A 72089-nucleotide genomic window follows, 5' to 3' on the forward strand; every position below is an offset into this window, starting at 1 on the left:
TCCTTGTTCCCCCTTTCCCTTCTCTTCCATTCTTTCTTCCCTCCCTCCTATCTTTCTGTCTCCCTTCCTCCCTCCTTCTTTCTTTCTTCTTTTCTCCTCACTGTTTATATTGCAGCTTTGTGGGGACAGACATGCCCTTTAAATCACATCTCTCCTCATGTCTCCGTGGGTTATATATCCAACCTGCTAAGATTCAAGGTGGGTGCAATAAATGGTAAGAGATGGGTCTAGAAGTGGATGGTAGTTATCAGGCAGCTCCCACTGACAGGAGACTATATTTCAGAACTTTCAAGCTTTGTGTCGCATATGTGCATATGACGATGTCTAGATTGATGGGCGTCTGGACACAGTTAAAATACATTGTGTGTAAAATATGAAGTCCTCACTGCTTGACTTACAATAAACCCAAATTTGTGAATTAACAGAACACATATTGCTGGATATTCTTTGAATCCCAAGACTTCTAAACATGAGGGGATAGTCAGCAAGTTGCAAATCTTTAGCAGAAACAGTCATAAACTATGGTGAGATGCAAGCTTGGATTGAAAAGAAAAAGACAACAAAGTGTGTTTTGTGTATTGACATTTTTATTAGCAAAATATAACTAAAGGAACAAAATTGACATGGATAAAATTTTCCAAACAGCAGTGGCACAATTATAATTGAAGATCTTGTCAAACATCAGGAGACCATTAAGAAGCAGTCCTGGTCGTCACACACCAAAGAAAACAAATTCACAAAAAATACCTTGTCTGGGTAAATTCCTTTCTGCTCCAGATACCAAGCATCTAGCAATTTTCTCCCCAGGAGAGGTAATGAAGTGAATGCATTAGAATAACAACAATAATAATTCCTATGGTTGTAAATTATTTCAGTTTTGTCCAAATTTCAAAATGTCCCTGTTAGTCTAGTGGAGCTACAAGAAATCCTAAGAGGATGTGAAAAGATCAGGTCAGGGTCATTGGCGTGTGCTGCCTTTTATGCTTCTCTCCTCCATGGAAATGCTTCTTTGGAGAAGGGAAGTGTAGAAAATTATTTCCTCCATTATGTTTGCTCATGTGCCATTGCCTATCTAAACCCACCCTCTCCCCATCACAGTGTGTATGCGCACATACACACGCACACACACACATGTTGAGGGTGAGAATAGGAAGTATTTTGGTTATGCCCTGACCTTCTTATGGTTCTTTAAGGCCTTAAAGATGGAGAAGATTTATTATTAAGGCAATAGGAGCAATATAAAGAGTTAGAGTGATGTGAGCTAGGCATCATGGAGAGCACCAAGTCAAAGTGATCAAGAGGAAACCCAGATGACTGAAACCCAGTGGGACCAGAGATAGGGGTCAAGTTTGATAGGGAGCAGAACTCCAGTGGCCTTCCATCGCACTTCAAATGAGATCCAATCACCTTGCCTTGGGTTCCCAGCCTCTTCAAGGTCTTGCCCTGCTCACCTCTTCTACCTTGTGTTCTCCTCAAACACCAAGATTCAACCACTCCAGCCTTTTGGTCTGTTTGTCAAACTTGTTCTCACCAAGTGCCTTTCCTCTGGCAGGTTCAACTTTCTTGGACCTAGGATGTTCCTTTTGCCTTTCAGAAGTCAGCTTTCATTTTAGCTTCATACAGCTTTATACTTTCTGTCATTCAGATCTCAGCCTAAATGTTGTCTCCATTATGCAACTTTCATTTCTGGCCAAGATAGAGTTACAGTAACTGGATTTATCTTCCTATCTGAAACAATAAGAAATACATTAAAGGAACATAAATATATTTTTAAAGAAATTTCTAAGAAACTGAACATCAACAACAAAGGATGGAGATTCTTGAGACACAGGATACAATTGAACTGAATTCTCCAACAATCTCAACTTACTGACCAGAGAGTTTCCAGGCCATGGTGCAGAGAGGAGGAAGCCAAGAAGAGCCAGGCAGATACCCTGAGTTGAGGAGACAAGGAGAAATTCAGGGGAGAATAAGGCAGTCAGATTCACAGAACAAAGTTCCAGAAAAGAGAACTGCACAGAGAACCGGAGAGATCTGCAGAGGGTTCCCCTCAAGAATTTATCAAAGTACTGATCAGCACATGCATGTGAACAAACTAACTGAGCCTGAGAGAGGAATCATCCAAGAGTATTAGAGGAGAGGCCAGCCAAGTGGCGTAGTGGTTAAGTTTGCATGCTTTACTTTGGTGGCCTGGGGTTCGTGGGTTCAGATCATATGCATGAACTTACACACTGTTCATCAAGCCATGCTGCGCCAGCATCTCACATACAAAATAAAGGAAAATTGGCAACAGATGTTAGCTCAGGGCCAATCTTCCTCACCAAAAAAAAAAAAAAAAAAAGGACTAGTAGGATAGATAAATTCAATCTCATCAAAAATTCAAAACTTTTGTGCATCAAATGATACCATTACAAAAGTGAAGACAAGGAAAAGACTGGGAGAAAATATTTGCAAAACACATATCTGACAAGACACTTGTATCCAGACTATCCAAAATTCAAAACAAAGCAAAAACAAAAGTATTCCTTGATAATATGAAGACAAACAATCAAGAGTGAGTAAATGAATTCTGCAGACATTTCATCAAAGAAGCTATAGGAATGGCCAGTAAGTACAAGATCGACTTTGCATTAAGGAAATGCAAATTAAAAGTGCAATGCAATACCATTTCTCACTGACTAGAATGGCTATCATAAAAAAGACACACAATAAAAAATATTGGCAAGGATGTGGAGAAACAGGAACCCTCATACATTACTTGTGAGAATTGCAGCCACGTTGGAAAAGCATTTTGCAATTTCTTCAAAAGTGAAATATAAATTTGTACTGTGACTCAGCAGTTCCACTCTTGGGTATCTACTCAGGAGACAAGAAAACGCACGTCTACACAAAGACTTACACGTGAGCGTTCTTAGCAGCTCTCCATGGGAAAATAGGTTAGCAGTTGCCTAGGGCAGGGAAGGAGAATAAACAACAAATGGGCATAAAAAATCTTATTGATATGATGGAAATATTCTAAAACTGATTTATGGTGATGGTTTCATACCTTGGCAAATTTAAAAATCATTGAATTATACACTTGAAATGGCTGAACTATGTGATATGTTAAAAACATATATTAGAGGAAACAGTGCCATTACTCACACAGGGTCAAGTATAGTACCTTTTCCCACCACTAAGCCTGGAATGTCTCATAAGTCATGGGACATTGGATAGATTTCTTAGAATAGTCTTGCCCCAGAAGCTGGGACTAGTTAGCCCTAGGTGAGACACTGTTCTCATACTACCTAACAAATATTAAGAGTGAGAACTGAAAGGAAGAAACTATTTCCATGTAACTTAACTGTACCTCAGAATAAAGATCAAAAATATTTTTAGGAATAGAAAGATATACAACAACAAACAAGGTAATATTCTCAATGTCTGGCTGGCATCCAATCAAAGATGAAGAGAGATACAAAGAAGAAGCAGGGAAATACAAATGATAACAAGAATTTTAAAACATCAATAAGCTGAAATTTATCCAGAACTATTAGACCCAGAAATGTTAGAATTACCAAACAAGGATATTAAACAGTTGTAATAGCTTTATTCTTTATTTTGAAAACATTAGAGACACCAATGATATAAAAATGATCCAAATAGAACTTTGAAAGATGAAAACCACAATGGCAGTGATGAAAATACACTAGAGGAGAATAAAAACTATGTAAATAAAACACATAGGCAAAAAAGAATGTTTTAAAAAATGAAACTGAACTTTGAAATTTGGAACAACTTTAATGGGTGAAAAATTTCCAAATTTGATTTTTATAAACCTATAAATCCACAAATGTAAGAAGCTCAAAGGATCCCAAGCACAAGAAACATGAAGAAAACTACACCATGGTGCATCATAATCAAATTACTCAAAACCAGTTCTAAAGAGAGAATTTTATAAGCCTCTAAAAGGGAAGGAGATGTTGGTTACAGAGGAACAAAATAAAGTGATGGCAGAATTCTTGTCAAGACAGTGGAGTAGCATCCTTAAAGTATTGAAAAAACAATGAAAACTATCAACACCTTAAAATATTGAAAATGGGGATGGCACCATGGTGTAGCAGTTGAGTTCGGCACACTCTGCTTTGGTGGCCTGGGTTTGTGTGTTTGAATCCCAGACGCAGACCTACACCACTCATCAGCCACACTGTGGTGTTACCCACATATAAAACAGAGGAAGATGGTCACAGATGTTTTCTCAGGGCTAATCTTCCTCAGCAAAAAAACAAAACAAAACAAAACAAAAAACACAAGAAAAATCCAAACTATCAACCTGATTTCTATAGCCAGTGAAAGTAACTTTCAAAAAAGTATGACTTTTTCCAAACTTGCAAAATCTGTCTAGATCAGCAGATTGGCAATAAAGAATCCAGAAGTAGATGATCACAAAGAGATCCATGGTACAAGAAATGTGAAAGGAAGAAAAAGATATCAGACAGAAAGAAAATGATGCTAAATAGAAATATAGATCTACACAAAGGAATGAAGAGCGCTGGGAATGGTAATGCAAAGTTCTTTCCTATAAAATACATGAAATGGAATATCTCTTGAGGGCAAATTGTGCTAAATAAAGGACAAGGAAGGAGATAAAGTGGAATCATTAAATACGCTCAATTTAAAAGAAGGCAGAAAAAGAGGGAAGAGGAAACAAAGAACAGATGAAATTGAAGAAAACATTGCAAGACAATAATAATAAATATAGACTTAATAATAAAACTAAATGTAAATGGTGTAAATATTCTATTTAAAAAGCAGAGGTTGTTGGATTCGATAAAAGAATGAGACCCAACTATATGCTGCCTACAGGAAATGTACTTTGGATGTAAAGGCACAAATAGATTAAAAGTAAAAAGATGGAAAAAAGTTATACCATGCTAACAAAAATCAAAAGAAAAATGATGAGGCTTTATTATCAGAAAAGATAGATATCAGAGCAAAGAATATTACCCAGCATAAAGATCATTTTGTAATTATAAAGGACTCGATTTATCCAGAGAGCAACCATACTAAACATTTATGTATCTAATAACAAAATTTCAAAATATATAAAGCAAAAACAGGTAGAAATACAAAGAGAAATATACAATTCACAATTATAATCAGAGATTTCAATCTCTCTCTCTCAATAACTGATAGAACAGGAAGACTGAAAATCAATAAGGATATAAAAGACTTGAACAATACTGTCAATCAATTTGATCAAATTATTATTTATAGAACATCCCACCCAACAACAACAGAACACGTGTTCTTTAAATTTGCACACAGAATATTTACCAAGGTAGACCATATTCTGGTCCTTAAAACCATAATGTAAATCTCCATATCTACAAGAATTCAAATCATACAATGCATCTTTTCTGACCAGAGTTAAATTAGAAATCAGTAATAGAAATAGTTCTAGAAAGTTCTTAAATACCTGAAAAGTGAATAACACATTCCTAAATAACACATGGCTTAAAGAAGAAATAAAAATGGAAACTAGAAAGTAGTTTGAATGAAGTGAAAATGAAAATACAACATAAAAGGAAATGTCACCTACCTAGTCATCCTCTATCACATCAGCTAATTTTAATTCTCTGTATGAAACCTCCTTATATCTGATATTTTGTACTTACTTAATCCCTTTACTTGATCGTTGTATGTCTTTCGCCTTGAGAATTGAGACTCCATGCGAGTAGAACATTTTCTATCTTGTTCATCACTGTATCCTCAGGACAGTATCTGGCACCTATTAGAGTTCCCTAAACATTTACAGAATAAATAAATGATGGATGGATGGATGGACGAATACAAACAAGGCATCAAGAAGGATAAAAATAAGGGCTGGGAGCAGAAGGTAGAAAGAAAGAGGAAAGGACATCTTTGTTACAAACCAAACTGAAGATGGGGTGGGAATTCGTCCAACCAACAGAGAGCTGGATGGAGAGACATCCAGAAATTTTACCTAGCAAACAGGTCTTATGAGCTGTCTGACCATTTTCATACCTGCTTTTATGATACATTTGCAAAGAAAACTTGAGTATTATTTGCCTAAAGAAATACCCACTTTGGCAATGATTGGTATTGAGAACCACAAAGCACAGGTTCTCTGTGGAAGTTCCCCGCCATTGTAAGAAAGTCTCCTTGTGTTTGCTCCTGCATCTGCCATCTACCTGTCCTTTGCTTCTATGGAGCAATGATTTCACTGCACTGTAGCTTCAACAACTAGTATCTTGGAAATTCTTATCTGCATGGCATGAAGGTCACAACATGAGTAAAATTAAAATATCGCAGACTAACTTAAGTAATGAGTAAATCTCTCAAGGGTTTATACAAATCTCATAAACAAGCAGTAGTTGAACAGAGGGCTGGGGTTAATATATTTAAATTAACCTCAAACAAACCGCAATTCAAACTGTGTATAGGTATGATAGTCGGGGAAGACCTACTGTCAGCTCAAAATACCCTTGATAACCTTCTGAAAGAACCACTGACATCCTCTTCTTAAACAAAGCCTATCATATTGATGATAGTGGTTTAAAGGAGAACAGGGGCAAAGACACATATACATACATATACTTATAACTGTACATGTGCATACACACACATACAGTGCATCCTCATTCACAAAAGTTATGTTCTATAAAGTCACTGTGAACACTGAAGTGATGAATACTGAACCCATTGCTACTAGAGGAAATATGGATAGATAGATAGATAGATAGAGTCATATAGAGAGAGAGATATATAGATGTATATATAAAATCTTCATTTCTATGAATTTTTCTAACATTTTTCATTTCTACTAACGTTTAACATCTCTTCCCAGAGCTCTTCCATTTCTTCTTTCTAGTCTTCTGGAGGCAATTACAGTTTTAAGTTTTTAAAAACATTTCAATATATTTTCACACAATTTTCATTTTATGTGAAAGATAATCATTTCCCAGTTAGTGACATTTATTTCTGATTAGTAGCATTTATCTAATGTTAAGCTTTGCTGTCTTTTCCCACAACTTTTTTCTTACAGTGGCTTTTTATCAGTGCTATGGCAGCTCAACCTTTACTACTCATCATGGAAAAACCTGGATGTTCCTTAGGCAGTTATGTGTAGGAGGTGCCCGTGTCTGAGCAGCAGAGGGGGAGAACCAGAATGGCTCCCCACAAGGTACCCATCTTGGATTTATATCCTATCTCACAGCTTCTCTCTGTTTTTGTTGCCCCAGAGCTACACCCCTTCTTACCACCATGGCTCATCTCTGTGATTCCTTGCACAGCCCCACCTTCTCTGCTTCTCTGAGTCCAACAGCCAATCTGCTCTTGGCTCTGCCTCCCTCCAGGTCTGACACCCTTTGTTACAAACATGGCATATGGGATGTTTTTAACTTTGAGGTGAGCTCTTCACCTTCAGGAAATTTTCCTTTGCTGACATTTCCTGAGATCTGCCTCCCCTGGCCTGTGATCTGTCTCCACCCATCTCTTCTCTTCTCTAGCCTCTTCCTCCCAATCTCAGCTGCCTTTGAAAGCCTTTTCACATAAATCAGAAACATTGCATTTGTCCCCTTGTTTCACTGAAAATGGAGTTGGCAAGATTTTTTGTTTCTTTAGTGTGATTTGTAGAGAAATGTAGCCATAATCATACGCTTATTACTTTTAAGAATTATGTTTAAAATTATGTGTCTCCCAAATCTACTCCAGGCCTTCGGCACTCCAGAACTGACGTTTTAGAGGTGATCTTCATTTTTCCTGAAGGACACTGTGGCTAAGTCTGGGAATCCTTCCTCTTACCGTGAATCTATTTGGGGTGGGTCATTTAGAGTTATTTGCAATGAATTCATTAGCCTTGCCAGGAAAGCTGATTCTGCTCTCTGAGGATGCCATTCTCCTTTCTCTTCTCTCCTGCCTTTCTTCTTCTTTAATTCCTTCTGGGTCTGATCTTTTAAATAGCCACTGGACTCCAGTCTTTGTGACATCACCCCAGAAATCTCTCAAAGTCATGTTGGTTCTCTGCTGGGCTGAGGAGAGTCCTCTCTTCCTGTTTATAGCACACCTCTGACTGGATTTCTATTCCAAGATATGGGCCATATAGTAATCAGAATAATGGCCCCCAAGGGTGTCCACATCCTAATCCTTGAAGTCTGTGAATGTTACCTTACATGGCAAAACGACTTTGTATCTGTGGTTAAATTGAGGATCTTGAGATGGAAAGATTATCCCAGATTATCTGGGTGAGTCTAATGTAATCAAAAGGATCTTTATAAGAAAGGAGGCAGGAGGGTCAGAGTGAGACACAGGTAGGGATTTGAAGATGCTGCTCTGCTGGTTTTGAGGATGGAGAAAGGAGTCATAAACCAAGGAATGCAGGAGGCTTCTAGAAGTTGGAAAAGGCAGGAAAACAATTCTTCCCTGCAGCCTCCAAATGAGCAAAGCCCCACTAACACCTTGATTTTGGCCCAGTAAGACTTCTGACCCACAGAACTTTAAGTTAATAAATATGTGTCGTGTAAGCCTGTAAATGTGTGGTCAATTTATTACAGCTACAATTGGAAACTTGGACAGGCCATGTCTTTTCTTTGTGGAATGTAGTGTAGTGATGACCAACAACCTACTTTAGGCTATCAAAACCTCTTTGCTTTTCTAAATTCTTCTCTCCCATTATATTATTTCACACAACCCTTTTCACTTCCACCATGGCTAGGACAGCTGTTTTGATTTTAATAAAACCATCAAAGTTTACAACCAGACAAGAGAAGAGTTACTTGGGGCAAATATATATTTTATTATTCAAAAATTACTATCATGTTGGGCCCGCCCAGCGGCATAATGGTTACATTTGTGCGCTCCACTTCATCAGCCCGGGATATACAGGTCCAGATCCTGGGCATGGACCTAGCACCACTCATCAAGCCATGCTGTGGCAGCATCCCACATAAAATAGAGGAAGATAGGCACAGATGTTAGTTCAGTGACAATCTTCCTCAAGCAAAGAGAGAAAGATTGGCAACAGATTTTAGCTCAGGGCCAATCTTCCTCACACACACACACACACACACACACAAAATTACTATTATGCTTCCTCATCAATCCATTTTCCCTTATTCAGGCTAAACATTCATGGTTCTCTTATCTATTCTTCATATGAGAGTTTCTAGATTTTTGTCATCATTCTCTTGAAATTCTTTGGCTTGGCAATGTCCCACTTAATTAGTTATCACAACTGGACACCAAAATAAGAGCTAATTAGGTAATAATAATAGCTTAGATTTAATGAGTGTTTTCCATGTGTGAGAAATTGTTCTAAGCATTAGACAGATCCATGATTTAAATTTCAAAACAATTTCACAACAAGACCAGGAAACAGAGGCACAGAGAGTTAAGTAATCTGCTGATGGCTGTATGGCTAGTAAGTGGAAGTTGAAACCAGGCAGACCTGCTCTAGGAATTATGTTGTTAACAACCCTACTAGGACTGTGTGCTGCTCTACTTCAGTTCTATTTAAACTAATATTAATGAAATATTTCATTGAGTTAAGGAATGAACTGTACATTTAAAAATCTCTATCCTGCAAAAGACACAACAAAAGAAGTAAAAGGCAAAATGGAACCAAATGGAAATAGAGACAGTCAGTGAGAGAAGAAAATTATAAGGAAAATTTAATGAATGGCCATAGACAAAAGAAGAGATATTGCATCAATGAAAATATAGACAACATGCTCTAAAATTAGAGTAGTGAACATGAGCTCTTATGAATAAAAAATGCGGTAACTCAAATAAAAATTAAGTTGAAAGGTTAGGAAATCAATCAAGGATATTTTCCTAGAAGTCAACACAAGTATGGACAATGTGAGATAAGGAATAATAAGAAAAATAGAGCAGAATTAATCCACAAGGACTAATTTCTCACAAACAGGAACTTTTTAAAAAATTCCAGCATTGAAGAACATGAAAATCCAGAGAAAGGGTTCCATGAATACTAAGAACAATGTTGGAATAAGACTGCAACACCAAAGATAAAGAAATTCCTAAATGCTTTGAGAAAGAGAGACAGACCAGCCTGGTAAAATGATGGCTCGTAAGAATCAAGATGGCATATGAGACTTATCAACTTGGATTTCTATACCCAGTCAAATTACCATCAAATGAAAGAATAAGATAAGACATTTTCAGACATATACACTAATAAAATTTACTTCCTATGTATTCTTTTTCAGGAAGCAATGGAAACAGTGCTCTGCCCAAACAATGGAATAAACCAAGAAAGAGAATAGCATGATAACCAACACAGAAAAGGAATTAATAGGGGCTGGCCCAGTGGCCGAGTGGTTAAGTTCACACGCTCCACTCCAGGTGGCCCAGTGTTTCGTTGGTTCGAATCCTGGGTGCGGACATGGCACTGCTCATCAAACCACACTGAGGCAGTGTCCCACATGCCACAACTAGAAGAACCCACAACTAAAATATACAACTATGTACCAGGGGGCTTTGGGGGAGAAAAAGGAAAAAAAATAAAATCTTTAAAAGAAAAAGGGAATTAATAGAATGACTACAAAGCAAGTCCTAGGATGACAGCTGCACAAGCAAGCCTGGAAAACAAATAGTCAAGCCTGGAGTGGGGGTGGATGGCTCACAGTGGATGTCAAAGGGCAGATCAACGGGGATGTCTTCTGGAAAAAGAACACTGATAGTTGATGAGGAAAATTGTATAGATAATATTGAGCCAGATACTCATGAAAAAACTAAGCAAGTGAGAAAAAGGAGCAATTATTAACTCCAGGGAAAACTAAAACTTGTAGAAGAAAGGAAGTGCAAATGTAGTATCCCACTAGACTCGGTAGTAAACAATATTTTCATAGTCATAATAATGAACGTTCAGACAATGGATTTAACCATAAAATTATGATAGAATTATATTTGGAAGTATGAAGGGAGGAGGAGAAAGTTTTAAAAAGTTAATACCTTCATTTACCATAATAAAAAGCCAAGAAAATTTAAAATTTATGCACCAGATCACAGTGCATCATACTACTTAGGAATATGGAGGTAAATATCAGAATAAACAGCTAAAAGAGTTGAAAGTAGATACCATTGAAAAGTAGAAAGAGACAGAATGGCTGCTACCACTGGGGACAGTTGTTGTTGCAAATCTTAAAGCCTGTCTTTTTGTCTTTTCTTTTTTTTTTTTTGCAAAGATTGGCATCTGAGCTAACAACTGTTGTCAATCTTCTTTTTTTCTCTGCTTTTTCTCCCCCAAATCCCCCCAGTACATAGTTGTATATTTTTAGTTGTAGGTCCTTCTAGGTGTGGCATGTGGGACACTGCCTCACCGTGGCCTGATGAGCGGTGCCATGTCCGCAACCAGGATCCGAACCGGTGAAACCCTGGGCTGCTGAAGCAGAGTGCGTGAACTTAACCACTCGGCCACAGGGCCGGCCATGTCTTTTTTTCTTTAGATTTATTGAGATATAATTGACATACAGCACTGTATAAGTTTAGGGCACACAGTACAATGATTTGACTTACATACACTATGAAAAGATTACCACAATAAGTTTAGTTAACATCTATCATGTCTTGTAGATACAGAAAAGAAAAAGAAAAAAAATGTGTTTTCCTTGTAATGAGAACTCTTGGGATCTACTCTCTTAACAACTTTCACATGTATCATATGTGACTTTAAAAAATTGTTAACTCAAAGATAAGAGACACCATTAGACCAAAAAAATAAAAGAAAATCTCAAGGCATATGAACATTGTAAATTCCTGGTTGCATATTTGACCCAAGTGTTCCAGACTCTGAATCATTTTACATTCCTATGGATTGCTGTCATCACGTTTGACATGTATTGTGAGCATTATCATAGTTTTGGCATTTAACAGAAGAAAAAGAGCAACTTTTAAAAATTCACATTGTTGAGGTGCTAGTAAAGATGAGCGATTTTATATGCTCATTCACCAATTAATGTCTTTTCCTGTGAATTCTCTGTTCCACTCTTTTGCCTATCGGAGTCTTCATGTACTTCTCATTGACCAAAAAGGGTCTTTCACAGAGTAAGATGATTGGCTTGTTGGCCAGTATTTTTATCAGATAATTATTTAGCTTTACATTTTCATACTTTAAAACATTTTTTATGTGGCCAAAACATTTTTTGTAATTCTTTCAACTATGTGGTGAGCTGTATTCAGAGAGTACATAAGCCTGCACTTAAAAATAAAAACCAGCAGTGTTATTCTGCCCTTTCCCTGAAGTTCCTGCCTTCTTTCTGCCCCTTGGCTTCCCATATCTGACTCTGATATTCCACCTCAGCCCCGTTTGTGCAGCTAGGGCCACAAAGCTCTGTTTTTCCTAATCCATCATCCCCTCCACCCCTCTCCCTCCGGTTTCCCTGGGGCCTTGCTTAAGCAAACCAGCTCCTGGGAACTGTTGATGTAAGGTAATGACTCTGTGGGGTATTCTCAGGTCACACACTCACTTTTGAGCATGTGTATTCAAAACTCAACCTTAAGGCCAGCATTTACATGGAAGGGACCAGCACACAGACCTGATTTTCTCAGCCTTCAAAGGAGGTCATACCCTCTCCATGGACATTCCGTCACCAATCGAAGGAGGACATACCCTCTCCATGGACATTCCATGGCCAATCGAAGGAGGTCATACCCTCTCCATGGTCATTCCATGGCCAGTTGAGAGTCGATGGGCAGAGGATATGTTGTCCTGGCATAGCACCATTTTCAGTAGCTTCTGACACTGCTGCTTATGGAGATGTGGCTCTGACTGGTCATGGGCAGCTAGGGCTCACACAGCTCTGTGGGGAGAGGAAATTGTCTGGAAGGGGTGAGATTATGGAGGAAGCTCACTTTTCATCACATAACCCTCCGGAGTCCTGTGGATTCCAGCTCATACCACTTTCTGGATTTCCCTGAATTGGCCTATGGTTTGCATCAGTATCACTCAAGCTTTTAAACAAGAAAGCAATATACAAATATTAATACTTTTAAAAATATTGCTATTACAAACAATGACTTTATTTTAATATATAACCTATAAATTATGTTATATTAATTACATGTAATTAATTAAATTAATATAATTATATAATAAAATATAAAAATTATAAAATATAATTTGCATAATTATATTATTTAATTTTATGTGATTTTATTATTTAATTAATATATGTAGTATATAATTATTACATAATTATTTTAACATAATTAATTATAACTCTTATAGTAAACAAATGGGTGCACTTTATTACAAAAATATCAACTCGTATAAGCACAGACATAGCTAAAGTATTGATAAATTTACCCCAAACGATGCTTAGGTCTTTTAACATTTAAATCAAGCACATGGTATGAATCCCTTTAAAACACGCTTTTGCTGAAGTAATTGGTGCACATACATGATTAGAGTCCTTTCTTTCTGTTGACTGATCACACCAGTGAAATGTGAAATGAGTTGTTTGACTGACTTGACTTTTAAAAATCAAATGGGATAGGCACATTGTTTAGAAAAAAGCCAGGTTTTACATACAGCAGTATTCTAAAGTGCAGAGACGGCCACTTTCAGATGGCTTTGGGTCTGGGCTGCCCGTGGCCTGTGTGTGATGCTGTCGGTGACGGGCCCTGAGATCCCCCACAAGCCCCGTAGTTGGTGGTGCTTCAGTTGACCAGTTGACCCATCTCTACCACAGATACACAGCACAAATCACACTGAGAGGTTGTGAAGCTCAGTTAATATTTAAAACATTTTGATGCTCAGATAAAAGGGGATTCAAGTTGTCACCAATTAGTAGGAAAAGACCAATTATTATACAGACCTATGATCTTTTATAAGTAGAAACATTAAAGGAATCTAAAAGCTGTCACTTTTTATGAAAGAGCAGATGGCCTGAATTAGACCCTAAAATATAATGAGTGTGAGTGTGTCTGTCTAGGTCTAGATGTGAAGGGAGTAGCTAGTCTTCCAAATAAAGCAGGAACAACTGATAATAGCCACAGGACTGTGGCCTGTGGGGAGAGGGACTGGATTAAACTGTCTGCTTTGAAGATAAATTGTTTGACTGAAATAGATAAGGTTTTTTTCCAATTTGGTTTGCAAATATAATGAGAGGAACATTTTTGTTTGAGTTTACTCCACAATCTCAATAGCCATAGATTATCTACAAACAGGTTCAGATACTTAGGAATAAGGATTTTGGGTAATAAAGATTCTTTTCATTGAGTGTGGGGTAGGAACAAGAAGAAGAAGCATGCTAAAGTGGTGGGATGATTCAACATGGTGACAAATAGTGAACCTTCTGTAAACCTGAGGATCTTTTCTTGACTCAGCAGCAAGAACTGGTGTTTTAACACTTTTTTGCTAGAGTTACTAATGACCCATTATAAAAGAACAACTGAGGTTGATTATTTATCATGAAGGGATTTCTGTGTGTAGATAGAGCAGCATTTGCTTGATTGAGCCTCTCTCAGTCCTAATCCAGCAAAAAGGCACTGCTTGGTCTGGAGAGGGGTGTGGCGTGCCCTGAGGAAGCTGGACAGAATCTTCTTCCCTCGAACCACGTGTTCATTCATCTAGTTTCTGCTCTGATCACTCTTCCACTAGTCTGTTTTCTCCACTAATGGCCTGCCCCACCTCTCTCTCTATTCCAACACTTTCTATTCTCCATTCATATGGCAGACAGAAGATGCTGTGCATAATGGAGCCCAGTTCGTGAACACAGGTCTCTCCTGGTCAGAGGGGAACTTCTCCTGTTTTCTTTTATTCTCCTTTTGTCCCTCTTTTCAGAATTTTAGCCAATTACCTCTTTTTGCTCCTCATCTTCTGTGACAAGTCCACTGAGCTTCTTAGTTTTAAGACAATAAGGGGGATTTGTTCCTGTAAACTCTTTGGTTAAAAAAAAAAAATGAAAAGAAAATGGAAAACTGTTCTGTCAGAGATGGAAGTACAAGTAAGATCTGAAGCTCTTCACCGCTGGGCAGTTCCAGTTCATTGGGGGCTCTGTAAGTGACCTGAGAGGAGACATATTTAGCAGTTAAAAGTATTTTTAGGAGATCTTAAAATAGAGTCAAAGAATAAATCTAATAGAAACAAGAAAAGGAGAACTTTGATTCTGGGATACCCTGTGGTTCTTGAAATGTGAATAAAATTACTTCCTGAAAAAGCTCAAAAAAGTTGTTAATCATTCTCTTCTCAGTCACCATGTTTAGCAGGGTCTCAGGTGCCTGTCTAACAAATAGTTCCATGGGTGTGAGTGATCCAAACGAGGCACAAATCTTTACACACTTCCAACGTGTCAAAACATCCCATAAGATTTTAAATAAACATCCTTGCTCGACAGCTCCCCTGTCAGTAGGCCCTGGGACCATGCGGGGACCTGACACGTTAGGTGGACCTGTTCCAGCTACTCCATTCTTTCCTTTTTCATTCCCTTTCTTTTCCTCTCTCTTTTTAATTTGTATTTTATATGTTACCATCTTCATAACTCTAATGTTCTTGGTGGTCAAATGTTACTGAAATCAGGATCCTGAGAGTAGTTCAAAAAATAGTGTAAGTGGGAGTGCAAGAAAGGTTCTTCAAAGGATGTGTTGAGTCCAGCACACGTTTATCTTACCAGTTGGTTTCTTCTTCCTTGAGAGAAGGAGGGGAATAGCTTGAATGAAAAATACATAGACCAACTTGCTATAATGTGTCATCTTAGAAGTTGACTTTCGACAGATAAAGTTGAAGTCGTATGTGAACACATAGTACACCAATTCCTTCCCTAACCCTTCTATTAGTGCTCACTGTGCCCTCACCATGTGATGGTCATTGTGTTTTTGTGCTATGCTCCATGAGAGATATCAGCTGCATGTAACCACCTCCTTTTCAGATATTTAAAATCTACCAGTGGGAACAAGTATGTACACACATAACTTTATTACTAAATAGAAGGTAATGTCCCTGTAAATATATAAATAAAGCTCTTGAGTGTTCTTAGGAGAAAAAGATCACATCTAACTAGAGGAATGTGAGGAATTCATGCAGGAATGGATTTTCCACTCAAAATGATTTCTCAAGAACTGCTAAGCCTCCAGCAGCTAGAGATTCATAAGAGGTCATTCCAAAGCTATGGGAATTGTGCCTGGAAAGCCAATAATGTGGTAAGGTTTAGGTGTATTTGGGAAATGTTCATGTAGGCTCACTGAGATGTTCCAGGAGACATTTATGGATAAAAGACAATGAAGAAGACACAGATTCTGTCTGTGGAGAGCTTCCAGTCTGGTGTGGGACATGATGAATAAAAAACAATGTTTGCTACAGTGTTAGAAGTGCTGTATTAGAGACACATACAAGGGAGGAGGAGGAGGAGTCAGAGAAGGCAGTAAAGACTGGTCCTGAAAGAGACAGACAATTTTATCAACCTGCATGAATTACAGGGAAACCTAGAGTTTATACAGAGATACAGAGATGTGAAATGCACATTCTGTTGAGCAAATTGTAAGATTCAGTGGCTAGAGAGTGTGGGACAGGACGAGCCAGGAAGGGCAAGAAATGAGAAAGTCCAGATAATTAGGTTAGGGAAGGACCTTGAAGGCCAAGGAAAAGAATTTGGATTTATTTGCCAGGCAACAAAAGCTTCTGAGTGAGGAAATAAAATAATCATAAAAAATTATGTAAGTAAATACTTTTTTCTTTAACCAAAATAAAACACAGAATCTCCTCTCCTAAAAACTATGGAATACCAAAGAATAGACAGACATACAAATCCAAATAATCTGGTGAATAGGACAGTTTAAAATTTTTCATCATGGTCAAGGGCAAGGAGAGCCCTGAGCGCCTAGGATTTTAAGATCCATGAGAGCGCCAATGTCTGTGTTCATCACCAAGCCCCAAGTGTTCAATTAAAATTTGTTGAAAGAGTGAAGGAAATATCACATAAGTGAGTGAAACAATGAAAATGACCCCCAAATAATTTCAATCTTTATGAAAGGAGGAAGTACGAGGAAGACCAGTGCCCTCTGGCTTTGCATAGACAGCTTCTACATGAGAAGGAGGGAATCAATCCTGCATCTTGTGTTCTCCTTGGATGAGTCAATAACTAAATGGTAGTAAAAAGAATATGTCCCAAAGTCAGGGGAAAACAAGAGGTACCATTCCTAGTGAGCACACTTCCTGTGGACTTTCAACACATGTGCACAACACATAGGTAGGAATGAGGAGATGACAGGATGCTGTAATTGGCGAAACTGAGAGCAACAAACATACTCATCTTGGTTACATGATAAAAATGACTATAGGAGGGATGAAAACTAACACTCCATAGCAGAATAAATATCGAGTAGTTAATAGTTTCAGCAGAAGGGATATGTAAATACACATAATTACTAAGGAAAACAATGTAGGAAATCCTATTATCTATTTAATATCTGTGACCTCTTTAAAGCTAGAAACACCTATTTGATGTCTTTGGTTCCTAGCACTGAGCACACTGCCTTAGTAGGCTAGCAGGCTCTCAAAAAATAAATACTAAATGCAAATGAATATACTCAGATGCCCCTTCAAGTGTCTGCATCAATCTCCTGCCTCCAGGGTGTGAAGGTGGTGGGGTCCACCCACCATCACCTGCCATCACCCAGGGGGACCTCAGGAGACCATCTTTCCTCTGGAGCCCACCTGTCATTTCAAGGTTATGACAGTAAGGTGGCAATTTTTTATGAGATTTTCTCCTTATTTCCTTTTACTGTTTCGAGGATCACTAGGGTGGCCGTAAAAACAAGAGCCTGATAGCTCTGGAGAGAGCCAGGAGGAGGGCATGGCAGGTTGTACAAGCCCTTCCACAAATGCTCTGCCAGGTCCCTGCCTTGTGTGCGCCACACCGCAAAGCTGACTTAAACGCATCCCACTGTTCCAGGATGGCTGCCTTTCCAGACTGTAGACTGCTGGCTGGGGCAACTTGCCAAATGCTGCTCCTGGTCTGAGAAGGTTAACCAGTGTCCATGCTGCATGGGAATGAGCCTGCAGAATCAATGCCTATCAACACTGAGATTTCACTTGGATCTAACTCTGCCAGATAAAGCAGTAAGAGGCGTGAAATCCAGCAGTTCACCTGAGAACAAATTTCATGCCGGTAAATTTTAATCTTTGCTATTGGCAGTGTTGTTCAGCTCTGCAAAGGCTGCCCCAGCTTCTGCCCTTTCCCAGCCTGGAAAGCAAAGCCAGCTTGGGTCACACCTGTCCTGGTGGCAGAATCCATTGTGTGTCACGGCCTCCCCTCCATGTCAGCACAAATATCCTTTAAGCCAAAACTTTCCTCTTACCATTTCCATGACGGAATCATTTCATCTGTAATAATTTTCCATCAGAGGCTGGAGAGGAGGCTGCTGCAGTTTACCTGCTGTTCAAACCAGGCACGGTGGAGAGAGGCCGTTTTTCTTTGTGTTCGAAACTAACAGGAGGATGAAAAGTCCCCATAAATACAGCCAATCAGGAGTATTTTATATCTATTGCTGCAAAGAGAAAGCCCACCTGTAACAAAATAGAAGAGGGATGCAAAGAAATAAGAAGCAAAAAATAAAGAAGAGAAGGAAGAAAGATTTAGAGAAAAAAGGGAGCAGGATCAGTCAATCCTTCCTGTCAAAATGCTCTGTGGTTTATAGCAAAATAGTGCTTTGCACAGTCTGGGTTATTTGTCAAGGGTTAAATGTCACTCAAATCACGCCCGTTATGAACTGGAAAGTGTGTACGTGTGTATGTGTGTGTGTGTGTGGAAGGATCGAGATGCGATGCTACTTTCTTATGCATTTCAAATGGAGCCACGCTGGCCTGGAGATGACCTGCCACACGATTTTTAAATTATCTCTGAGCGCGCTCCGCTTGTTTTGGAAATGCTCTAAATAAAAATAATGGACTGTCTTTTAATAAGTCTCATTGTGAGGATTCCACATATCAAACCACGCAGCGCAGCTTGGAGGCAAACATCGGGCATGTGTGATCTCGCTAGAAGAGAGACAAATGGTGATGCGAGGAGCTCCATCGAGGGACTGCTGACAAGTAAATGGCATTTGCAAACTGAAACATCTGTCAGGGTGGAGAATATTGGCACCTGTCACGCAATTTCACTCATGACTTTTAATAAAGCTGCTTTCCCTTAGGTAAAATTGGAATTTGACTGTAATGTTAGCTGAGAGCATGTCTTGTTTTCCCCTTCAGAGCGCTTTTGTATGTGAGGCGGTTCAAATGAGTCTTAAAGCCAAAGTAATGATGTTTACCAGCTTTTCCCCTGTTCTCCCCATAACTCTGGATTTGAAAAAGATGTTGCACTGAGTTTTTCTTTTTCTTTCTCTCTTTCTTTCGCAAAATGTCTCCTTTTGCCAATGAATGCTGGTTTCGGCATAGACTTTCATATGGTTCGGCTCACCCTTCTCCCCACCATCCCTGACCTCCCTCTCCCCCTCGCCTCCGCCTCTGACTGGGTTGTTGTTTGAGTGAATTTAGCCCGAGGAAGTATGTATATAATAAAAACTCGGTTGGGATTTGTTGGCTGTCAGTCAATAAATCAGTCAGAGTTTAATTACCAGGCAAGTGATGGGCTGGGGTGACAGGCACCAGCTCCAGTGGAGAGGATTTCTTTTGGGGCAACCACTACAAAAAAACAAACAAACAAACAAAAACTAAAAATAAGGTTACTTTGAATGTCTGTGTGTGTGTGAGAGAGAGAGAGACAGATGCAAGAAGAAGCTAAGAGACAAAGTCGAAAAGCAAAAAGTTGAGTGCAAAAGCCAAAGAGAAATGAAAAGTTAAGGAACTCCACTGCTGCCGTCAACCCTATCCAAACTGGAAATCTCACTTCCTACCAAAACTATCGGAAAGAATTATTGTATAAAAAAATGACATAATGTGTTAAATGCTGTTTCACACAGTAGGAATCAAGTGTGTTTTCTCCCTTATTAACGTTCCCACAAACAATGAACCATTTCTTTCCCACCCCTCCCAGCCCCCAAACACCACTTTGGAGCAAGATTCCAGGTTGAGAGACCCTACTACAGATTCAGGATTATTGGGGCGGGGGGTGGGGGGAATATTCTTTTCTTTTTTTCTAAAGGCAATTCACACTCAACATAGATTTTATTTTTGACTAGCTATAGGAAATGTCATCTTCTATCTGTCATGTGTCATGAAGCTGTATGTGAAGATGCTGCAGGGTATTTTGACTGAAGGGATGTTCTATTTTTTTTTAACTGTTCTCCAGTGGTATGTCTCAGTTTGTTTATTTGAAATTCTTAGATCATTTTAAGGAATTGTGGGGATCTTTGACTCAAGGTAGTATATCCACTACTCAGAGAACCCCTCTCGGCTGGAGTAGGAGAGGAAGGGAGGCATTGGGCTGCGCTGAGAATCTGGGATGGTGGAGGAGGCCCAGAGTATAGATCCTTTTCTAGAATTTAAATTCCATTGAATTTTACCAGAGTATCCTGGATCTTTTCCTCCTTTCTGGAATTCTTTTAGAATTATACAAAAGCATGAGATTTTTATAAATATATCATAAAGGTTTAAGACAAAAAAAGATCAGGCAGGATGAGCTGTGAAGATATATGAAAAAAAAATTATACACAGCACCAAAGCAAAATCAGCAGGCTTTTGGCTTTTGCCAATTCTTTGTGAAGAAAATATTTGGCATTTTGCCAAAAATCTTAGCAGCAAACAACAGCCATTCCGGCTTAAATTGATATTAAAAAACAAAACCAAAAAGGAAAACAAGACAAAACAAAACCCTATACCCCTGGGCCAGAAAATTGCCTGTGACCTGAGTCCTGGAAACCTATATACCAGAGCCAATTCTCCCGCTTCCATTTGCCCTGGGTTGAATCCTTTCTAGGCCTCAGTTTACCCAGCTTGCCGCTCAAATGCCAAAGCTCTTGGGGACCAATAAATTCCTCTATGGTTTCAGTCCAGGTAGCAAGTGGTCAATTTCAATAAACTTAAGAATGAGCAGGCTTTGTTTAAAGGTCTGTTAAAACAAATTTTATGACTGCTTCAGTGCTGTATCAGATAGCCCACTGTGTCCACATACCCCATAAAACACCTCACCAGGCTTCCTGAATATGTCAGGTTAAGAGAACCAGAATCTTTCCTGGAGCATTTCGTTTTTGAATGTCTCACCCCATATGAACAACCTTTAAGTCCAAACCTAATGGGACATTGTAACCAGAAGAACTAGAATTAGAAGAAATAATAGTGGTATTGTCTCAGAGAAAAAAGGAAGATCATGAAGTGGAAAAAATAAGAGAAATACTATTTTAAATTAGCCAAAAGGAGCTTCTTTCTCTATGGTTTGACATTTTGCAGTGTCAAAAAACTGCCTGCGTTTTCAACCCATCAGGATTCTTACCTGCCGCAAAACTGTGTTCAAAGGAAAGGCACAATCATCCAGCCACAACTGGATTATAATCCAATGCTTACCAAGGAGGTAAGACAAACCTAAACACGCCTCAACAACAAAAAGACAGGCGGGTCCCTCTTTTAAGCCCACTATTTCTGTTGAGTATTATTTATGTACATCTTCAAATAAAAGAGAAAAGCAAACACTGAAACAGTTATTAAGTGTGGAGCTTTCCACTGCTTCCAAGTGATCACTATCATAGAGAGATGTCTATGGCGACTCGCTGTGCAACATCCCTCATTGCTGTTGTTGTTGAAATACCCATGGGGTTTCAGAAATGAGTAAAAATTAAACTACATCTTTATATTATCCTCTTTTTAAAGATCTCCAGGAATGGGATTTTCACAAAAGGAATAACACTCTATTATGGTGCCCTAAAACCCTTCACCACTTTATATTCTAAGTGCTGCACTAGGAGTTTGTTTCCTCTTGTTCTCTTAAGAGAGACAGGAGAGATTTCACTTACGTGCTGTGTTTTTAATTTTTATAGACCAGCTCACTAGCACAGGATGAAAGATTTGCACAAAAATGGGTGTGGAAGTTACTGTTGGCAACAAGTCCCTGCTGGTGGATTGTTCCCCGGCAGCAAGCTCCTTTGTGCCCAGCACTCCTGTTGTAGTTGTTAGCACACGCTCCTTCATTCACTCACACACAGATCCCTTGTTCGTTGGGGCAGGGCACACATTTTGACTAAAGACCTCCTTAAGCTCTAGGGAGATATTCAAAAAAAGGAAGGCAAGGCCCCTGCTTTAAAAGAGCTGGCCTTCTCATGGGGATAGACTGAACACAAACAAACATGTAAGCAAGAGAAACATCAGATGGTGATGAGTGTTATGTGGAAAATGTAAATAACATGCAATAGAAAGCCCCTTTGGTTTTCTGGTCAGGAAAGATCTCTCTGAAGAGGTGACATTTAAGCAAAGGAGCCAGGTGAGTGAAGGTCAAAGCAACAACATTCCGGGCAGAGGGGACATCACGGAACCTTGGGAAAGGAAATGAAGGCTGGCGTTTTTGAAGTGTAATGAACAAAGGCAATGTGACTGGAGACGAGGTAGGACAGGCAGGCAGGAGGAAGACCATGTATGGTCTTGTACCCATGGCAGCAGTTTACATTTTCTGCTAGGTTTAACAGCAAGCTATTGTAGGGTATCAGAATGAAGACTGACATGATTTGATTTGAGTTGAGTTTTAAAAGCATCACTCTAATGTCTATTTAAGTGGCCAAAAGTAGGAACAAGGAGACCAAAGAGGGGATATTGCAATAGTCCAGGCAAAAGATGGCTTGTGGCTTGGGCTGGGATGACTGTAAGGAGATGATGAGAAGTGGATAGATCCAGGACTTATCTTGAATCAGTCAACAGGAACTGCTGATGTATTGCATGATGCTGAGAGATAGAGAAGTATATCCTTCAGTATGAGCAGGCTATACTGTGTGACACACAGCACCAAAATCTTAATGGCTTAGAACAACTTAGATTAACTCCCCCTCCATGCTCCATGTCCATGGCAATTCAGCAGGGACTTTGTTCCACATTGTCCCCAAAGACCCAGGTTGATGGAGATGCTGCACTTGGAATGTGGCTGCTTGCTGAATTAGGATTAAAGGAATACAGACAATCATGCACTGACTTGTAAATGCTTCCACACAATGGTGACACCTGTCACCTCTACTCACAGCTCATTGGCAAGGATCATTTGGTCAAGGGGAGGGAAAAGTAGAGTTATTCTCTGTGGAAAACAGTGGAGGGAAACCGGGTATTGGGGAACATAGCTAATACTGATCACAAGAGGTGTCAAGGGCAATGCCTCCATTTTTAATTTGAGTAATGGCATAGATGTTGCCGCCATTTCTTGACTGGGAGATGAGGGGAGGAGCTCTTGTAATCCTTCACCATGATTATAGCTGTTGGTTCAACACTCATCTTGCCAGAGATGGTGCAAGCTCCATACTCCCCAGGTCACTACTGTCCTAGACACTATGAACCCAGCACCATGACTGGAGTATAATATTTGGTGATTTTATGAATGAATTAATGAAGCAAAGAATAAGTCATTAAGCCTTTTTTTTTTCACATTCCAAGGGTGGCAAATGATTGTATTTTCAAGCTTCCTGTCTGAAGTCAACCCAGACTGTATTATAAGCCTGTATTATAAGCCAGGATTCAGCTGCATGGGCTGATTCGCACAGGAGGGGTTAACAGCTACTTACTTTCCCCAGCCGTCATTTGGCTGTGATGAAGTTTCGTGCTCTAGTTCCTGATACCTCCATGAGTTTTGGCAACTTATTTGAATGCTTCAGATTACCTACCTGGTCACCAGCTTACTTCTCAGTTTTTGAGTTAGATGCACTTTCAACTCCAGCTAAGGGACACTTTGGTCAGCCAAGGCATTTTGACACTATCCTATGAGCCATTGGAGGTATGGACCATTTTCAAGTGAAGAATTGGCATGAACTGTGTCCCGACTGGAAACTCCTGAGGGCTGGTGCTATATTCCTTGAATCTAAGCATTCCCAACATCAATCAGAGTAATGGTCACACATAGGCACACAATAAAAACTTGACATGTGAATTACTGAGCAAATGAATGAACACATGGATGAGTGAATGAGGTTTAAAAAGATTAATGTTCTGGCAGTAGCAGGTTTAATTGGAGGAGGTACAAGCTTGTGGCAGAAAAACCAGCCCTGTTGGAAGAGTCTAGAGGTGAATTTACAATGTCCAGATACCATCTATCTCAGTTCAGTGAGTCTCTGGATGAAGATGAGTGATATTTAAAATTGCAACTCAATATTCCTTCTGATTCAATGTCAGTGCGACTTGTTAGAAAGACACAGGGCAAGATTTAAAGAAATAACTTGTAAAAAATTTATATAGAGAGATAAAGTTATGTCATCAGAATTACTAATACCTGACTACCTATGCAACAGTAACTCTGAATTCCAACACTGTATAATTTGATCTAATGAAAACATGCATTGAGAACAACTTTAAGATGATAAGGCATATGGTTTTCAAACCCTTTTTAAATCTGTGATATCAATTTAGGCACCTGCTCGAGACACCCAAACTACACTTTTGGCATATAGGAATACTAAAATCCACTTAATTTTCCAGTGGTATATTAACGTGGAGTTGTTTACTTGCAAGAACAGAAACACAACTAAACTAGCTTAGAGGAATGCAAGTGCTCATATGAACAAACCACAAGCAGGACAGGACACAGCTGGAAAGGTTGTGTGCAGCTGAGCTTTGAGGATGGCTGAGACCAGGTTCTCACACACCATCAGCTTCTCTCCTTGTCTCCCACTCAAGTCCACTTCCTTCTGTATGTTGACTCTGTTCCTTCACACGACAGATCAGCTTCCTTCACAGTAAGGAAGACACGGCAGCCAACAGCTCTAGACTCTGATGTCTCCTCTAGGGAGGAACTCAATCCCTTTTCCAAGCTCCAATTGGATGGCAAAGCAAGATGCAGATCATCTGTCACCTGGAGATGAGAGGGAAAGTGATTGGCAGCTTTTACTGAAACCACAGGGCTGTGGCTCTTCATCAGTGGTAGGAGCAGCTCTCTGAAGAAGAATGGGGTTGTTTCCAGCTGAAGAGAGCCTAGGCACTCATTCTTCCACCGTCTCTCTATGCTGTAAACCTTCAGGAGGCTGCTGCTGCTGCTGTTTACTCTGCTGGGGTTGTTTTTTATTTTTAACCCCCACTGTATGAGTGAGAGAATGAGCGTGTATTTGCTTGTTCAGGCTGCCATAACAAAGCACCGCAAACTGGGTGGCTTCAACAACACAGATTTATTCTCTTACAGCACTAGAGGCTGGAAGTCCAAGATCATGGTTTAAGTAGATTTGGTTCTTTCTGACGCTGTGAGTGAGAACCTGTTCCAGGTCTTTCTCCTAGTTTCTGGTGGTTTGCTGGCAATCTTTGGTGTTCCTGGGCTTGTAGATACACCCCCTTGATCTTTGCCTACATCTTCACCTGGCACTCTCCTTATGTGCATACACATCCAAATTTCCCCTTCTTATAAGGACACCAGTCATATTGGATTGGGGCCCACTCTTGTGACCTCATTTAAACTGAACCTCTGCAAAGACCATATCTCCAAATAAGGTCCCACTCTGAGGAGCTAGGAGTTAGGAGAGCAACATATCCTTTATGGGGGGAGGGGGGGACACAATTCAACCCATTACAGAGGGCGAGGACATTTTTGCTCAATAAAATGGGTGGACTTCTTGAGAGTGAACATCATTCAGTCTCTAACTCAGTTCTTCTTAAATCCCTTTCACTTGCTAATTTCTTGTGTTCTTAGCATTGCTATCTGTGTTTTAGGAGTTTTTTTTTTTTTTAACCAAAGTTAATATTGTCTATTTGCATTTAACTCTGGCAATACAAATGTAAACAACTTTACTTTTCTTGACTGTTACCAAATCATAAGTAATTACACATTTTTTATTGTAGACCTATGGACAATCAACATTACAAATTCTTTATTTAGAATTTTTTCAACCAAATTAGTTTTTCTTTAGAATATTTCTCAAAAGGAACATTGGCTACTTCCCCATCTAGTTACTAAAATAATTCTCAATAAACGCAATCACTACAGTATAATGTGTTAAAACCATTTCACACATTGCAGTAATCGAGTACTGGATCCCCTTTTGAACTTTATGTCTTCCATGTTACATCACAATAGGTATTAAAAAAGAGGTTAAGGGAAAAAATGAATGACTAATAAGTGGTATTATTCATTGTGATAATTTGTGAAGGGGAGAAAATTCGGTTTTCAAATGAAAAGGTATCAAAATCAAGGATTGATCTGAAATTTTGTTTTAAAATAGTGTCATTTTTTGCCCCGGTCTGTGAAACCATTTGTGCCCTCAGATGAGCCACTGGGAAGACTTGCTGGAGTCTCTGAGCAGAGGAATTTCTGGACACCCAGCTTACCCATTGTGGACTCTCATAAAATGTTCTCAACATGATAAAAATGTGTGTAAGTATATTTTTTTCTTATTTTTTAAATTAGTAAAAAGATAACTGAGTGGGACCCTCAGAATGGTGTAATGAGTAACTTGGCAATTTTCCCCAAAAAGCAATGATGAAACTGCATAAAATTATTAAAACAATTACTTTCACACTATGAAAATTGAGCAAACACATAAATGAATCAAGAAGCATTTATTCAAGCAAAACCACTGAACTCCAGGAAGGGACGATGAGAGTGTCCAGAGTTTTAGCCTAGGGATGCTCCCATCTCCCTCTGGCTTTGTTTTACCAGAGCTGAACAAGGTATGAAAACCAGCACCTTTGAGCTCTGGGAGACTGCCATGAGTTAGAATGGAGTATGGAAAAACCCCATGCCTGGAGGTGCTGTGCAAAAGGAATATGAACCTCAGTGCAAACAATTGGCGATGGATAGCTAACACAGACAGTCTGAGGGTGCAGTATCATGAGACTAACCAGAGGTTAATCAAGACAATTCTGGAAATGAGAAAGCCAGAGAAGCTCTTAATAAGATTTGACATATTCGTGGCGGTCTGGAAGGTTGGGTGTATGCATAAAGTTGTGAGAACCCTAGCCATCTGTTCATCTCTGGCTGAATATGAGGTCTTGAGTACGCAAAGACGTGACAGGAGAAGGCCCTGCAGAAAGTAAAAAGTCAAGGATTTATTTTTTTTATTTTCTTGAGGTCATAATAATTTATATCATTGTGAAATGTCAGTTGTACAATATTATATGTCTGTCACTATATTAATGTGCCCCTTCACCCCTTGTGCCTTCCCCCCAACACCCTTTGCCTCTGGTAACACCAAATTGTTCTCTTTGTCTGTTAGTTTATCTTCCATTTATGAGTGAAATCATATGGTGTTTCTCTTTGTCTGCTAAAAGCTGGGAATTTTAATATGTTTCCCAACCAACACTCAGATCCATTGTCAAGGGGTAGAATGGCAACATCTGGCCATTCATCAGCTGACCACTAAGCTATGGTGACCCAGAAGTGACTCTATGAAGCCAGGCTTAGAAGAGAAAAAAAGAATTAAAAAAATAATAAACTGGTCAGAGACATCAGCCTCTCCATGTTGCAAAGGAGACAGATTACAGAATTAGTCAAGTCGGTACACAAAAGCAACAATATCAGTTCCGGGAGAAGTAGGGGATCTAAATCCAGAGTTGGTGCAATATTATCTAAAATGTCCAGTTGTCAACAATAAAAAATGAGACCTGCAAAGAAATGGGAAAGTGTGAACCATACATGGGAAAAGTCAACAGAAACTGTTTCTGGGGGAGGTGAAGATATTGGACTCAGGAAAAAAATACTTAAAAAGAGCTATTATAAATATATTCAAAGATCTAAATGAAACCATATTTGACAAACGAAAATAATGTCTACAATGGCACATCAAATAGAGAATCAATAAAGAGAGATTACTTTTTAAAAAGAACATAACAGAAATTCAAGACATAAAGTGTTGAATATCTGAAATGAAAAGTTCCAAAGACAAGCTCAACAGCAAATTGAGTCGTCAGAAGGAAGATTGTGTGACCCTGCTGATAGGTTAATGGAGATTTCCAGTCTGAAGAAACAAAGATAAAAGGAATAAAAATTAACAGAATGTCACAACCTGCTGGGAAAACAGTCAAGCATAGCAAGAATACACATGACTCAAGTTCCAGGAGTATAATAGTTACTTTGAAGGAGAGCAGAGAAAAGGGCAGAAAAGTTCTTTGAAGAAATAATGGCCCAACATTTCCCCAAATGAGGAAAAACCAATCTAGAAATGCAAGAAGGTCAACAAACTTCAAGCAGTATAAACAAAAGGAAATTCACACATTAACACATCATAGTCAAGCTACTGAAGGCCAAAGACAAGTAGAAAATCTTGCAAGAAGCAAGAGAAAGAGGACTCATTATGTACAAGGGAACCACAAGCAACTGAAGCTGACTTCTCTTCAGAAACAATGGAGGCCAGATGACATTGAAAATGCATTTTTCTCTTTCTTTTAACTGATTGTAAAGATGATTGCACAAAACAATGATAAAACTGTATTGTTGGACCTATATAAAGATGTAATATATAGATGAAAATGGGACAAAGGCAGGGAGGAATGGAGCTATATTGAAACAGTTTCTAAACCTTACTGGAAGTTAATTAATATTAATCTTAAGAGTATTATGTTAAGATGTATATTGTCTTCCCCTGAATAACTACTAAGAAAATAATTCAGGATATTAAGAGAAGCAGTAAAATGTTCCTCTGGAAAAAACATATTTAATATAAAAAAAGCAGTAAAAAAGGCACAAAAGCACATAAAACATAGGAAACAGCAAAATGGGAGTTATAAAGTAAACAATATCGATAATTGAATTAAATTTGAAATGTATGAAGGACTCCAATTGAAAGCTGAGATGGTTGGGGCCAGCTCTTTGGCACAGTGGCTAAGTTCATGTGCTCTGCTTCCGTCACCCAGGGTTTGCAGGTTCTGATCTCAGGTGGGACCTATCAGCCCTCATCAGGCCACACTGCAGCCGCATCCCACTAAAGCAGAGCAAGATTGGCACAGATGTTAGCTCAGCAACAATCTTCCTCAGGCAAAAAGAGGAAGATTGGCAAAGATGTTAGCTCAGGGCCAATCGTCCTCGGGGGAGAAAAAAACAAAGATTGTCAATCTCAAAACACAACAATATACTGTATGCTGTTTACAAGAGACACACTTTAGATTCAAATAGACAAACAGGTTCAAAGTAAAATCATAGTAAATTACACCATGCAAATAGTAACAAAATAGCAGAAGTGGCTAGCTCAATATCAGGCAAAATACTCTTTGATGTCAAAAACGTCACTAGAGACAAAAAGGAATATTTTATAAGGAGGAAAAGGGCAACTTACATAAATATTTAACAATTATAAACATAAACATATTTGACAACTGAGCAACAAAATACATGAAGAAAGTCTGACAGAATTAAAGAAGATATAAACAAATTGTCAACAATGGCTGGGGTCTTTAATATGCCATTCTCAGGCTGGGTCCAATGAAGAAAGAGAAACCTCACAGTAATTTGAACAGGAAACTGTTAATATAAATGACTATTAATTAATACTTACATAAGCAAATTAGAATAATGAGAGATTAGCAAGTAAGTAAACAGAACGCTACAGAATATAAGACTAGACATATAAGGAACACTAAACAGGGCTGAGATTGAGGGCCCATGGGAGATCCACTTGACAGGAATGAGATGCAGACGTTGTGGGAGAGGGCAAGGCATTCACTTACTGAAAGGACAGTGCACGTAGGCTGTGAGAATGGATCTTCAAGAAGCCCACCCCCTAGTGTGCTGCGTAAAGCTGTCCACGGGACATCTCACCAGAGATACTTAACTGCAAAACTGCTCAATGGGAGACACACATGGAAGCTGCTGATTAGTGTGAGCTGCTGGCACCAGGCACTGGAGAAGCTCTGAGTGATGCAGGAGCCAAGGAGATACTCCACCACAAAATAACCCAAGGATGGGTGTGTGATTAAAGAGCAAAAGTGTATTTACAGAGCAGCCAGAATGAATGAACTTATAGCTGAGTCAATAATTTTTTAACTGCCACACTGTATTCCCAATAATGGAGAGAAAAACTAGATTAAAAAATGAATATGAACAATCTTATCTGCCAATTGGAATGGTGTCACGTATAGAATAGAGGCACAGACCATATGCTAGGCTATAAATCACTCAATATATTTAAAAGAACCGAAATAATGTCAAGTTCTCCTATCACAATATAATTGAATTAAAAATCAACAGAAAGAAATGTGGGAAAATCTCAAAGTTTGGAAATTAAACTACCTGCTTCTAAACCGCCCATATGTCAAAGAAGAAATCACGATGGAAACTAAAAATAATTGGAATGAATGAAACAAAAACAACATCCCACAACTGATAACAAGTAAACGAGGATGCAGAGGAAAATTTATAGCTGTAACACCTATATTAGAAAAAATCATTTTAAATAAATACCTAATTGTTCACCTTAAGAAGATATAAAAGAAGAGCAAAAAAACCAAAAGCAAGCAGAAGGAAGGAAATGATCAAGAAAAGAGAAGACAGGGAGAGGGGCAGAGCGAAATGGTGGGGTGAGCTGACCTGGGACTCTCTCCACTCCAAACTACAACAAAGGATTGGAAAAACTGAACTTCAGCCAATAATCCTAATGCCAGACCATCAGAGAACTACAGAAACAAGACCACGGAGGAGGGAGAGGATGCAGACGGCCTTGGAGGAGCTGGAACGGGGTAGGAGAGAACTTCGTTCCCTCCTCTAGAGACTGGGATCGCTGCTGCGGGTGAGGGAAGGAGTGGGGAAGGGGCCGCACAACCGGGGATCGTCCAGGACTCCCACCGCTGGTACAGTGGAAACCCACTGACAGGGGAAAGCTTCTGTGCATGGGGACCCCATCAAGCCAAGGCACCGGGAGACGAGAGAATGAGAGCTGGTCAGAATCCAGATCGGTGCGTGAGAAAAAGGGCCCCTCCTCCCCAACCTGCACTGGTTGCCGCCATCTTGCCTGAAGGCCGAGAGCTCAGAATGTGCGGCTCTCAACCCCCATCTAGTGGTGACAGGCTGTAACTGCAAACGAATACTACCATCATGTGCAAAAACTGTTCTTCTAGCATCCAACAATTTATAAAAGCTCCAGAACAGAAGGAAAACAATAAAAACACAGAATTAAGTCCTGAGGACTTGGAAATAGGTAAACTAAGTGAAAATGAGCTCAGAGTAGCTATCATCAAAAAGCTCAACGAGGTAGAGGGAAAGAAAGAGAAACAAGTCAATGACTTCTGGAGTTACTTCACAAAAGAGATTGAAACTATAAAGAAGAATCAATCAGAAATACTAGAGATGAAAAATACGATGGATCAGACAAAACAGAATACGGATTCCCTGAATGCCCATGTAGACACCATAGAGGAGCAAATTAGCATAATCAAAGATAGATAGGCTGAATGGCTCCAGACAGAGGAAGAAAGAGAACTAAGGATTAAAAAGAATGAGGAAAATATCAGAGAGAGATCAGATTCAATGAGGAGAATGAATTTAAGAATCATTGGAATTCCTGAGGGCATGGAAAAGGAAAATGGAGCAGAAAGTGTGCTTAATGAAATTATAGAAGAGAACTTCCCAAATCTAGGGATTGAGGGAGAAATGTGTGTGGAGGAAGTTTTCAGATCTCCTAGATTTGTCAATGTAGAAAGACCTACTGCAAGGCATATAGTAATAAAAATGGCAAAAATGAAAGACAAAGAAAGAATACTCAGGGCAGCAAGACGGAAGAAAATAACCTACAAAAGAACTCCTACCCGACTTACAGCGGATTTCTGTACAGAAACCTTACAAGGTAGGAGAGCATGGAGTGACATATTCAAAACTTTAAAAGATAAAAATCTTCAGCCAAGAATGCTCTATCCAGCAAAAATATCTTTCAGATGTGAGGGAGAAATTAAATCTTTTCCTAACCAAAGTTAAGGGAATTTGTAACCAAAAGTCCTCCACTACAAAAAATCCTTAAGAAGGCTCTCATACCTGAAAAAAGAAAAAAAAGTGAGAAAGAGGTCACAAGCCACAGAGTAGGGAGACAGATAGCTAGAACCAGAATACGATAGCAAATATTCAACTATAGCATTAGGATAAAGGTAAGGAAACCACCAAAGTAAAGACGATCTTATCACTCTGACTACAAACTCATAACACAAGTTGGAATAAGAGATGAAAATAATAATATAGGAGGGGAAGAGGAAAGGGACTAAATCAGTCTAGGCCAAGTAAGTAAGAGACCACCAGAGAATAGACTATATTATACATGAGACTCTAAATACAAATTTGAGGGTAGCCACTAAACTAAAAAACAGAACAGAGCCACGAAATATAAATAAGGAAAAATCTAAGAAACCCAGCATAAGAAATTGCAGAAGTCAATGGGTAGGCTAAAACACACAGGACCAGAAACAAAGGTAATGCAGGGAAACCAGATATGACAGCATTAAGTCCACATGCATCAATAATCACCCTCAATGTAAACTGATTGAACTCTCCAATAAAAAGACACTGAGTGGCAAAGTGGATTAAAGAACAAGATCCAACAATTTGTTGCCTCCAGGAAACACACCTCAGACCCAAGGACAAACACAAGCTCAGAGTGAAGGGATGGAAGACAATACTTCAAGCTAATAGCAAGCAAAAGAAAGCAGGTGTTGCAGTACTTATATCAGACAAAACGGATTTCAAAATAAGGCAGGTAAAGAGAGACACAGAAGGGCAATATATAATGATCAAAGGGACACTTCATCAAGAAGAAATAATGCTTATAAATATCTACCCATCCAACACAGGAGCACCAAAGTTCATAAAGCAACTATTAACAGACCTAAAGGAAGATGTTAAAAAAAACACAATAATAGTAGGGGACCTCAACACCCCACTCACATCAATGGACAGATCATCCAGACAGAAAATCAACAGGGAAATAGTGGAGCTGAATGAAAAACTAAAACAATTGGACTTAATAGACATATACAGAACACTTCATGCAAAAACAGCAGAATACGCATTCTTCTCAAGTGCGTGTGGAACATTCTCAAGGATATATCATACGTGGGGAAACAAGGCAAGCCTCTACAAATTTTAAAAAATTGAAATAATGACAAGCATCTTCTCCAATCATAATGTTATAAGGCTAGAAATTTATTACAAGAAAAAACCTGAGAAAGGCACAAGGATGTGGAGACTAACCAATATGCTACTGAACAAGCAATGGATCATTGAAGAAATTAAACAAGAAATCAAAAAATACCTGGAGACAAATGGAAATGATAACATACCATGCCAACTCATATGGGATACAGCAAAAGCTGTATTAAGAGGAAAATTCATCTCAATACAGACACATCTTAACAGACAAGAAAAATCCCAAATAAGCAATTTTAAATTACACCTAATCGAATTAGAGGAAGAACAAACACAGCCCAAAGTCAGCAGAAGGAGAGAAATAATAAAAATCAGAGCAGAAACAAATGCTATTGAAACGAAAAAGGCAGTAGAAAGGATCAATGAAACAAAGAGATGGTTCTCTGAGAAGATAAATAAAATTGACAAACCCCTAGCCAGACTTACAAAGAAAAAAGGGAGAAAGCTCAAATAAACAAAATCAAAAATTAAAGAGGAGAAATAACAATAGACTCCAAAGAAATACAACAGATTATAAGAGACGACTATGAAAAAGTATATGCCAACAGAATGGATAACCTAGAGGAAATGGATGAATTCTTGGACTCCTGCAATCTCCCAAAGCTCACTCAAGAAGAGGCAGACAATTTGAACAGACCAATCACAAGGAAAGAGATTGAAACAGCAATCAAAAATATCCCAAAGAATAAAACCCCAGGACCAGATGGCTTTCCTGGGGAATTCGACCAAACTTTCAGAGAGGATTTAATACCTATCCTTTTCAAGCTATTCCAAAAAATTATGGAGGATGGAACACTTCCTAAGACATTCTACGAGGCCAACATCACGCTGATACCAAAGCCTGACAAGGACACCACAGAAAAAGAGAACTACAGGCCAATATTGCTGATGAACATCGATGCAAAAATTCTAAACAAAACTTTGGCAACCAGAATTCTGCAGTTCATCCAAAGGATCATACATCAGGATCAACTGGGATTCATACCAGGGACACAGGGATGGTTCAACATCCACAAATCAACCAACGTGATACACCACATCTACAAACTGAGGAATAAACACCACACGATCATCTCAATAGATACACAGAAAGCATCTGACAAGATTCAACAGTCGTTCATGATAAAAACTCTGAACAAAATGGGCATAGAAGGGAACGACCTCAACACAATAGAGGCCATATACGACAAACCCATAGCCAACATCATACTCAATGGGCAAAAACTGAGTGCCATCCCCCTCAAATCAGGAACGAGACAAGGATGCCCTCTATTACCACTCTTATTTAACATAGTACTGGAGGTCCTGGCCAGAGCAATCAGGCAAGAAAAAGGAATAAGAGGAATCCAAATAGGGAGGGAAGAATTGAAACTCTCGCTTGTTGCAGATGACATGATCTTATATATAGAAAACCCCAAAGAATCCATTGGAAAACTCTCAGAAGTAATCAATAACTACAGCAAAGTTTCAGCATATAACAGTAATTTGCATAAATCAGTAGCATTTCTATATTCTAATAACAAACTAACAGGAAAAAGAACCCAAGAACACAATACCATTCACAATCGCTACAAAAAGAATACAATACGTCGTGGTGAATTTAACTAAGGAAGTGAAAGACCTATACAATGAAAATTAAAAGGCCTTTCTGAGAGAATTGGATGATGACATAAGGAGACGGAAAGACATTCCATGTACATGGATTGGAAGAATAAACATAGTTAAAATGTCTGTTCTGCCTAAAGCAATTTATAGATTCAATGATATCCAAATCAGAATCCCAATGACATTCTTTACAGAATTAGAACAAAGAATCCTAAAATTCATATGGGGCAACAAAAGACCCCAAATTGCTAAAGCAATCCTGAGAAAAAAGAGGAAAACGGGAGGCATCACAATCCCTGACTTCAAAACATACTACAGAGCTACAGTAATCAAAACAGCATGGTACTGGTACAAAACCAGGTGCACAGATCAATGGAGCAGAATTGAAAGCTCAGAAATAAAACCACACATCTATGGGCAGCTAATCTTCGACAAAGGAGCTGAGAGCATACAATGGAGAAAGGAAAGTCTTTTCAACAAATGGTGCTGGGAAAACTGGAAAGCCATATGTAAAAGAATGAAAATTGACCATTCTTTCTCACCATTCACAAAAATAAACTCAAAATGGATCAAAGACCTAAAGGTGAGACCTGAAACCATAAGACTTCTAGAAGAAAACGTAGGCAGTACACTCTTTGATATCAGTATTAAAAGGATCTTTTCAGACACCATGTCTTCTCAGAGAAGGGAAACAATAGAAAGATTAAACAAATGGGACTTCATCAGACTAAAGAGCTTCTTCAAGGCAAATGAAAACAGGATTGAAACAAAAAAACAACCCAATAACTGGGAAAAAATATTTGCAAGTCATATATCTGACAAAGGCTTAATATCCATAATATATAAAGAACTCACACAACTCAACAACAAAAAATCAAACAACCTGGTCAAAAAATGGGCTGAAGACATGAACAGACATTTCTCCAAAGAAGATATATGGATGGCCAATAGGCACATGAAAGATGTTCATCATCGCTGATCATCAGAGAAATGCAAATCAAAACTACACTGAGATATCACCTTACACCTATTAGAATGACAAAAATATCTAAAACTGATAGTAACAAATGTTGGAGAGGCTGTGGAGAAAAAGGAACCCTCATACACTGCTGGTGGGAATGCAAACTGGTGCAGCCACTATGGAAAACAGTATGGAGATTCCTCAAAAAATTAAAAATAGAACTACCATAACCCCCAGCTATCCCTACTGGGTATCTACCCAAAGAGCTTGAAGTCAGTAATTCCAAAAGTCCTATGCACCCCAATGTTTATTGCAGCCTATTTACAATAGCCAAGACTTGGAAGCAACCTAAGTGCCCATCAACAGATGATTGGATAAGAAGATGTGGTGTGTATATATACAATGGAATATTACTCAGCTATAAAAAAGAACAAAATCGTCCCATTTGCAACAACATGGATGGAACTTGAGGGAATTATGTTAAGTGAAATAAGCCAGTTATAGAAGGACAATCTCTCTATGACTCCACCCATACGAGGAATTTAAAAATGTAGACAAGAGAACAGATTAGTGGCTACCAGGGGAAAGATGGGGGGGGGGGGTTGGGCACAAATGGTCAAGGGGTGCACCTACAAAACGAGTGACAAACGATAATGTATAACTGAAATTTCACAAGATTGTAACCCATCATTAACTGAATAAAAATTAAAAAAAAAGAATAGAGAAGAGATGCAAGTCTATTAGAAATAATAAAAAATTACGGCAAAGTTGCAGGGTACAATACAAACTTACAAAGATCAGTTGCATTTCTATACTCTAATAATGAACTAACAGAGAATTGAAGAATACAATCCCATTTACAATTGCAACAAAAAGAATAAAATATCTAGGAATAAATTTAATCAAGGAGGTAAAAGACCTATACAATGAAAACTATAAGACATTACTGGAAGAAATTGATGATGACATAAAGAAATGGAAACATATTCCATGAACTTGGATTGGAAGGATAAACATAGCTAAAATGGCCATACTACCTAAAGCAATCCACAGATTCAATGCAATCCCAATCAAAATCCCAATGAAAATCTTCACAGAAATAGAACAAAGAATCTTAAAAATTGTATGGGGCAACAAAAGACCCAGAATAGCCAAAGCAGTCCTGAGAAACAGGAAGAAAACTGATGGCATCGCAATCCCTGATTTCAAAACATATTACAAAGCTATAGTAATCATAACAGCATGGTACCAGTACAAAAACAGGCACACAGGTAAATGGAACAGAACTGAAAGCCCTGAAATAAAACCACACATATATGGACAGCTAATCCTCAATAAAGGAAGCAAGAGGGGCTGGCCTGCTAGCGCCGTGGTTAACTTTGCGCATTCCTCTTTGGTGGCCCAGGGTTGGCCAGTTTGGATCCTGGGTGTGCACATGGCACCACTTGGCATGCCATGCTGTGGTAGGCATCCCACATATAAAGTAGAGGAGGATAGGCACAGATGTTAGCTCAGGGCCATTCTTCCTCAGCAAAAAGAGGAGAATTGACAGCAGAATTTAGCTCAGGGCTAATTTTCCTCAAAAACAAATAAATAAATAAAAAATAAAGGAACCAAGAACATAGAATGGAGTAAGGAAAGCCTCTTCAATAAGTGGTGCTGAGAAAACTAAGGAGCCACATCTAAAATAATGAAAGTAGACCATTATCATTCTCCATAGACAAAAATAGACCCAAAATGGATCTAAGACTTGAATGTACGACCAGAAATTATAAAACTTCTGGAAGAAAATATAGGCAGTACACTCTTTGTCATCAGCCTTAAAAGGATCTTTACAAACATAGTGTCCACTCAGACAAGGGAAACAAAAGAAACAATAAACAAGTGGCCACGACTTCATCAGACTAAAGAGCTTCTGGAAGGCAAAAGAAACCAAGATCAAAATGAAAAAACAACCCAGGAACTGAGAGAAAATATTTGCAAATCATATATATGTTAAGGGATTAATCTCCATAATATATAAAGAGCTCACACAACTGAACTATGAAAGAATAAATGACCCAATCAATAAGTGGGCAGAGGATATGAACAGGCATTTTTCCAAGGAAGATATACAGATGGTCAATAGGCAGATGACAAGGTGCTAAACATCACTAATCATCAGGGAGATACAAATCAAAGTTACAGTTAGATATCATCTTACGCCTGTTAGAACAGTTACAATCACCAAGACAAAAAAATAACAAATGTTGGAGTGGTTGTGGAGAAAAGGGAACCCCCATCTACCGCAGGTTGGAAGGCAAACTGGTGCAGCCACTTTGGAAAACAGTATGGAGATTTCTCAAAAAATTAAAAATGTAATTACCATATGACCAAGCTATCCCACTACTGGGTATTTATCCAAAGATCTTGAAATCAACAATACAAAGAGACGTATGCACCCCTATGTTCACTGCAGCATTATTCACAATAGCCAAGATGTGGAAGCAACCCCAGTGCCCAATGACTGATGATTGTATAAAGATGACGTGGTATATACATACTATGGAATACTACTCCACCATAAAAAGGACATAATTGTCTCATTCACAACCACATGGATGGAACTTGAGGGCATCATGTTGAGAGAAATAAGCCACACAGAGAGAGAAAAGACCATATGATTTTACTCATATGTAGAATATAAACAAACTTATGGACAAAGAGAACAATTTAGTGGTTACTGTGGCGGCAGGAGAGTGGGTACAAGGGGTGCAGTGTCACATTGATATGGTGTTTGATAAATATTGATGTACAACTGAAATTTCACAATATTATAAACTATTTAGACCACAATTTTTTTAAATTGGTTTTTTGTAAAGTTCAAAAAAAGTGAGACAACATGAGTGACATCAGCATCATGGTGGAATTTTCCCCCTTGTCTCTCCCCTCTCAGTTACAGCCAAATGGACATGCACTGACCAAGAGAGGATTTCCTATACAGCACTAGAGGATGCCTAAGAGATCCATGCATCTATACATCTGAAGGTGGGTGGACTCAACCCCCAGTAAGCAGTGGAACTAGGGGAGAAGCCCCCACCACCCTCCCTGAGCAGCAGCAATCCAGGTTGTGGATCCTCACACAGTGGCTTGCACAAGTGGTGAGGACAGCCCAGCTCACATGACTGCCGGTGGAGCATGGATGGTGGCACCCTGGCCTGTGTGACTGCTGGCACAGTGGAGGTGGCCTGGCCCACACAACTGTGAGCAAATGGAGTTGGGGCAGAACAAATAGCCCCTTTGCCCCAACACTGGCAGGTGGAACGTGTGACCAGAGCCTTCAGGAAACACAGCAGAACTGATGACCCAGCCCCCACTGGTGGCACTCCCCCCCCCAACACCAGCTCAGCAGCAGCAGGAGATACATATAGTTCTCCAGGTCCCTGGCAGGGAAAGTGACACCTGTGAACCCAGCACCCCTGGCAGCAGTGCAACCAGCACCTTCAGACAACCCAGGACAAGCATCACCGGTCATGATGGGGCAGCAGCACCCACGCCTATGGGAGCCAACAGAAAGCCAGAGGGGTCTCAGATAGACCAGCCTCACTATACCTGGAAGACCTAGAAAAAGAACAAACAAAGCCCAACGTCAGGAGAAGGAAGGAAATAATGAAATCAGAGCAGAAATAAATGAAACAGGAAGTAGAAAAACAATAGAAAGGATCAATGAAACTAAGAAGCGGTTCTCTGAGAAGATAAACAAAATTGACAATATCTCAGCCAGATTCAGAAAAAAAGAGAGAAGACTCGAATAAATACAATCAGAAATTAAAGAGGAGTAACTACAGTGGACACTGCAGAAACACATTGGATTACAGAAGATACTATGAAACACTATATGTCAACAAACTGAATAGCCTAGAAGAAATGGATAAATTCTTAGAACCATATGACCCCTCAAAACTGAATCATGAAGAAATAGAGAATCTGAATACACCAATCACAAGCAGAGATTGAAACTGTTATCAAAAGCCTCCCAAAGAAAAAGTCCAGGACCATACAGCTTCTCTGGTGAATTCTACCAAACATTCAAAGAAGATGTAATTCCTATGCTTCTCAAACTATTCTGAAAAATTGGGAGGACAGGACACTTCTGAATTCATTTTCTGAGGCAAACATTATCCTGATATGAAAACCAGACAAGGACAACACAAAAAAGGAAAATTACAGGCCAATATCAGTGATGAACATAGACGCAAAAGTACTCAACAAAATATTAGGAAATTGAATACAACAATACATTAAAAGGATCATACACCACGATCAGGTGGGATTTACTCTAGGGGTGCAGAAATGGTTCAACATTAGCAAATCCATCAATGTGATGTATCACATTAACAAAATGAAGACTGAAAATCACATGATCATCTCAATAGATGGAGAGAAAACATCTGACAATTTCCAACATCCATTTTTGATAAAAACTCTCAATAAAATGGGTATAGAAGGAAAGTACCTCACCATTACAAAGGCCATATATCACCAACCCACCGCCAACATCATACGCAATAGTCAAAAAGTGAAAGCCATTCCTCTGAGAACAGGAACAAGACAAGGGTGCCCACTCTTGCCACTCTTCTTCAACATAGTACTGGAAATTTTAGCCAAAGCAGTAAGGCAAGAAAAAGAAATAATAGGTATCCAAAAAGGAAAGGAAGAATTAAAACTATCACTATTTGCGGTTGACATGATTCTATATACAGAAAACTGTAAAGAATCCAACAAAAAACTATTAGAAATAATCAACGAATACAGTAAAGCTGCAGGGTACAAAATCAACATTCAAAAATTATTTGCATTTCACTCCACTACAGTGGCCTGTGGTTTGCCAGTTTGGAACTATACACCGCTCATCAGGCCATGCCATGGTGGCATCCCAAAGAGAAGAACTAGAATGATTTACAACTAGGATATAAACTATGTACTGGGGCTTTGGGGAGAAAATAAAAGAGTAAGATAGGCAAAAGATGTTATCTCAAGGCCAGTCTTACTCACACACACAAAATCAGTTGCATTCCTATACACTAATAATGGACCAGCAGAAAGAGAAGTCAAGACTATAATCCTATTTACAATTGCAACAAAAAAGAATAAAATACCTGGAATAAATTTAACCAAGGAGGTGAATGCCATATACACCAATAACTATGACATTAATGAAAGAAATCAAAGAAGACAAAGAAATGGAAAGATCTTCCATGTTCATGTATTGGAAGAATAAACACAGTTAAAATGTCCATATTACCTAAATCAATCTACAGATTGATCTACAGCTCAATCTACAAACTTAATGCAAACCTGAATGGAATACCAATGATATTCTTCATGAAAAGATAAAAAAGAATCTTAAAATTTATATGGAAAAACAAATAAGACTGAATAGCCAAAGCAATCCTGAGGGGGGAAAAATACACTTGGATGTATCATGCTCCCTGAACTCAAAATATAGTACAAAGCTGTAGTAATCAAAACAGCATGGTACTGGCATAAAAAACCCAGATATACAGATCCTTGGAACAGAATTGAAAGCCTAGAAGTAAAACCACACATCAAGGGACAGCAAATCTTCAACAAAGAAGCCAAGAACACACAATGAAGAAAGGACAGTCTCTTCAATTAACAGTGTTGAGAAAATTGGAGAGCCACATGCAAAAGAATGAACGTAGACCACTGTCTCACATGATACACAAAAATTAACTCTAAATGGATTAAAGACTTGGATGTAAGACCTGAAACCATAAAACTCTTAGAAGAACATATAGGCAGTACAGATTTGATGTAGGTCTTAGTAGTATCTTTCTGAATACCATGTCTCCACAGGAAAGGGAGTCAAAAGACAAAATAAAGAAATGGGACTACATCAGACTAAAGAGCTTCCGCAAGGCAAAGGAAACCATCATCAAAATGAAAAGACAGCCTACCAATGGGAAGAAAATATTTGCAAATCATACATCTCACAAGGCGTTACTTTCCAAAATATATAAAGAACTCATACAACTCAGTAACAAAAAAAAGAATAATCCAATCAAAAAAATGGACAGAGGATATGAACAGACATTTTTCAAAGAATATATCCAGAAGGCCCACAGGCACATAAAAAGATGTTTGACATCACTAATCATCAGGGAAATGCAAATCAAAATGACAATGAGGTATCACCTCACACCAGTCAAATGGCTATAATTACCAAGACAAAAAATAGCACATGTTGGAGAGGATGTGGAGTAAAGGGAATGCTCATAAACTGGTGGTGGGAATGCAAACCAGTGCAGCCACTGTGGAAAACAGTATGGAAATTTCTCAAAAACTTAAAAACAGAAATACTGTATGATCCAGCCATCCCACTACTGGGTATTCATCAAAAGAACAAGAAATCAATAATTCAAAACGATATATGCACCCGTATGCTCACCACAGCATTATTCACAATAGGTAAGATGTGGAAGCAACCTAGGTGCCCATCAAGGGACAAATGGATAAGAAAGTGTTGTATATATATACAATGGAATAGTACTCACCCATAAAAACAGACAAACTCATCCCATGTGAGACAAGATGGATGGATCTTGAGCAAAACAAGTCAGACGGAGAAAGAAATACTGTATGATTTCACTCCTATGTGGAATATAAGCAAACACATAGATGAGAATAGATTAGTGGTTTCCAGAGGAAAAAGGGATGAGGGAGGATGAAATGGTAAAGCCACATATGTATGGTGACGGATAAAAACTGAATTATTGGTGATGAACACAATGCAGTCTAAAGAGAAACTGAAGTCTAATGATAGACACCTGAAATGTATACAAGGTTGAAAGCCAATAGGACCCAATAAAATAACTGTATATACAGGTACATATATATATATGTAGATACAGACAGTGACCACTAAAAATAGGCACACATAGAAAAAGCAAGTTAAAATGGAATTTAAAATAAATATTATTAACCCCAAAGAAGAAAAAAAGAGAAAGGGGAACAAAAGCCAAATGGAAAAAAAGAAAACATATAGTAAAATGGATGACCTAAATCTAACTGTCAATAATTACATTAAATGTAAAAGCATAAAATTCTCCAATTGAAACTTAGAGTTTGTCATAACAGATAGAAAAACAGCACTAAAAAAAAGCAAAAGAATATCTTAAATACTCAGAGTCTTTGTTAAATTCTATCATATGTAGTTTCGTTATTTTGACAAATATTTTGAATTGCTGCATAGCACTCTAATTTATGGTTATAATAGAATTAATCATGTTTAGATATTACGATGATATACATTAAGTTGGACAACTTATCTAAGGTCTTTTCAGTTCTTGCTCTTTGTTAATTTAAGACTTATGATTTTATTCTCTTTTATGGCCACTAGCAATCCCTGACTGAGTACTTCTGTGGTTCATGAGTTAGAGGATACTAATGTAGCATGATCCAGAGTTGTGTCAAATTCATTCAAATTCATTGCATCCTAGTTAGCAATAACATAGTCATACTTATCATTCAGGAATCCCTTACAAAGGACCATGATCCATATAATTTCAAGTCCTAAATCATATTGCTATTCAATTCCAAAAACCTCACAGAGCATCGGATCTCAGCCTCCAGAGACCGTTCATTGCTGGTCTTTATCACATGTATCTAGAAAACTCAGGTCTGTGAGAATGTCAGAGTCTTTCCCTGCTTGGCCAAATGGGATCTCCATCTCTCCTCCAGCTACAGTTCTGACACGGGAAGCTCAAATAATTTCTTGACAGGACTTAATTTCTTCATTCCTCCACTATAGCTCTTAATATTACTAAGCTGAGCACATAGGAGAGAATAATCTTGTCAGTGAATACATAAACACTGGCTGGAAAAGACTGGGCCACATAAGGAGGACTAGGTGATTTGGAACCATTGTTCAGTTCACTGGAATGGGAGGAACTGGGAAGCACATAATCAAATGGGGTTCTTTTGGGTAGGAAGCTTCAGAACAATTAATGAAAACGTTTACGTCTCACTATTTCAATGAGAAGGAAACACTAACTTACACATACCATGGTTTTGCACCTACCAAAACTGATCAGTCCTCCTTGGGATTCCTCTACTGGGAAAGAACAAAGAGAATCCAGAGCTGGGAAAGGAAAAAGAGACCATGAGAGCAAGCACAATTTAGGGTTACCATGAAAGGAAGTAACATTTGGCTCCTCCATTCCATTTTGCATAATACCACTAACTGTACAAACACAATATGAAAAGATTAGAAGGATTGTAGATAACCCCAAACTCTTCCCCTAATCCCCAGGAAACCCAAACACTTCAGCAGACAGTTTTCTGGCCTGTCCTCCACTTTGGGGAAGCTGCTCTGCACCTGAGACTAGGCTGCTCAGCCCTGCCCTGAACAGGTCCTCGTCCCTCCATTCACACCTTCCAGGACTGAAAAGGAGCCACGCCATCCAGCCACACCTTACCTCATGGCCTTGGGGTCCCGTGAGGTTGAAGAGGTTAGAAAAGACATAGAACTGGTCAGGAAGTATTCAGTATTCCAATTCCAGAAAAACTGACTGTGATTAAACACATTACGACATATTCATGTAATAAACGTGAAGTCAGGAAAAATATCGTGAACATGGAAAACATTCCAGAAATACTGTCAGTAGAAAAATCAGGTTATAAAACTAGGTACAATATGATACCATTTGAAGAACATATGTGTATCTCAATATCAAATGACTGAAAAATCATCAGACTTCAATAGACAGAAAACAAGCTAGAAAGTTGTACATTCAAATATTAACAGTGCTTATCTTTTGTTCCTGATGGGGGTTTTGTTTAAGTATGTATTAACTTGCTGATTCAATGGCCATTTCGTAAAATATCTATGCATGTGAACATTTGTTGTGTGTTAAGTGGAAGCTGTTTTCTAAAATGTGGAAAGTTCATTCTTCTAAACAGATTTTAGTAGGTCTTGGAGAAATGTACTAAATTTGGGTTCTTTTACTAAATGTTTTTTGTTTCTTTCAGTTACCAGTGACACAATCTCCTCTCAGGTTTCTAGGCATGCTCATTGTTGGATGACTGTCTAGACAGATGGTCAAGTCCCTGAGTATAGCTAATATGTACTATTGCTGGTCTCGGGGTTACATCCTTCTGCAAGTTTTCTGTACGGAACCCTTTCCCACCCTGTGAGTCACGTCCTCCAGAAAGCTGCTCAATTATCTTATCCCATCAGTCTCACTCAGCAACCACCATCATCAGAATAAAAAATGTAATGTAGGAGTTACCGTGTGACCCAGCACTTCTGCCCTTAGCTATATACCCAAGAGAATGGAAATATGCATTCACACAAAAACTGGTACACAAATGTTCACATTTCTAACAGCCAAAAAGTGGGAGCAACCCAAATGTCCATCAACAGATGGATGAGGAAAATGTCGTTTATGGATATAAGGGAATATTACACGGACATAAAACTGAAGGCTATTTTGATACCGACTCCTCGTGGATGACCTTGAGGACACTGTGCTAAGTAAAATGAGCTAGTCATGAAAGCATAAATTTTGCACGATTGCTCTACTATGAGGGTCCTAGAGAAGTCAAATTCATAGAGACAGAAAGGAGAATGGTGGCTGCCAGGACTGGGCGGAGAGGGGAATGGGGAGTTAGTGTTTAATGGGACAGAGTTTCAGTCGAAGATGAAAAATTCCTGGAAGTGGACGGTGCTGATGGTCACACAACAATGTGAATGCACTTACTGTCACAGAACTGTACACTGAAAAGTGGTTAAAATGGCAAATGTAATGCCATGTATACTTTCCAAAGTAAAGTAAAAGAATAATGTGCTTATCTACCACATGGACGAACTTTGAAAAACTCTTGCTAGGTGAAAGGAGCTAGACATAAAAGGACACATACTGCATGATTCCATGTAGACTGAATTTCAAGACTCAGCAAATCCATGGAGACAGACGACGTGTTAGCGGTCTCCAGAGTATGGGAGGATGAGGGATAGGAAGTGACAGCTAACAAGGCCAGGGTTTCTTACTAAGGTGATAAAATGTTTTGGAATTAGATAGTGGTACTGATTTTTACAACCTTGTGAATATAGTAAAACGTTTTCTTTTGAGTACATTTTTACAAGGTGATTTTTGGGGCTGGCCCAGTAGCGTAGTGGTCAAGTTCAGCACACTTTGCTTTGTTGGCCCAGGTTCACACATTTGGATCCCAGGCATGGACCTACACCACTCAACAAGTCATGCTGTGGTGGCACCCCACATACACAATAGAGGAAGATGTGCACAGATGTTTGCTCAGGGCCACTCTTCCTCAAGCAAAAAGAGGAAGACTGGCAACAGGTGTTAGCTCAGGGCCAATCTTCCTCACCAAAAAAACAAAAAAAACCAGTGAATTTTATGATCATGAATCTATCTCAACTTAAAAAGTAATGTAAAAATTTGCAACATAAATTCCTTACCATCACGGTGCTCTCATAGGTCATCAGAGTTTAATCACAACCCGACAGTGGTGACTGCAGTCAGAATGACATCACTGCCGTATAAAACACCAAGTCACATTATCTGAATCTCCCTAGTGGCCTTCGATGCATCTATTCCTATTCAGGGTTTACTTTACTTACCAGAAGGAACGTAAAAGTGTCAACTATGTCATTTGAGTCTTTTTATCACCCCGAATACTAAGATGGCATGGTCTGGCATATCATAAGCACTTACTAAAAATCTGATTATTCTACTCCAAATTCTAGTTCTAGACATTTCTTAAGAAAATACTGAGATAAAGAAATGCACGTACAAGTATGTTCAATACTTAGTTTATGACAGCCAAAACTAGAAACACAAAAATCTAACGGAACAGGTTAATTAACTTGGTTCTGCTATATGATGGCAGGTACAGCATTATTAATCAGGATGATACTGGTCCAAGTGTAAAATACGCACTCATAACTGGGGATCCAGTTGAAACTTAAGACATAGGTTCTGTTCTCAGATTTTCTAAAGGTAACTGCTCTTAGAGTTCATGACATTTTAATGCCTTGGGTTGTTCATCAGTAAAACTAAGAGTGTGAAGATCACTTACTAAGCATGAATATCTTGGAGAAATATAATCTACATAAAAACTTAATAACATGTTGTAATCCTATATAAATAAGTTAGATATTTTTACTGAAGAACATTGCATGCCCTCTAATTGGGTATTATAAAAGAAACAATTATTCTTAGATTAAAATTGTGCTTATCAGCCCTGCTCTGATAATGCTCACAAAACAAAGGGAAAAAAGTCAGGACTTTTGCTTGAGAATGCATTTTTAATTCATAAATCAAGAGTTTCTAGAAAAGAGGAGGAGGAAATTTCCCTCCCACCGAAATGCAGCAGAATCAAAGAGACATTTGTGAATCACAACCTGCCCAAAGAACCTGATGTGATCAAGCATCTCATAAGTGAGAACATCAGTAAGACTCTCAGTGCCCTGAAGCAGCAAAGAAAGACGTGGGGAAATACAATGATTCCTTAGTTTCTTCTATTTCAATCAGTATTTGGAAATGTTTTTGGGAAGACAACTAAAATCAGATATTATTGCAAAGTTTTGTTAAGTTTTTCTTATATCAATAATTTAAAATCAATGATTTTATGGAAAAAAAAACTATCCTCAATGTTGACTTTTTTGTGTAAAACAATTATTTTCCCTTTTCATGGTTCTTCTTTTGGGGATGGCAGGACTGAGGAGGAAGTCAGGAGGCACCAGGCTTTTCTTGGGGCACAGAATGACTTCCTTACACGACACTCTCCAGGTCCACACCCGCCCTGCTCATACACATAAACAGATGGAAAAGAGGACAGAGCCTGGACCACGGGAATAGGTTTACAGCACGTTCCTGGGGTCCGAGCTCTGGGAACCCCCAGGCTCTGAGACAGTAGCTGCCCCTCAGAGCTCCCAAGTAGAGAACTCCCCAGGCTATCCCAAACTAACCTCGGTGCCCCCTGGCTGGAAATCTTCCTTTAGGGCTCAATGTCCTACTTCCCTCTTGCAGCCAAGCAGCTGTGAGGAGAGAAGAGGAAGAAGCGCCAGGGAGCCCAGAGCCACCAGACAGTGAAGCCGCAGACCCACAGCCATCACACCCGCACAGGTGAAGGACATGCAACCAAATCCCCGTCACCCCAGCACAGCCACGCACCTGTCACAGCCTCGCAGCCACACCCACGGCACGGAGGCGCATCCCACCGCTCATTCGCGTCTCTCACACACACACCCCGCCACACGCTGCCCGTCTGTCCCCACAGACACACCGTCCTCTGCCTTTCAGGCCCGAGAGTCCCGCGAGGACTGGCGTCCCTACTAAGGGCCTCCACGCTGTGAGCGCTTCCGCCGCCAGCCCTTCTGGTTCACGTCGGGCTCGAACTGACTCGCTTCACAGGATTCCCGCATCCTGTGCTAACACATCCACAAATGAGCTCCACTCACCTTGCAAAGAGGGAGAACCGCGCGAACACGGAATGGAAGCCGAAGATCTGGAGTGACCGCTACCCTCTGGGAAGTGTCGCTCCAACCTGAACATCTCCGGGCGCCGCGGCTCGTCCGAAAGGCCGCCGAAGCGCGGAAGTCCCGTTGGAACGGCACCGCGAGAACCGCCCGGAGCCCGGCCCGAGCGCAGGTCTCTCCGCCAGGAGCGCGACGCGAGGGCGCGTGCGCGGGCACGGAGTCTGCGCGGAGGCCGCTGGTGCGCGTGCTCGGTCCAGAGGCGCCGCTGCGCCCAGGAGGCCGAGCAGGGCGGCCCGGCGCCGGCTCCGAGCGTCCGGCCTGTGCGCGCAGAGCCGCGCGGGAGGGTCGGCGGGGCGGCCCTGGGGAGAGAGCGCGTGGCGGGTGTGAGCTCTGAGGGCGGGGCCCCGGGCGAGTCCCCTCAGGCGGCTGCAGCCTGGGGACAGCATGTGGGGCAAGCAACTGTTGATCCCGCCGGGGATGGGCTGGTTTATTCAGTGTCTGTTAGCTGCGTTTAAACAGTGTGTAGGAGTGAAGTAATACACATTTACTTAATTCTCTAGGCTAAGCTATAATAGTCAAAATGGAATGAATAATTAAATGTAAAAGCGATCTGGAGATACACCTGCATATGTTTTTGTAATATTAAGTTAGGGACAGATTTTCCAACCATAACTGAAGAGAGAAATGCTAAATAAATACTGAGATTTGACTTGATAATTATGTGTAAACATCCGAATCATCTAAATGACAAGGAATTATTGAAATAAAAATTGATGCAAGACAAAAATTCAATAACTTAACACATGTAATGAACAGACAGATAATCTCAAGGCACTGTGTTTTTGTCGCTCAAAATAATGGTCACTAGTCTAAGAGGAGAGTAGCAATAACTATAGAAATATAAATTATATATGCAAATTATCAGCATTACATGATGATAGTTGAAAATACAAATTACCATTAGTAATAAATATTATCATCAAATACATCAGAATCAGAATTACTTGACCTTTTAGGAATTGATCCTGCTCTCCATAATGAGTAACTAAGAAAATATGGGTCATTTTATTCCCTTAACTCTGTTTATGCTCCTGAATCTCCTGATGCATTTTATTGCTCCATCTTTTTCATAATTATTTTTTGTAGCTTCTTTCTCTTCAGCTGAGACATCTCCTACGTTCTCTTTACACTATTCCATAAATGATCCCAATTTCTTCCTAGGCATCATTGGTGAATTCCATGCTTGTGATGACAATGTAGTGATAAATTATCCATGTGTTTTTTCCTCCAGTTTTGTCTATTCCTCAAGTGACTCTCCTGGATGTAGCAATAGGCCAGTAGCGATGCATGACATTTCGGTCAGGTCAGGCAGTGAGAAGGAAAGAAAATCTAAACTCTCTCTTTGAGATTTTCAATGCAAGATCTGGGTGGAAGCCGACAAATAATTTGGAAGTACCCACGATTAGTCAGTATGAGGATTTTATGCTCCCTCAAGAGTAATTGAGGTGGGGGGTCGGGATGGGGGGTGAAAGGGATGAAGAGGGTTGAATAACAAACTTCCAGCTATAAATAAATGTCTTGGGGATGTAACGCACTTGTTGACTCTATTTATATTTATATTAACTATAGTTAACGCTATATTGTGTATTTGAAAGTGGCTGAATAGATCCTAAAATTTCTCATCAGAAGAAAAAAATATGTAATTATGCATAGTGATGGATGTTAACTAGACTTATTGTGGTGACCATTTCACAATATACACAGATATTGAATCGCTATGTTGTACACCTGAAACTAATATAATATGTCAATTATATCTTAATTATTGTTTTTAAAAAGAGTACTCGAGGTTGTTTGATCAGATGGACAAAAGAAGCTATTTCAAAGGAAACAAGAAGACCTAATATTTAGAGTCTAATATTTAGACTCCGTGGGGTCCTTGAGAAATGACTCTGTGTCCTGGCCACACTACTGGACAGTGCACTTGAAATACCAAGTAAAGTAAAAGAAATAAATGATATCAGTGCCCCACAAACATTTTCACGTAGGATGATGTAGGAATCCCGGGTTCCCTCCTACCCTGTCCCCCACACACAAATCTTGACCAGGGACAGAATTACAGAAAAGAAAAGGCTGAGTAAATTTACACCACAGTCATCACCACACACCCACCAGAAGCCTCAAATTAAAATTTGGACAGTATTAAGTGTCAGCAAGAATGTGAAGATATGGGCATTACAGTGTGGGACTATCAATTGGTTTGTTGACTTTGAAGAAAAAAATGACAATATCCCCAGTAAAGCTGAAGATATGGTTACCCTATGATCCCTGCTTAATACCATAAGTAAATCCATGCGAATGGTAACCAGATATATATATGTGTGTATATATATATATACACACAGAAGAATCGTCTCAGAAGCATCATTTGTAACTGCCAAAAGTGAACACAATCCAGACCTCCATCAACAATCGAAGGAATAAACAAAATGGTGTATTAATAGGATTAACTTGCAACACTGAGTATGAATCTTAAATACTTAATATTGAATGAAAGAAATCAGATGCAACAGTATATATATGTTACCCTAATTACACAAGGGAAAAAAAACAGGCAAAAATCAGACTATGATTTTGGCATAGAAATAGACATGATAAGAGTATAAAGAAAGGCAAGGGAGGGTTATTATACTAATTTGGATATTCGATACCCTGGGGGCAAGAGGAGTCTAGCAACAGTAGGGGGCATGCAGGAGACCTACTGGTGGTAGTAGTACTCTATTTCTTGACCTGGGTTGATGTCACACAGTTGTTTATTTAATAACCATCTATATGTATCCATTTTTTTTGTTAAGATTATGATAGTTTACAACCTTGTGAGATTTCAGTTGTACATTATCGTTAGTCATGTTGTGGGTACACCACTTCACCCTTTGTGCCCTCCCCCTACCCCCCTTTCCCCTGGCAACCACCGATCAGTTCTCCTTGTCTAATATGTATCCATTTTTGTGTTTGTATATTTCACAATGAAAATGAAATAGAAGAAAGGAAGGTGAAAAGAAAGAAATTTCTCTATTCATGAAGTTCTTAAAGTTATAATTTTGGTCAATCAGGTTTTTCTCCAAATTCAGATTCTAAAAAAGTGAAAGCACAAACACTGTTTTCAGGACAAGCGTAACTGTTCTTTGTAAATGTATTTCAAGTCAATGACCAGCTCACACTGACCTCTGAGTCCGTAGGTTACGATCTGATTGCCTCAGTACTTAAAATAAGCTTAACTGGACATTTTCAAAGATTATTTTCACAGAGCTACAATTCACTCAGGCTCTTTTTTCTGTGGATCTCAAAACAGGAATCCTGCCTCAGCAAATCTAGTATTTATTTGTCAGTATGCTTTGGAGGAGAAAGAAAAAAATTCTTAATTTTGTCAACTTAATAATGGAAATTGAATGTGACTGTTGGGGGAGGCGAGCCTCCTTTCACAATTATGAAAGAACACAGGTTTATTAACCGTGGAGGATCCCAAAGTGAAGCCTCTGGGTCTCTTCCTAGGTCTGAGTTGACTTGTGGTGTCTTCTTTTTGTCCTTTTCTTCATATTCTGATGATTAGACCACTTAACCCTCCTTCATGCTGACAGATCACCGTTGGAGCTGTGAGGTTCCTGTTACCCCAAGCTGGTGGCATAGTCTCTCCAGTTCCCGCTTTCCTCATTGCCACTGGAAAAATCCCCTAGGTTTCCTCAGTTTGAAGTTCTGCTTATTTCAAAATAGTTTCATTATCCCTGCTACTGCGAACATCTCGCCCTCTTGTTTCCAAGAACAATGTTTAATGAAAAGACCTCTTCTTAAACTAAAGATGAAATCCCATCATTCTACTTATTGTATGTAGGAAATCCACATCTACAGGACCCTTCAGAGAGGGACCCCTCTTGCCCTGGAGTAATCCTATTAAGCACCTTCATCTCACTGTTTCTAATTATAATAAGAAAGTCAGAAGAAACTCGGTTTCTCCTATAATGAATTCATACAAGAATTTCTGCAAGTGACAAAACGTTGGAGAGAATGACTTCAACACTCAACAGACTGATTTTTTTTTTTAAATAGATCTGATTATTTCCTACAATGTGAACAGCCTTTGTGTGTCTCCTATGGCTTGACTGACTCACAAAGTTGTCCTTTCTTTTCCTCCAATACCAGAAGTTGGAAGGAAACCCCTCCCAGCTACTGTAACGTATAAGCATGTAACTCATTGTCTAAACACTGTAATCGTGGAGGATATTAAAACTTGGCAAAGTGGAGAAGATTGTTCTGTGCCATGCATCATGAGGTCATGACCATCAGTGAAGACTGTCAGAGCCCTCAGTGGCCAGATGGCCCGCATGCATCAACTGGCGTGGTGTCACTGAGTTGGAGATCTCTCCTTGTGTTCCAGGAGCAAACACATGGAAGATGTCATAGACATACAGAAGGGAATGCTGTGTGAGGTCGTAGCGAGGACTCTCCTCTTCAGACCAGGGCAGGGAACCCAGCACACCAGAGGGATATGGCACCTGCATAACTGCTTCAGTGTTTTTGTTATTATTGTTGTTTTTTATCAAAATAAAGCATTGTTTGCTTTGATTCTCATTCAGAATTTTCGTGAAGATACATTCCATCCTTTGAATTGTAGAAAATTCCTGTATTTCAATGAGGCGAGGACATATTCACAGGAAAATGGAGTTTCCTTATACGTATGAATCTTCTTGTGTCCATTAAGGAGACATGGCAAGACAAAGCTTTCCTCAGCACACTCCACAGACATCCACTGTTAACTCTTCCCGCTTCCAATGTCCTAGTTCAACATGTCAGTTCTGGCACTCCAAAAGTAAGTAATAGTTCTTCTAAGTGATCTAGGATTAACAGAAAAATTTCTCTGCTAGGGACCTTATCCCTATAGTGGAAGCGTAGGCTGAGAAACCCTGAAATCCAGCTTAATAAAGTTTCTCTCTGTTGTCTTATTCATTCCGCTGCAGTAGACATTTTTAAAGAGTTCTGGAACCTACCCAATATCCCCTTTGGGTCTCGGGTCATTTTTTCCAAATCCAGCAGTCCCTGTGGCACTGAAGTCTCAGGGAAGGAGTAATTAAATCAGCTAGCTCAACATGATATTCGTGATCAAGTTGTTTAACACAGCCTGATCACATGTACCCCTCCCAGAAAAGAGAGACAAAGGATGCAGCGATCTGTGAACATCTTTGGGGAGGCCAATGGCTCCATCACTTGATGTTGGATCTTTCTTTTGTAAAAGGGGTAAAAAAGAAAAAAAAATTCATATAAAATAAAAGAAGATCCAGGGACCGGCACCGTGGCCGAATGGTTAAGTTCGTGCACTCTGCTGTGGCGGCCCAGGGTTCGGATCCTGGGCGCGGACATGGCACTGCTCGTCAGGCCAAGTTGAGGCGGTGTCTCACATCCCACAACTAGAAGGACGTGCAACTAAGATATACAACTATACGGGGGGGGGGTTGGGGAGATAAAAGCAGAAAAAAAAAGATTGGCAACAGTTGTTAGCCCAGGTGCCAATCCTTGGGAAAAATTAAAAAATAAAGAAAAGAAGATCGGGCTTCTCTTTGGCTTTAGGCAGAGTTCTTAAAATCTATATAGGAAGGAAACTCAGAATTCCTGTCCTGCAATGGTTACCTTTGTGATTGCATTCCATGTCTCCCTTTCCAAAATTATTGTTTAAAGAAATACTAATCCCTTATGGTAACTCTGTTGACGTAAGAAACTTTATGTAGTGCTGGTGGAAATATAAATTAGGAGCAATTAAAATTTTTCTCAGTTCATGCTCTCTTATACGCCTAGCGTAAGAAAATAAAAAAATATACAGAATGTTTTAGTATGAATATATGTTAATACCAGCATCGTTTATAATCGCATATTATGGAAAACAACTAAATTTCCCAAAGATTGAGATGGTTAAGTAAGTAACGAAACACCCTCAATATAATTTTGTAGCCGTTAAAATGTTTAAGTGTTTATTTTTTTGTATGGGGAAATTATTTTCTTACGATACTGATAGCTGAAACTGGGTTATAATTGTATATTAAGTTATAATACTTTAAAATGCACACACACAAGCAAAATTCTATAGCACACAAACAAATTTTGACATTTCTTTTTATTGTACAAGCATCTTATGGCCATTTGTCTCTCCTTCCCTGGCTTGTGTGATTTCCACATTTCCTCAGATAATATTATTAATTCTTATAATAGAATTATTAAAGAACAGCTATTTCATGTCACTTCCTTCTCTGTTCCTCTTTGAGGTTCCTGGACCCAGGACCCTGGAAGAGCTGGCTGTCCTACAATGCAACTCAATTCACCCAAATTCTGACACTGTTTACCTGGAGACAGCATCAGATTCCACAGGTTGAGGGTTCAGTCCTACCAGACTGTTCCCCCCCCAACTTCAGATGCCAATCCCAAGCCCCGGTTGTCACTTGCACTTCTGACCGACAGGCTATAGATCACACGTTCCCACAACCTCCTCCTTGGGTTCAATTTAATTTGCTACAGCAGCTCAAAGAACTCAGAGATATGTTTTACTTTTAAGATTACCAGTTTATCATAGAAGAATATAACTCTGAAGCAACGAAATGGAAGAGATGCCTAGGGCAAGGCATGGGGAACCGGCACAGATCCATGCACTCTCCAGGCATGCTACTTTCCCAGCACCTCCACGTGTTCACCCAGAAGCTCCCCAGACGCTGTACTGTTGGGGTTTTCTGGAGGCTTTCTCTCGTGGGCGTGATCAATTATTAACTCCGTCTCCAGCCCCTCTCCCTCTCTGGAGGATGAAGGATGGGGCTCAAAATTCCAAACTTCTAGTCAAGACTTGGTCTTTCTGGTAACCCGCTCCCATCCTGGAGTCATCCGGAGGCCCACCAGAGTCACCTGTTGGGACAAAAGATGCTCCTACTGCTCTCACCACTTAGGTTTTTACAAGGGTTTTAGGAGCTCTGTGTCAGGAACCAGGGGAAGACATCAATATATATATTTCTTATTATTTCACAGTTCCCAACTCATGTTTACTCCTATTCCATGAGCTTTCAGTGTCCACAAAACATAACATTTTTTTTAAACAGTTAAACTCTTTATAGAGGTACTGGATCATGTTCTCAGCCTAGTTTTTATCCATTGTCAGAGATTGAAATACCCTAAGTAATCTTAGAAATATGTGTGTGAATGAGATTTTATTTTGCTGAACCTACAAAAGGAATAATATTGCAGTGTTCTCCTATTTGTAGTACAAATGTGGCTAAAGTGACAAGTGTGGAATCCTCGCTGAGCCTTGACACAGAGGGAAAACGTCTCTTTGAATGATATTTGAGGTGAGGAGAAAGTAGAGCATTAGCGCAAGAAGAATGGAGAGTCAGAGTAGGAACTGAGGGCTGGGGAAACAGACACTCACACATTGCTGTGAAAACGTAAAATGGTACAGTCACCATGAGAAATTTTTCAAGTGAAAAGACACTCAAGTGAAAACTCATCACAAGTGAAAATGCACCCAGAAAATACACTTTTGAAAATTTAGCTTACATGTAAGCCTACATAGATGAAAACTGTAGTTTATGCAGGTTTAATAATTGGAGCGCTGCTTGTAAGAATACAGGGAAATCCTTAATGCGTGTTACTAGAAGACGGGTTATTTAACCTAGGGTGCAGCCACACATACTGTGACCTAATTTGAAGCTGTGGGAAATGACGACATGTCTAATGTACTGATTTGGAACCACATGTGTGTGAAGAAAAAAATAAATACCTACAAATGCATATATGTATTTGAGATTGCATATTAACATAGTATAGACCTATATATTTATATAGGCATATAGGTAGGTGTATGTATTTTCAGCATCTGCCTATTTGTATATGAAAGTAACTTCTCTGCAAGGATACACACCAAAATTAAAGCACTGTTCTCTCTGAAGTGAACTACTGTGTGTCTGAGCACTTGGAAGGAAAGTTTGCTGACCCCTTTTACCTTTTGAACGGTTGTGCTATGTATGCATTACATACTTAAATATGTAATAATGCTGATAACTAAAATGTGGGCCTCCTTTGAGGAGAACTTTACATTTCCCATTTGCTCCAGTTCCTCATGAATCTAACTACTGTAGGGGAGCAGAATTTGCTACCCCAAAATGTGTCTCTTTGGCTTGATCAATTTTAAGAGGAAAAGACTTTGACCTTCCCCATAACTGCCTAAAAGAATTCTAGATGGAAGGCCTGTTCCAGAAGGGAGCTCCTACCATGGAAACTACAGTGTGATATGAACGAGGTGTGACAGACAGCGAGGAACCCAGAGAGGCCGGGTGGATCACAGTCCTCTCTGTCTCCAAAGTCTCTGCCAGGTACGGCAAACAATTATTTACCAAACATTTACTTTCCCATCTCCACATGAATTGCCCCTGGAAGTCCCAAACCCCCACCGCCAACATCCCCTGTGTCTTCAGCTTGAGTTGTAATTAAGGTGGTGGCTTCAGCCGTTTTGGTGAGTTTCTCAGTTTTCCTAGGTTTCTCCCATGCATACATGTTATTAAACTTTGTTTTCTTTTTCTCCTTTTTTCTGTCTTATGTCAATTTAACTCTTAGAACAGCCAGAAGAACCTAGAAGAATAGAGGGAAAATTCTTCCCCCCCATCCTATGTAGGGATTCAGCTTCTAATAGCCCCTTCTTTCCGGATTTTGAGCCTCTGGCTGCAGCTTATCCATGTCTGCATATGCCTGAGGAGCAGAGTATTTGTAGTCAGATACTCATGAACAGGCGTTACAGATTACGGACGCTTCCCCATCTGCGGCCTCTGGGAGCAGTCAAGCCCACCCAGGCTTAATACAGCAGAGAAGGGTGCAAACGTGCTGTATCGACAGTCAGTATCTGGAGACAGTAATGTGAAATGGAAAAAATGTTGTGAGCTTATAGGAAATATAGATAGGTCTCTGCCCACAGTTCCTGACACAGTGCTCCTGGAACACTGGTAAATTCCTAAGTGCCAAGAGCAATAGAAGCTTCTTTTGTTCTAACTAGGCGACTCTGGGTGGGCTCCTGTGTGGCTTTTGGATGCAGGCTGGACACCAGAAAGACCAGGCTGTGATTAGAAGCTTGGGATTTCCATCCCCCCTTTCTCCTCCAACTTCTCTAGAGAGAGAGGAGGGGCTGGAAGTGGAGTTAATAATCGGTCATGCTTATGTGAGGGAGCCTCCATGAAATCCCAATACTATGGGCTTTGGGGTGCCTCCAGGTTGGTGAACACATCTGTCTACAGTGGGGGTGATCCATCCCGACTCCACAGGGACAAATGCTCTCATGTTCGGGACCCTCCCCAACCTCACCCTGTGTGTCTCTTCATTAGGCTGTTCATCTGTATCATTCGTCATATCCTTCAATAAACTGGTAAACATATATAAATGATTCCCTGAGTTCTGTGAACTGCTCTAGAAAATTAATCGAACCTGAGGAGGAAGTTGTGGTAACCTCTGATTTGTAGCTAAATTGGACAGAAAATGTGGGTAACCTGGGGACCTACCGCTTGCCATTGGCATCTGAAGTGGGGGGCAGTGTCATGGGACTGAGCCCTCAACCAGTGGGATCTGATGCTATCTCCAGCTACAGAGTGTCAGAATGACGTTAAATTGTAGAACGCCCAGCTGGTGTCCATGGAATTGCTTGGTGTGGGGAAAACCCACATAGATTTGGTGAAGTGAGGTGTTCCTTGTGAAAATTAAGATGAGACACTGGGTAAAGGAGAACTGTAAGGTTTTTTCCTAACACGAAGGCATTGCTTTTTGTTTTCTTTTCAAGGAACTCCTGCAATCAATGATCTTGAGAAAGAACCTGCATTCACTCTTCTCTTTTCTACAAGAAGTCATTAGAGGTTAAAAAGGTCAGCTCTGAAGGAAGCTTGTCTGACCTGGTAACATGGCTTCAGCACTTAGTAAACGTAATAACTTCGTAGATGTTATGTAATCTCTTCTGACCTCAGAATCTTCAGCTCTAAAATAGAAATATAATAGTAAGCACCTCCAGTGTTGCAAGTTAACTGAACATTAGAGAGGGGATACTGCGCATGCTACATACACAAATATAAAAATGATTAGATTATGAACCCAATGTAGCCAAGAATACGGAAACTTCTCAGGAATGAAGTGTCCTCCAAGAGATAAAAGAGATGTAGCTCCTCTCAGAGCTCTCTCTGGTGGCAAATACAAAATGAAAATGCATAATGGGAGAGGCATTGGCTGCCACTGCCACTGCTGGGAGAGGCAATCCAGCGCCTGTGGTCTGTGGACCCTCACTGGGCCACTTAGGAAGGAGTTGTGGGCGGGGAACACTTCTCCACCAAGAGGTAAGGAGTCTGCACAGCCTGTGCTGGACTTGTCACCTCTTGTGGGACTATCTTTTCCCATTCCAGACTCAATGTGTTCTCCGTTCTGCTTAAGCTTGGGAGTCACATGGCAGCTGGCCAACTCCACTGCTATACTTGTCCCCTGCAGAGAGGGTCAGGTTCTTTCTTCTATGGCATGAGAGGGGTGTGTGCAGGCCAACTGCCCTGCCTCAGCTGCCAGGAGGAACCAGCTGGCCATGGAGGACCACTGCCTACCACTGAAGCTGATCTTGCTCTGTCTCCTCTATGTGAGTAAAGCATTGTTCCACCCAGTGCTTGGCTGCGTTGTGTTTTCCTTGGAGACTCCAATACTAAGACGCAGTGGCAGAAGTGTTTGGGTTTCTGCCTCTGGTGATAGGCAACACATGCCGCTTGCATGGCAGACACCATCCACTCAAGATAGACTCTCATCATCTCTGACACCGTCATCACCTGCTGTACAGCAACCTATTTATACATAGGGCTTATGGCATCTTTCAGTAAAAGCATATATAAAAACTGAAGCCTCAATAAGATATATGTGTGCACAACCAGATACTATGGAGTTTTCACTCAAAACTCAATTTTAGGTAGACCACAATTTATCTGACAGAGGGCACAGTCAGTGCCTAGTCAGCCCTGAAGATCATCTCTGCCTCCACCTTCCTGTCATCCCAGCCATCTCTGTTCCTGCAGTTCATTCTGTTTCCGCCCTTTCATACACAGATGGCAAATGAGCACACAGAAAGATCCTCAACATCCTTGCCATCAGGGAAATGCAAATTAGAAATAACAATCAGATACAAGTACAGGCCTATTAGAACGGCCAAAACCCAGAACACTGACAACTGCAAATGCTGAGGCGGACATGGAGCAACAGGAAACTTCATCCATCGCTGTTGGGAATGCAAGACAGTGCAGCCACTTTGGAGGAGAGTTTGGAAGTGTGTTACAAAGCTAGACATTCTTGCCCTAAGATCCAGCAATTTCACTCCTTGGTATATACTTGAATGAATTGAAAACATATATCCACACAAAACCTGCAGTTGAATGTTTATGTCAGCTTTATTCATTATTGGAAAAGATGGCAAATAAACAAGATGCCCTCCAAGAGGTAAATGGATAAACAAACTGTTATCTATTCAAACAATGGAATATTATTCAGCAATAGAAAAGAAATGAATTATCAAGCCAAGAAAAAAACATGGAGGAATCTTAAATGCACATTTCTTAGTAAAAGAAGCCAATTGGAAAAGGCTGCACACTGTATGATTCCAATTATGTGCCATTTTGGAGAAGGCAAAACCAAGGAGATGGTAAAAACTTCAGTAGTTACCGGGACTTGGGCAGAGGGAGGGAGGAATGAATAGGAGGAGCACAGAGGAATTTTAGAGCAGAGAAATTATGGTGTATGATACTGTAACAGTGGATAGATGTCCTTATACATTCTTCAAAGCCCATTAAAGATAAAACACACAGAGTGAACCCTAACATAAGCTGTTTACTTTATATTGTATCAGTGTTGGCTCATCAAATATAACCAATGTATCTCACAAATGCAAGATATTGATGACAAGGGAAAGTGTGTGTGAACTGGGGTATGAGGGAGGATATTGGAACTTGTGCTGTCTGCTGTATATATATATATATATTATATATATATATATATTATATATATATATTTTTTTTTTTTTTCTGGGGAAGATTGGCCCTGGGCTAACATGTATTGCTAATCTTCCTCTTTTTGCTTGAGGAAGACTGCTGCTGAGCTAACATCTGTGCCAATCTTCCTATATTTTGTATGTGGGGCACCACCACAGCATGGCTTCATCAGTGGTACATAGGTCTGCACCCGGGATCAACCCTGGGACACCCGAGCCACCAAACTGGAACATACAAACTTAACCACTATGCCACTGAGCCAGCCCCATGCTGAATTTTTCTGTAAACTTAAAATTATTCTCAAAAGTAAAGTCTATTAATCAGAAAATTAAATCCTAGAACAGGGAGTTATTTGTGTACTGATGGCTGTCTCCTTGCTAGAACCTAAGTTTGGTTTGGGTGTTTCCCATCTCATGGACTCAGGTGACATGACCTTTTCTTCTCACCTGAGAACAGTGGGGAAGGAATTGAATGCAATCCTGTCACTGCTCAAAGTGTAGCTTAGTGATGGGCTGGATTGCAACCCTGACCCAGAAAGTTCCCTTGGGGCTTCTGGAAGGAAAGCCCTGTCTAGTGAAAAGGGGTATGGCAGGGCATATTTTCTCTCACTGTCTTTGGACATTTGGGGCCAAGAATCAAATAGTCTTGTGACAATGGACAGAAAACTCTCACTATGAGAGAAAATGAAAATCTACCACTCCTGGAGTAGTCATGAGGTTGTTGATCGAGCCCTTTCATCCTTGAGCCACAGGGGCTCTTGACACTGTTGTGGGAGCTAATGAACTCTGTATTGTTTTCTTAAAGTCAGGTAAAATTCACGTCACGTAAAATTCACTGTGAAAAGGTGAATCACCCACAATTCAGTGGGGTTTAGGACATTCCCAGTGCTGTGCAATCATCACTACTGTCTGGACCACAAGATTTCATCATCCTAAAGGAAACCCCATACAAATTAAGCAGTCGCTCCCCATTCCACCCTACGCCCAGCCTCTGGCAACCAGGAAGGGACATTCTATCTATTGATCTGCCTTTTCTGGACTTTTCGTATCTATAGAAACATAAAGATTTCTCCTTTTGTGTCTGCCTTCTTTCACTAGCATAGTGCTTTTAAAGATTATACACACATCAGCAGTTCACTTCTTTCCATGGCTGATTCATATCCCATTGCATGGATGTCCCCATTTTTGTTTCTCCCTTCATCAGTTGATGGACCTTGCACCTTGGACTATTATGCACAGGGCTGATGTGAATATTCCTAGACAAATTGTTGGTTGTATACCTGTGTTCGATTTTAGGGGGTAAATATCTAGGAGTGGAAGTGCCAGGTCATCAGGTTATTCTATGTTTAACTATTTTAAACAAACTTCAAATTCAGGTTGAAATTTGCTCCACAAAATTGAGTTTCAGCACCAAAAGTAACAGCCATATTTTCTGTACTATTGGTAGAAAAACCCAAAAACAATTGCTTTGGTAGGTTTTCCAGGTTTTGCTTGTAAAGCAAGATGAGACAGTAGATATAGTCATGGAGAAAGACAGAAGAGAATAGACAAATCAGGTGCTGGTATCCATGACCTCTGACTGTCTTACCCTGAAACAGAGCTGTTCAGCATCCCCGTGACAAGCTTCTGAAGACATAGGCTCAGCACAGGAATGTGAATAGCAACAAGCAGACAAAAGTTTCTGCAGTAACCCCTCAGTGCTTCCTCAAGGGCCCCTTCTAATCATTAAGTTTTCCTCTGTATGAGCCATCCTTCTTTGTCCCTTTGTATGCCCTGCAACTTCTTGCAGGAGACTGAGTATTTGGAATAGGATGATGTGACAATTGAGGATGTCAGGTTCTCCCCATCCCCAGCATTTCTTGTTTCTGCTTATTACAATAGTCCTTGTTCATTTCTTTAGTGAATTTTCTGATCCACTCCTGCGAGTTCTGTATTCTTTGTCATGTGTGGTCCCTGAAGTCTTTGTCCCATTAGCCCAAGGGTCAGCTAGGGTTTCTGAGTCTACCGGGTCTTCAGATGTCCTCCTTGGGAAATAGGGTGAGTGAATTCTCTATGTGAGAGGGAAAGCAATCATATCCTTTGGTGAAAAGAAAGAGAGTGTGGTGCCAGCATCCACTTCTGCTTTCACTCTCGCACACAGAAGACTATGTTTCCTAGACCTCTTGGTTTTGGAAAGGATGTGTGGCACCTTCCAACCAATGGCATCACTTTTAAGCCAGAGAAGAAAAGAGGAGGTGTAAGACCCTAGGTGCTCTTTCTGTCCTTTGGGGGCAACTGAAGAAGGCATCAGTTTCAGATGGTGTACCAACAAGATCGTGGGGCCTCCATCAGCCTTGCCCCACGTGACTTAGGAAGCAGGGGTCCCTTCACCTCAACTATCAATGTATGATGTAAATCTGAGGAGAAATGCATCTTTAGTCATGAATTTCTCAATTGTTGCATTTATTACCAGAGCATTACCTAAGTTATCCTGGAGATGACATCGACCTACCCTCTCAGATCATCTAACAGATAATTCTTCCAGAACAGCATTTGCCGAATCTCATGCTGCTGTGTTCAGCATTAATGTCTCCCGATTGCTGCCTGTCACAGATGGGGCCCTGGAAAGAGACTGTGAGGGGGAGGATTCCATGTGGAAGGTTTACGGAAGTGTTCTGGGGAGATATCCCTATGGGAAGTTAGCAAGGCGGAGATAGTTGAAGGAGAAGCTGAAGGCCAAGACAGTTGCCACTGAGTCTGTGCCAACTCTCAAGGATCTCTGGAGCTGGGACAGCCCTTTGGTGTTGTCCCAAATTGAGACCAGGCTTCTTATTCCCTTATCAGCCAGACATGGGCCTCTGGCTGTCCCTCGAGAGGGCTGTGTCCTAAGGTTAGGTGGTTCCCTATGCTGTGGGCATGTCCTGTGAGGGAAAGAGCTGTGAGCTGTCCTCAGCCAATGTTCCCAGGAGCAGTGCGGTGGATGCATTGGCCTTGAGCATGACCCTGGGCTGAGTCTCAATGTTTCCATGGCACTTCTCCTTCACCATCATATTCCTTCCCAACCCAGTTAATAATCTCACAAACTGAGAAGTCCTTGGGATGACATACGTAGAGCTTCTGCCTTTCCCTATGATTGGATGAGAGAACTGATTGGTGAAGACCGGAATCTCTCTCTCCAGAATCCAGACCCCTTACCCAGGGGCTTTGGTAGATCTCCAGAAGTGTTCCAACCTTAGCTGCAAATGCTGAAGTTGTTCCTAAAACAGTGGCCCCAGTTTTGCTCTAGTCTGGTGGTTGTAGTTAGAGAGAGTTCAATTCCCTAAGGAGAGTCAGAGTGGTCTCCAAGGTCTTGTGGTCACTGGGACAGGCAGTGTACACATCAAAACCTAAGGGCAGGTTGAGGAGTCAAGAAGGGTTCTCATTGGTCTCCTCAATGGTGAAGGAAAGGCCAGTACATCTTGGTACCTCTTCCAGAGCCACCAAAACCGAGGGGGCAGCAGTCGGGTGAATGGGCCAATCAGGTCATTCAAGGAGAAATCCTAAGGCGAGCCAAGGGAAAGGCAGTGTTTGGGAGTCAGGTTTCCCATTCAGAGACCCTCCTGTCTTGGCAATTGGAGGTGGTATGAATATGGTTCCCAGGGTTCTGGAATACTCTGGCATGAATCCCTCACTGTGATGAGACAGATCACCAAGAGAGGCTTGCGGGACACTGTGAGTGGGGTGAGGTGGCATTTAGCTGGGTGGTATGGCTGTCAATGGGACAGATTTTTTGTTAGCTCCTGTAAATGGAAGATGCATCAATGAATGGACCACGTGGCAAGAGATTCTTGAGGGACGTGAGTGAGGAGTACAATCCCATGTCTTACACCACTTTGGAAAGACTGAGGTCACTCCTAATGTGATCTTGTTTTCACTTACACTGGAAGACGAGATGCAAGCACCCATCCCCACCTTACACCTGCAACAGTTTAAACAGAACCCTGCTTTCCAGTTCCTCAAATATTCTGATGATTTCTCTCTGACACTATATGCACCTGAGGGATTTCAAGAGATTCACATTGTTATTTTCTCTTCCCTTTAGTTAGCTCTTAGGAAGCCAGTTTTGGTAACTCATACTTTCCTTCAAAAATAAACCTGTCATCCAGATTTTCTCACTGCTTTACTCATGGACTTCAGCAAACAATTTCCAATTTGGAAACCCAAAGATGGGATAAATTGTCCCTCCTCTGCCACAGCTGTACCCACATGACTTACTGAATGTTGCTACCTGCCGGGTCGGCTCTCAGGAGCATCCCAGTCCTGGAGGAGACACTCGTGGGACACCCATGCCTTCATCCTGGACCTGGACTAGCCCTGGGACCTGCCACGACTCTTTCTCCCTGGAGGGACAGCACAGCCTTCCCCACCTTCCTCTGGCAAGTCTCTTTCCTGGGTGGCTGTGCCGCATCAGCAAGGGCCTGGGCTGCCGGGAACCAGGATTGATCCTCAGCTTCTGGCTGTCCTGAGACGGCCTTCCTGGCAGAGTCCGGCCTGCCGAGTGTCTGAGTGACACTTGTAGCCATCAGGAAGGAGGGGATAACTCAGAAGTGACAAGCGATTCATCTGGTCCTTGCTTACATGGTGTTACCTGGGGATGAAGCTCGAAATGCCGGGTGGTCACCCCGTAGCTGTTGGTTCTCAGGCGGGTTCTCCGATTGAGCCAGACCAGTGTCTGTTGGACACCCACACGGGGAGCATTTCCGGATTATACTTGGTGAAGCTGTGTCCATGCACATCCACAGAACGTTAGTTTGGTGGCATTGCCCACAGGACCCCCAACTCACACCTTTCTTAGTCCTCATCTTTCCAACTTCCCAACAGGAAAGGTTCACACCTCAATGACAGAACCACCGCACCAGACTGTGGAAAAGACCCTAGTCACCCCAGGGGCTACATGCTTCATGGGCTCGGGCCCAGCTACCACTTTAGGAAAAGCCAGTCAAATTACACCAGAGTGTGTAAACTGGTGATTGTCCAAGACCATGGACCTGAGTACCTCACAGGCCCAGAGGTCACCCCGGGCAGCAAGGAACACTCTGGGGTCATTCCTGGTCAGGATGATGGTCTGTTATCCTGGAAAACCAGAGCTCACCTGGGATCCATCAGGTCCAGCCTGGAAGGAGTGGCCACGATGGACCTGACAGAAAGGCTGGGGGCATCTAGGGAATTTCTGCCCTCAGAGAGAATTGCATGTGGAAGTGCAGGGATGCTGAAAATCCTAGTTCACAGGGAGCACCAGGTTCGTGGAGGGAGACCCAGCTGTGGCGCTAAAAGCTGCCTCCCCAATCTTTCCCCTTGGAGAAAAATAAGCAGAAAGTGGGAATCAGAGTCAAGGACCCGAATCCCAGGAGGACCAAGCCCAGGTCAAAGGTGAACAGGGAGACCCTAGAGGGCCCAGAGAGGGAGAGTCCTGCCCGCCCTTAGTCCATTTGCACAGGACCTTCCTCTAGCCTCGCCCTCTCCACGCGCACATTTTGAGGTTTTACAGGATTTTCCCCACTTACAGTGGATGCAATTCCAGGGGCTGAATCAGAAAAAAGTTCCTCATTTGGGCAAGAGGAACTGGGAAAATGTTCCCTCGTCCTCCAAGTGCAGCAAGGCAGCCACGGTCCTGGGCAGGAATTGTGCTAGGCACAGGCCAGGGCCAGCTTTTTGGCTATTGAGGAAGGTTAGGTCTGAGCTAACATCTGCAGCCAATCCTCCTATTTTTGCTGAGGAAGACTGACCCTGAGCTAACATCCGTGCCCATCTTCCTCTACTTTATATGCGGGACACCTGCCACAGCGTGGCTGGACAAGGGATGCTTAGGTCTGCACTCGGGATCTGTACCAGCATACCTCAGGCGGCCAAAGGGGACCTTGGGAACTGAACCGCTGCACCACTGGGCTGGCCCGAAGCAAGTGCTACTTTTAAAGACACTCCAGTTTCTGTGGCTGTTGTTCTGCCAGAGAAAGTCCCTCCAACGTCTCAGCCCCGGGAGATCGGAGGGGCCACTTCTGCTCCAGGACCAGGTGAACCACACTGCAATGATCCTGTCCTCTGAGTGAGGGGGACACAGGACTGTCCTTCAGCAGCCAGGGGCGGCACTGGCACTTCTCCCTTCACCACATGCCCTGAGCGGAGGACTCTGCGAGGTTTCTGAATTCAAGGAGGAATGTGAGATTCTGGATCTCATTTTCATGAGCACAGAGAGTGAAAGAACCACATGTCCACTCCCAGGCTGAGAAAAAAACAGAAATTTAATAGAATACCCAAACTTAGCATTTATCATTGACAACAAAAACATGGCCCCTCCAAAGAGGGAAATAGGCGCTGGGGAAAATGTGTGAGGGAGATGGGGGGATCGTCCACTCCCTTGTTGCCTTCAGGGACCCCAGGAAATGGATCACAAAGTTTTCATTCACATCAGCCTCTGAGAGGTGGCCCCATGCACCTGAGTGTCCCCGCTGTGTCCCTGCTGTAGTTCAGCTGGTCTCAGGAGCATCATCTGCCACCACCACTGGGTTCTTTTTTGGGGGCCTGGTGTCTGGATAGAGAGAGGAATTTCCTAGGGGGCCTCCCCCAGAAACACAGCATACTCTCCCCCCTCCCCGCACCCACTGTACCCTGTGCCCCAGCCCCGGTGCTGAGTGCTTAGTCAGCCAACAGCACCCCATGTCTCTGACACAGGGGCTGATATTTAGTGTCACCCACTTCACAGAGAAACAAACCAGTCCCAGAAATGCGAGGGGAATCACCCGTGACAGGACTGCTCAGTGGTGGAGCTGGGGCCCCAGCACCACAGCTGTCCGACTCCCCTGGCCCAGACTTGGCCTGAATCTGTACTGAGCCCCTGGATTCAGCCACTGCCAGTCCAGACACTCACTCAGCCCTGGGCGGGAAGATGAGTGGCTCTTCCCCTCTGTGAAGAAGAGTCGAATCTTTCTGGTCCACTGGTATCGTGGCTCCAGCTGACAGGACAGGCTGTAGCTACAGGACAGAGTGGAGTTGTTGGCTCCCAGGAGCCACGCCTGAGCTGTGCCTCCCAGAGCCTCCCAGCAGCTGGAGTCCCAGGGCCCCAGGGGTCGCCATGCAGCCAGATCTGAGGCTGACCATGGAGCCACGGCCATGGACACTGGAGCTGGTCTGCAGAGAGAGTCTGCCCTGCCTCACCCAACTCCTGCCCCGCCTCACCTCGCCTCCTCGCTCAGGGGCTCCACGGCCTGGAACCAGGCACCAAAATGCTCATCGGGCTGCACGGTGTACAGATTTGCAGCCTTCTGGACCATCTCGATGTCCTTGATGAATTTGAATTCCTGGGACAGAGGAAGGACAGGATGGAGACATGGCCTGGGTGGGGGACCCTGCAGGGCTCTTGGAGGGGGTGAGGAGGGGGACAAGGAGCCAGTGTGGGGCCTTTGCCAACTTGGGAACTCTCCTTCCCTGCAATTCCAGTCAGGACGTGCCTGTTCTCACAGTTGGCCTGAAATAGATCCTCTACCAGGAAGGGGTCATTGATGCCAGCCCTTCCCCCACCCGCCAACACCATAGGATCCCAAGCTCTGTATATCAAACTCTGCAAATAAATGTCCGACCCCAGGGATCGAGCTAGAGGGCTTGTTATGAAAGGGGAGCTCTCTGATTCCCACACACCCACACTCACCACAGTGAGGCCGCAGCTCCTTACCTCATTCCGACAGCTGAGCACATTGCCCTGGAAGGCAGACAGCCGAAGTCCATCAGAAACAGCCCCCTTAGCCCAGAACTAGCCCCCATCCCACCTCTTCCAGTGTTGCACTGCTGCCAGTGGGCAGGCCCTTCCAGAGACCAGTCTTGGACCTGGGCCAGGCTCTGGGCTCCAGACCTGGGGGCAGAGGAGCTGAGACATTGTAATCTAACCCTCTCTGATGACACGTGGGGAGACTGAGGCCTCAGGCAGGAAGGGACAGCTCAGCCAATGATGTGCTTCCTGACTGGGAGGGGCCCGACTTCTCTTCCCTCATGGGCAGGGCCAGAGGGAGAGGCTGAGTCCAGCTCAGACACCACCTCCTGCGCCCACACAGCCAGGCAGCTCTGAGCCTCAGCAGCCCAGGGAGCCTGGATGGCGGCCTAGGCAGAGCCTCCCATCACTCGTTGCTGAGATGGGCCTGATGCCCTGGCTTCCACAGGAGGCTGGGAGGCTCTGCAGAGGACCTTTCCAAGTGTGAGAGCTCAGGGCTCAGGCAGGACTCTCTCCTCCCAAACCCTCAGGAGCCTGATCCCAGGGCCCCACCTCCAGGCTCACTCACCTCCACATAATAATCCGTCTCATCATGCAGCAGCTCCAGGTAACTGAAGATCATCTCGAGGGAGGGGATGACACCCTGCTCCATCAAGGTGGGGATGGTGATGAGTTCCAGCACTCAGGTGCCCCCATGAACCCTCCCCTGAAACCCCTTACCCCAGCCACCTGCCCACCCCAGGCTCCCATGTACAGTAGCCTAGGACCCTCAGGAGCCCCCACCACACACAATGCCCTCCTCCCCTCCCCTCCAGGAACACCAAACTCCCCCAGTCACGTCCCAGGGCTGGCTGTGGGCCAATCCCAGGGGGTGTGGCCCCTGCCCCTCCCCACCCCAAAACCATCCTGCTCGCAGCCCTTCCAGGCCTCCTCCTGCTCACTGCCAGTGCAGGCACTTCAGGCTTGGCAGCCACAGCAGATGCGCTGGAGGAGGAAGGACCCTCTCGTGGGGCAGGCCTCTAGCTGGGAGGGGGAGCACCCTTTCCTCTGACTCCTGGGCACCTCTCCCCCAGGCACCCTCACCTGCTGCCGCTGCCTCTCCCAGGCTCTATGGCGGCCCCTCTGTGCAGTGGCCAACACGGTGGTCGCCTCCTGTCAGTGCCGAGGACAGGGTCAGAGAGGCCCTGCTCCCTTCCACATGTCCCTCAAGGCCCCTGACCTCAGACCCTGGCCATCTGACTCCAGTCCCCTGCTGCCTGTGCTGTTCCCACCTCCAGGGTGCTCTGATTCTAGACCAGTCCTGGCTCCAGGACTCACTGTTGTGTGACCTTGGGCCTGCCCAGGCCTCCCTGAGACTCTTTCCTCATCAGGAAAGAGTGGGGAGAACTCCACCTGCCTCCAGGGCTCTCCTGAGGACTCCCTGTCATCTGACTGTCATCACTGCTCTCCCCTCAGCTCTCGAGGAGGAGCCAGCACAAATCTCCTCCCATTCCTGTCCTCCCTTGGATGGTATCACCCCACCGTGAGGCCTGCACCATGTCATCTCCCTCCATTTCCCAGAGGAGGAGACCGAGGCCCACAGAGGGGCAGAGACTTGCTCAAGGACCCACTGAGGAGAGGTCACTCTCCCTCCCAGCCAGAGCCCCTGTCCCCGCTGCCTTCACCCCTCGCCCTGCCCCACCACTGACCACGGTCCTGACCTCTGCACTCCCAGAGTGTGTCCCAACAATAGCCAAACTGAGACATGGAGGGAGAGGGCAGAGGGTGTTGGGGGAGCCATGTGGCATCTCCTTCCTGCCCCACCCACAGGGGTCTCTGAACCCCAGGATGGCCTTACCATAGCCTCACTTCCTAGGATGCCCTCAGGATGTTCCCGGCCCCCTCGCAGACCCCTCCTCCCAGATCTCCAGCCCCAGGTTACCTTCAGGAACAGTCTCTTGCTCACGTGCTGCTGTCCCCTGCACCACTTCTTAAAGGTGTAGGATCTCTCCCTGGGGGAGTGGGGAAAGAAAGGAAGAAAGATTATGGGATGGTTGAAGGTCAAATCCGTTTGTTTGAGATCCCAGAAGACCCAAACAGCCTGGGGCCTGGATGAGGGATTTCACTGGGTTGCTCTGAGCCCTGAGGTCCCCATTGGACTGGGGAGGGGCCTCTCCTGTTGTCACCTGGGGCCTCCATTCCCATATCTACCACACAGATCTGTTTTGAACACTCTTGGTTTCAGTTGGATGGAGATTTCTGTTGCTGCAAAGGAAACACTTGAGAATCTCCAACTGGGCTCAAGTCAGGATCTGATATTGAAGGAAATGAGTTCCTGGGCAGAACCGCTGGCCTAAGGGCCCTGAGAGGCTCAGAGACCCAGGAACCGGATCAGTCCATGTCCCAGGCATTCACTGTCTCCCAGGTGGTCTCAGCTGACTGCGGGGGCCATGGCGACCCAATGCTGGGTGCAGGGTCCACATCCCCCTCGTGGTGCTTGGATGGAGGGCAGCCTACCCACCTGGACACTTGTCCCCAGGTGTGTTTGAGACGCTTAATGGCAGGGCTCTGCAGAGCAGAAAAGATCGTGTGGAAGGATGCGAAATTTCTGAGGCCTAGGCACCCCTAGGGAAGGGAAGAGATTGAGCTGTGAGTGGGGGCTGGAGCTCTCCAGCTCTGGATTCTGTCCCCTCATGGACTTCTCCTGTCCTGGATGAGACAGATGCCCAGGAAACCCAGGGAGGGCACACCTGGGACCTGAGGAGTAACACTGCCAGGCGCAAGGATTTTTAGCTGAACACAAGGAAGGAGCACAGGAAGGAAGTGAGCTTGCCACCACCAGGACCTCAAGTCAAGGTCAGTGTGGCCCTGGCAGGAGTGTCTAGGGCCAGTGCAGGGACTCAGACCACAGACTTCAATATCGACAGCTGAGAAATAAGAGGCAATTCCCATGACTCCAGACAGGGCCTCCATGGGCCTCCCATGACTTACTTCAGCCACATGAATCCACAGCTCTACCATCCTGGCCCTGTCCTGCGCTGTCATGCCCAGGGCCCCGAGGCACGTAGCGATGACACTGTTGGCCAAGGTGTTCATGTGTGCCACAGTGTCACGGATGGTGGGTGCCAGGAATTTGCGGTCCCTGCGGTCTCGCTGGGACCAGATGGAGCCCAGGCAGTGGGCAGGCACCAATTTCTTGAACAGCTCCTGGGGAAGATTCAGAGTGTTGCCAGCACTGCCTCACCCCAGCTTGGCATCCATGATCCTCCACAGTCCCAGGCGGGTTGAGGACAGAGCAGGAGCTCAGGAAGCAGAGGATGTGATCTCTGAGGTGTGTGGGATTCCCTGGGTTTTGTCTGTGTCCACTGAAGGTGTCAGCACAAGATGACTGGGACACAGTGCTGTGCAGAAGGGAGGGCATTTGCTCCCAGCCCCGTCTCACTTCCTCCAAGCTCCAGAAAACAGCCCTCACCGGCCCACCCCAAGGGACATCTTCCACCCATCGCAGTCCCCCTCGGGTCCCACTCCCCATTCCCATGCACATTCCCCCGAGGCAGGGAGAAGCACCGGCTTTATGTGATTGTCTCTGCTGGAGTCAGTACACATCACATGCCTGATGTGTGCTGAGGATTTGAAGGCCCCCTGGGCACACGCGTGATCGGCCCAAGGACCTGGCAGCACTTCAGTGAGCTCCCTCCTGCACCAAAAGGCCAGACCCTGCCCAACTTCCTCTCTGTTCCACCTCATTCATCGGCACAGCCACCCCGTGCAGCAGGTCCCCTTAGTGTCCGGCTCTGCTGTGCACGTGAGGACAGCCAGTGCTTGGGGTTAAGAAAGTGCCCAAGTCGCAGTGTTGGTAACGGGGGAGCAGGAATGTGAACCCAGATCATCAGATTTTGGATCAGGGAATGGCAGGTGTGGGGCAGCTCACGGCACAGGAAGGCAGGGCCCCCCTGCCCTGCAAGCCCCACTGCTCACCGCCTCCATCCTTGTCAGCTGCTCTGCCACCAGCCGGGGAGGGAAGTCCAAGATGTTCGGCTTCTCCTCCCGCAGCTGGTTTTCGGTGGTCACAGCCC

At 41.9% G+C, this 72089-nt stretch overlaps 1 protein-coding gene and 2 long non-coding RNA genes across 4 annotated transcripts in view; all 3 read right to left on the reverse strand.

The window, feature by feature from the left end:
* Nucleotides 1-565: 565 nt before the first annotated feature.
* On the reverse strand, nucleotides 566-5471 carry LOC138921411 (uncharacterized). The gene is made up of 3 exons (XR_011433971.1): nucleotides 2900-5471; nucleotides 1875-1934; nucleotides 566-1728 (listed from the first exon to the last, which is right to left on the reverse strand). It is a non-coding gene; the product is annotated as an uncharacterized lncRNA (long non-coding RNA).
* Nucleotides 5472-26994: 21523 nt separating this feature from the next.
* Nucleotides 26995-43967, reverse strand: LOC138921413 (uncharacterized). Its single transcript, XR_011433974.1, has 2 exons — nucleotides 43829-43967; nucleotides 26995-27084 (listed from the first exon to the last, which is right to left on the reverse strand). It is a non-coding gene; the product is annotated as an uncharacterized lncRNA (long non-coding RNA).
* Nucleotides 43968-66556: 22589 nt separating this feature from the next.
* Nucleotides 66557-72089, reverse strand: part of LOC138921415 (ral guanine nucleotide dissociation stimulator-like) — a 12337-nt gene continuing 6804 nt past the window's right edge. The window contains exons 7-16 of one of the 2 annotated variants that reach the window (XR_011433975.1): nucleotides 71992-72089; nucleotides 71005-71220; nucleotides 70535-70638; nucleotides 69956-70025; nucleotides 69118-69186; nucleotides 68603-69018; nucleotides 68002-68028; nucleotides 67509-67630; nucleotides 67201-67304; nucleotides 66557-66861 (exon numbers count right to left, since the gene is read on the reverse strand). The exon at nucleotides 71992-72089 is cut by the window's right edge and continues 207 nt beyond it. Coding sequence is in view for 1 of the 2 variants with exons in the window: in XM_070255198.1 (XP_070111299.1) it covers nucleotides 66800-66861; nucleotides 67201-67304; nucleotides 67509-67630; nucleotides 68002-68028; nucleotides 68603-68677; nucleotides 69956-70025; nucleotides 70535-70581; nucleotides 71005-71220; nucleotides 71992-72089 (821 nt within the window). In the remaining variant the exon portion in view is untranslated. The remainder of the gene's footprint in view (nucleotides 66862-67200; nucleotides 67305-67508; nucleotides 67631-68001; nucleotides 68029-68602; nucleotides 69019-69117; nucleotides 69187-69955; nucleotides 70026-70534; nucleotides 70639-71004; nucleotides 71221-71991) is intronic. The other variant, XM_070255198.1, reaches the window with a different exon arrangement.

The sequence above is a fragment of the Equus caballus genome, chromosome 29, assembly GCF_041296265.1.
Source record: "Equus caballus isolate H_3958 breed thoroughbred chromosome 29, TB-T2T, whole genome shotgun sequence".
Lineage (NCBI taxonomy): Eukaryota > Metazoa > Chordata > Mammalia > Perissodactyla > Equidae > Equus > Equus caballus.